This window comes from Diplotaxodon limnothrissa, linkage group LG17 (genome assembly GCF_057381915.1).
Source record: "Diplotaxodon limnothrissa isolate DT_005_m linkage group LG17, D_limnothrissa_male_GT1.1, whole genome shotgun sequence".
Lineage (NCBI taxonomy): Eukaryota > Metazoa > Chordata > Actinopteri > Cichliformes > Cichlidae > Diplotaxodon > Diplotaxodon limnothrissa.
The window spans coordinates 6,696,830-6,768,918 of record NC_140612.1 but is presented as its reverse complement, the minus strand read 5'-3'; the positions used below and the strand labels follow the sequence as shown (position 1 = coordinate 6,768,918).

The 72,089-nt window shown below is 40.8% G+C and overlaps 2 protein-coding genes across 2 annotated transcripts; one reads left to right on the top strand and one right to left on the bottom strand.

Annotated features, from left to right (window-relative positions):
• The first annotated feature begins 39,108 nt into the window (after nucleotides 1-39,108).
• LOC146614568 (inactive tyrosine-protein kinase transmembrane receptor ROR1-like) lies at nucleotides 39,109-58,710 on the top strand. The gene is made up of 8 exons (XM_085375424.1): nucleotides 39,109-39,229; nucleotides 40,429-40,739; nucleotides 40,821-41,066; nucleotides 41,171-41,373; nucleotides 56,162-56,341; nucleotides 57,016-57,243; nucleotides 57,445-57,809; nucleotides 58,008-58,710. The coding sequence occupies exons 2-8, from the start codon at nucleotides 40,718-40,720 to the stop codon at nucleotides 58,708-58,710; spliced, it is 1,947 nt and encodes a 648-aa protein (XP_085231550.1). The 5' UTR covers nucleotides 39,109-39,229; nucleotides 40,429-40,717.
• LOC146614569 (TOG array regulator of axonemal microtubules protein 1-like) lies at nucleotides 45,725-52,750 on the bottom strand. Its single transcript, XM_085376564.1, has 8 exons — nucleotides 52,732-52,750; nucleotides 47,980-48,054; nucleotides 47,146-47,217; nucleotides 46,858-46,981; nucleotides 46,636-46,741; nucleotides 46,298-46,536; nucleotides 46,047-46,202; nucleotides 45,725-45,959 (listed from the first exon to the last, which is right to left on the bottom strand). The coding sequence occupies exons 1-8, from the start codon at nucleotides 52,748-52,750 to the stop codon at nucleotides 45,725-45,727; spliced, it is 1,026 nt and encodes a 341-aa protein (XP_085232690.1).
• Nucleotides 58,711-72,089: the final 13,379 nt, after the last annotated feature.

The window sequence follows — 72,089 nt, the reverse complement described above, 5'->3', positions numbered from 1 at the left end:
GACCAATCGGGATAATTCTACAGTACATGCTTTAGTATCCCTCTTGAATAACTTGTTCAGTAGTTTTTCGAACAAGCAGTGGGAAGAGCTTACCTCAGGCTATCCGGATTGCTTCACCGCTAAGCGGCTTGCAGGTTTTGTAGAGGACGTAATGGACCTGTGTGAACAGTCAGGAGCAGTATCACCACTGAGGTCTTCCCAGAACTCCCCTGTACATCAAAACTGTTCTGTCCACACCACCACTGGCAAAACGTTTTTGTCACCTGTGAAATTTTTGGACGATTCTGCTGAGCAGGAGTTTGATACAGCACAGAATATAGATGCTAACAGCCAAGAAACAGCAAACACAGAAGAACGCTGTCAAAATGCTGACCAACACAGTGCTGCAAAAGCAGAAAACAATCCAATTCCAGATCCCCAGCAGCAGAAATCCTGTGTTGAACATGAAGCCAGCATCCCACCGTTAACAAACATAAGTCAAACGGAGTCATATAAAAAGATACAGAATCACAGATCTTCTGTAGACTGTGAGCCACCTGAAAACACCTTAGACTTTGAAAGATGGTTAGAGACATTAATTCAGGCTGTGCTTTCAAAGCTTGGTAAACTTTTAAAGTGCCCTCATTCTCACCAAAAACATTTGTTGGATCTACTCTTGGACAAATTCAAGGGGATGGATTTGCATTTAGACCGAAAAGTGCAGAATTATTTTGACTGCATTGCTAATGCCATTTTCACTGATATTTGTGACAAATTACATAAATTGTCACTAATATCATTGGGGAGGAGTGGGGAGGAGGATTCAATGAATTTAATGGGACAACCAATATTTAATATCATAACTACTTCAGTATTCCAAGAACACCTGTTGGCAGTAACAATTATCGATAGACTGGAATCATATGAAAAGAAAGAAAGATGCAGACTTTCAGTGGAAAGCTTTGTGGAAGGACTGATTTCCCAGGTTGCAAAAAAATCAGGCACAGTCTTCAGCATTGAAAATGCTGAAGCTATCTCCAACCGGCTTACCATGAAAATCTGGACTGAAATCAGGGCAGAATACGACAAAATCCCCCCAGAGAAGTTCAAGAAGCTCAGCGAGAGGGTTTTCAAATCCCTCTGTAAAAGATGGAAGCATGCAGTGGTTATTGTCCAAGATCTTGATGAAGATATTGTTAAAACTTTCAAAAGAAAGATATTCACAGAACCAAGTTGCATATCTAAGTGCTTCTCATCGGTGCGTGCATTTTTTGGGAGGTTTAAGGGAGGAAACAAAGTTTCCCCTTTATAGTGACATCGTGATATCAACAGCAAGATATTTTCTAAAACTCACTGGACACTTTAAATTAGCTAGTTTTACATTTAGATCAGATCAAGTCATTTTTGAAATCCCCAGGAATGGTCGCGGCAGATGGCCACCCCGCCCTGAGCCTGGTTCTGTCGAAGGTTTCTTCCTCTTAAAAGGGAGTTTTTCCTTCCCACTGTCGCCTCGTGCTTGCTCAGAGGGGTTTGTTCTTTTGGGGTTTTCTTTTTAATACTGTAAGTTGTTACCTTACAGTGTGAAGCACCTTGAAAACACCATTGTTTCCTTTGGTGCTATACAGATTGAAGTGACTTGCACTGACAACATAACTAAGCTGGGACTTTAATTTAACATCAATAAAATTATAAAAATATTACATCTTGATTTCTGCTTGTTTTCATTGTCTGTGACTTAATGAATACAAATGTGTAATTTAACAGATTTTTTCTTTATGTTAGTCTGACCGGTGATTCCACGTTGGCCTTAGGTGTTGGCGCGGATACGCTGCAGCCCCTGAGCCATTAATGGCCCAGCACACTACAGTAAAAACAAAACAACAGCCATCTCTCCAACTAGGAAAGGAAAATAATAAACTGCCTCCTTGGAGGCAACCTGACTCAAAACAGTTGCAGTCCAACTCAGACCGACTGCAATCACTCTCAGGCAGATTGATGAAGATCTGCAAATAACTGTTGTCTAATTTATAAACGCAGACAGATTGCCAACACGTCTGTTTACAATAGAGGACTGTACTTACATGGTTGCAAACTGGTTGTTGTCTTGCTTATATGAAAACATTGCTTTGGAGCAATGAAACTCAAACACATTCATTTTTAAAATGCCTCAAAATGAAATTTTGAAATATTTGGCTTTATGCTTTGAAAGTGCCGTTGTGAGTGGGAGTGTGAAATCCTTACTTGATGTGTTCCCTTTGCCTTTACTGTTTTCAGTTTTATTTGTCATATGCAAGTTAGCACAGGGTCAACATTGCAATGAAATGTGTTTGACGAGCAGCAGTCACTCAGCAGCATGGTACAGTAGAAATATAATAAAATATAATAAAATAAAAAATAGAAAAATAGTAAAGAGCAAAATATTAGAGAGACGTGGTAAAAGAGAAAAGATGACTAAATATATATGTATCTATAAATATAAATATATGTACACTAGTGATTAAATAAGAAAATCTTGAAAAGAAATATGACGGGAGGCCAAATGGGATGTTGCACAGGAATGAGCAGCAGAAAATTACAGTATTACTCAGACTTTTAATAGTCATATTGTCAGTTTTGGCCGACGGTCATGGGTCACTTCCACTAAAATAGCAGGAGACTGGAGTAAAATGTACTTTATTAATGAGAACACATGGTGATACAGCAAAGAATCCAACCCTTCTGAAAAGCAAATGGCTTCCTGTTATACTCTACCTGATTCAGGTGAGCATCTGGAATAGACCAAGTCTGGGGGTCAGCAAACCAAAGGAAAACAAAACCCTCCCCATAAGAAAACCACTACGATATAGCACATCATAGACATATGAAGATTTGGAACAAGTCCTATAAATAATTCCATAACATATAAACTTCAGTCTCTTCTATATACATTAAAACAGCGGTCCCCAACCTTTTTTGCGCCACGGACCGGTTTATGCCCGACAATATTTTCATGGACCGGCCTTTAAGGTGTCACAGATAAATACAACAAAATAAAACTAGTACCGGTACCGGAAAAAAAGAAGATTTATTCATAACACACGTGAAAGACCCAGGAAAACAGAGTTAACGATAAAAACGATAACAAAATAACGATAAAAACTCTGAAAACCATTTATTTAAAATGACTGGTTCCCAGTGTTTCGTGCCTGTTTTCAAACAGTCAAAACAAACAGCTCTTGATTACTGTTATGAATGAGAGGAATGATTACAGCGAGCAAAAAGTGCCTCGCCATCGAAACCAATTCATGAAGGGTAATGCTATTAGAACACACTGCAATACAAAGATGAACTAAATCGTGATTCCCTCCAGAACCGTATTTTTCCCCTTAAGCTGGTCAGTAAAAAAAAAAACTATCTGGAGGGCCACCTAAGAGTTTAATGTGCAGGAAAAACATTGGTCTTAATGTCATGAAAAACCTCTGGAAAGTTCTCTCAACCCCAAAACCTGTGTTAGGTATGCAGAAATGCTCCTGGTTACACAAACTGGCCAAGACAAACAAATGAGGAAAAGCACATACAGAAGAATCTCAAATGAAAAATGATGTGTGTGAATAGAGAGGTTGATGGGTATAAATAGAGGCGCACACTTACTTGTGCGAGTACACCAGCACTCAGATTTTTACTACTGTATTCCATGCAAGATTAACTTCAAGGTTTTCCAAGGAATGTTAACAGAAAAATGTTAGAGAGCGGTCAGAAAATTAACCGTATCAACATCGACATCTATGGAGGTGAACATGCTGGTGATAGAAGAACTGCATAAAACAGTGCTCATTCATATTACAGCCTTGTTTGAATAAACTTTCCTTGGGTTGGAGTGCGGGCCAGCTTTCTTTCACTGTGAGCATCCCGTGTGTCATGGTCCCTGTGCCTCCCCGGCCAGCCCAGTGTGGCCACAACTGTTTGTTGTTTTTCTCTCGCTCTGTCTCTCCTACCTGTCTGCCTGGGCGGAGCTCTGATTGGGCTCCTGCCCTTGGCCCACGCACCTGCAGCTGATCGAGTGAATTGCAGTTCTCTGGCTCTTAAGGCTGGGGCTCTGAGCTATTCGTCGCTGGAATATTGAGTAACTCTCGTTAGTATTGCCTGGCTTCCTTGCGATTCTACTGTTCCCGTGTTTGCCTTCAACTTACCCTCGTCTGTGTAAACAGGTTTACCTGGATCAGCCCTTTTGTGACCCCTGGACCCCGTGAGCAGGAGAGTGAGCTGAGCTGCTTGTGTGGAGACTGTTTGGACGAGGAGCAGAGCGAGTGCGAAGAAGTGTGTCTCCCCAGCCTATCGATCCCCGGGACCCTGGTGTTTCCCCCCCCCCCCTTCACGTGTATATAGTGCACCAGTGTGATTAATAAAGTGTCGTTGAACTGTGCTACTTCAGTCTGCGCCTGAGTCCGTTCCACACCCGTGACAATTCATCTGTGCTTGTATTCAAGTTTACAGCAAATCATCTGAGAAATGCCTTTGAACTGGTGCCTGTTTCTGGGCTTTTCTTTTGACACAAACTGCTCACAAAGAAGGACGAATGCTTTAGGGAACAAAAGCTTTGGAATGTATTCTGCAAGTACAGGTCAAACGTAATAGCCTCATTGTTTTATAGCAATGCTGAATTAACTTATGTCACTGCAGGACAGTGCAGCCAGTGGGGCTAATTGTTATAGTCACTGTGCACGACAAGAAAGCATTTGACATGGTGAACTGCTGCCACGGTTTTAGAGAGACGTCTGTTTGTAATTAGAAGTAGTTGTTCTGTTTAATTTGGGGTTTTTCTCCTTTGCTTCTGCGTAGAAGACGACCAATCTGCACATCGAGAAGCTGTCCTGTCTTCAGCTAGGAGTCCTTCTCCAGCTGCTGCACATGCTAACAGGCAAAACATCAGGGAGTAATACAAGCTTTTAATGCTTATGTGAACCACAGGCGTGCTTATAATGTATCAACCTGCAGTGAGACTGTAAAAGCAAAATCTTTCTTGATTTAATTTTCAGTGCACAAATAATAACAGATTCAGGAATGTATTCAAGGAAGAGACTGGCAAAGAAAGAGTGGGATAGTCAGGGAGCTGAAGGAAGGAGTACTAAAAGGCTAGGTGCACAGCAAAGAGAGAGGTGTCACTGGCACAGGAAAAGGCTTGTAGTGAGTTGTATGTGAGGCTGGACTAGGGTTGCCAACTCCCTGAAAAATAAATAAGGGACACCTCGTGGCCAGGGCCGGGCGACCCAGTTGTCTTCACCCTTCCCAGTGTGGTGAATTTTCTAGCTCTTTTTTTGTGTGTGAAATTATTTTTTTAACCATTTGACTTGAAGTTGATTTAAGTACATGCATATTCTATTCTTTGTGATATGAACTCATGTGAAACAAATGATCATTTAGCCATTTATTTTTAGCTCAAAATGACAACATTAACACAGTAAAACAGGTCTCTTTCTTAAACAGAAGCCTGTCATGCTTAACTTTTGAGAATATAAGTAAATCTTTCTTTAAAAGAACTCTGTCCTGCTTAACTTAAAATAATAGAAAACAATAGAAAGAAAAATATTCTTGTAACAGTGCACATTTAGTGCATTTAGTACAATTGGCTTCAGCTGAGGTATTATTTCAGCTTTTCTAATGCTAATCAGCTGCTCCTGTTTGTAAACCCGCTTGTTCCCATGATTACGCATCATAACTCATCATCATTATTCATCTATGTATTACTTTTATGTATTAGTCATCTATTTGTTGTAATCATCTATCCTTGCAGTTGTTTATTACACAAAATAAATTATATTATCACACTTCTGGCCACATAGCGCTGATATTCACTGCACATGCCCATATTAACTTTTTCCAGCCAGGTGTTTTCCTTTTCCCATTCTTCCCTTTCTCTGAGGGGAACAAACATTGCTGCTCTAATGCTGGGCTTACACTGTGCGGTTTTTGGCCCATTTTGAGCCGATTTTTGAGTGATCGGACCGATTTTGGCCTTCATCGTGCATCGTGTAGTATACGTGGGGTAACGAGAAGTGATTAACACCTCACGACCAGCTCCCGATCATCAATCGCTTGTGAAGGTGTCACCACAGGCGCTCACACTGCTCACGCGCAAACACGTAAACGTCGGTGAAAAAGACTGAGCAGCACAGTTGTGCAGCGTGTGATCTGGACACAAGCGATGGAGGCACTACTTGTAGAACTTCGAAAAGGCTCGGATGAGCTTTCCAATGTGGCCTCACAAAATGATCACGACCACAACAACCGTGAAAATAGTTGGATTTACATTGCTGCTCAATCACAGCTGCCTGATCAATGTTTTTCATTAGCAATTTAGCAAAGTTGATGGTGGTAGTGTGTCTGTGTGAGTGAAAGACAAAGAGAGAGAGGGAGAGCGACAGATTTTCTGTTATAACCTTCATTTTATGGAGGCACAGTGTGAGCACTCAGGTCGCATCAGAGCATCGGGCGGTATAGTGTGAGACCTGCATCGTGACCTACCAACGTCTAACCCCTGCGAGTCAATCGTGCAGTTTGAGCAGGAGCTGAATAACGTGACTGAAAAAATCGCACAGTGTCTGCCCAGCATTAGGTGTACTGTCGTCCGAGACTTGCACCGCAGTGTCAGCGTTTGTTTCCCTGTTGGCCATGCTTGTTGTTGTGGTCATCTGTTGTCTTCCGGTATTTTCTCCGTAAGCGACCTTTCCTCGACCAATGAGATGAGTGGTAATCTGAATTGTCATACTCGAATTGTCATAAGTGTGGTGTCAGCTCATTGGTCACAAAGCAGGAGAGGGGCTGGGAATTATGTTTTCCAACAAAGCGTTAATTCCATTAACATTTATAGACTACTTTTGATTCTCACTGTATTACGGGACAAAGTGCGTCCCTTATTAGCTCAATACGGGACGTGTACTTTTGTTTCGAAATACGGGACGATTCCGTATTTTAAGGGACGGTTGGCAACCCTAGGCTGGACACTAAGGAGAAAATGATTTTTAATGAATGGCAAGGCACATAAATTGTCCTGGAAGAGAGTAACCAAGTATAGAGATGGAAATGTGCTAATGTGAAGAATGTGTGTTGAGAAGAGAGAAGGAGTACTTTGGATGAAAATTGAATTAGAGAAGGAAGCGAGGCAACTCTGAAGAGGATGGAGACGGGAGGCATAGAGAGGGTAGGAGTGAAGGCTATGATAAGGTGCGAAGAGAGTAACTGTGGTGCTGGATTTGTGGATGTAGTGAAGGTGGACATGCAGGGGGTTGGTGTGACTGAGGAGGATGCTAGAAATAGAGAGATGGAGGCGGATGATCCACTGTAGCGACCTCTAAAGGGAGCAGCCGAAAGAAGAAGAAGCACAAATAATTCTAATCATGCTTTTCTTTTATTCTCAGTACTAAGCTATGTAAAGGAAGTCAAGGTTGTTTCCTCCTACAATCACTTTGTAGATGGTTTAGACTTGTTTAGATTGGTGCTCTGTCTCCCTTTATCCAAACTAAAACTTTGATGGGTTTTTTTTATCTTCACTAAACATTTTTTTGCTTTGTGTTTATTATTGTGCTACTGCAAGTATTTCATATATTAGTCAGTTGATTGTTACTGTAGGGCAGCTCTAGGACAATCCCTGATGTGATGTAGCTTGCTTTTATCCAGCAGATACGACATCTCATGAGGAGGTTCGAACCCTGTACCCTGACCTTCCCACTGACGCACAAAGTCTGGACATCCAGAAGCAGGCCCTTCTACGTGAACAACAGCACAACAGTTTCTATTTCTTTTAATATTAGAAGTCAGTTATTCATTAATGAATACAAATGGTGACTGAAGTTATTTAGACAGGACATTAAACAATAAACTTCCAATAAATTATGAACAATGTGTGACTGAATGTGTTCAGTGAAAGACTTTGAAAATATCGCAGCATAAAACCAGTGTAAAAGTACTCAGACTACTTTTGGGGGTATTTATTTGATGATGCAACCAGAAAATGTGCAGGTTGTGAGTTTAACATTTTCAACACTGGAGAAGAAGTACATGTACACAGACTAGCTAATGACAAACATTTTTTTTAAATTAACCTTTATTTAAACAGGTTGTTCATTTTTCTGAGCTTACCTGGTGTCTAGTTTCGGTGGCAGTAGCATAAGCAGAGAAGACCCAGACCTTACTCTCCCGAGCCAGCTCCTCCATTATTTGGGGGACACTGAGGCATTCTCTGCTGAGTGCTGTGATCTCCCCAACATGTCCTGGGTGTGTCCTGTCTGTCCTGGTGGGACATGCCTGGAACATCTCACCCAGGAGGCGCTCAAGAGGCACCCTTGTCAGATGCCTGAACCTCCTCAACTGGCTCGTTTAGATGTAGAGGAGTAGCAGTTAACTCGGAATGAGACAGACAGCACCTACTGCTGGGGTGGGCCTACAGGAGGGAGAGCTCATGTCGTCTCTTCAGGACACATCACTGGACCCCAAGAAGCTCTCCCCTGAGCTCCCTTTGGCTGCTGGGGTCGGCATACGTTCAACTTTAAAATCACTCTTGGTTCTTGGCTAGCTTTGTGTTAGCATCCTTTGTGTACTGATGCTTGCAAGAAGCTAAAGTTGCTTTGGCAGAATTTTCTTTCTCATATATGCACACATAAGGAGAGAGATGTTTTATAAGCTTTAGTCATCACCGTGCACTTTTCCTGATTCACACAAAATACAGCAATCTGGCACCTTCCCGCAGGGTCTTGCACGAGTATTAAACATGTTCATTTGTGCTTTGGACTGTCACCAGATTTCTTCTAGAAGTTTCTTGCCAGTCAGCAACTATCTTGGCAACACCACTTGAGTTTGTGTGTTGCATGCTAACACCATTATCATATGTGTAATAATACTAAAGCTTCATCTTATGCACACACAAAAAACAAATATGGCTCCTTCGTGCAGGGTTTTCTGGTATGTTCATTTATGCTTCCCAATTTAAAAAAAAGAAAAAAAAAAGAAAAAGCAAACTTCTTGCTTCTCAGCCACTGCGGCCACATCCTCACTGTTTTTTAGACAGTTATATAAACATACTGTGAGTGAGTCATAAGCTTAAATACAATAGTTGAAGGAACAAAAACTTAATGTTTAAAAATACCAGTCAAATCTGATTAAAGTAAATAAATAATAAGTATACAATGTAGTTTTAAGACTTATCTCAATGTTTCGTAACATTAATGTTCTATGAACTCGTGAGTCCAGAAATCTGAATGTCATGAAAAGTATTTATTATTCGTGTATTATTATTTTACAATACAAGGTTGTTTTTCTCCTGATACTTCATGCAAACCACATTTCTCCAGGCCGGTCCTAATCAGCTTACTCAGTATCACTAGATCCAATGCTGCTCCTCCAGCACAGCACACAAAAGTAGGAGAGACCGGAGATGCCATGGCTTAGTTAGGAGACTGTTTGCTTCAAGGCCACTAGAAGGTGCTGCCATAAAACTACAATAAATGAATTGACCTTTTGACCTGCTCACACTCTTTTATGCAAAACCCTGCTGATGTTACACACACACACACATAAAGAGATTCTAGGTCTGACCAACCGTCTCCGCCGTGGGCAAAAAGATGACAGTCAATAAAATTCTAAAATTTTATTTATAAACACAATGAATAATAGTTAAAAGTCCAGTGTCCCATTTAGGTACAAAGTAAAAACACACAGTCCAAGGCCAGAGCCAGCTATGCCACAAAGCCAGTTGCACTCCACACGTTGTTCACTTCAACAGGGGTAGCAATTGTCCTCTGAGAACCACCACCCTGTAAGTAGAAAGCCTGCACAGAGCGACAAAATAAGACAATTCACTATATAATTCACAGCCCATCCATCCCAAACATATCAGATCATTAGAGGTTTTGTCACATTACATACCTGCACTGAGAGACAAAATAAGACTAATGACGCTAAATTTAATTACGGGTCATGGACAGCCTTCATAAATGCTCATATTACTCACCCACACTGAATTCCAGCACAGGTTCATCTGGGTCCTGACTATTTCCTGCAAAATAACACAAACGTCATCAGAACATTAAGTCAGAGAAACAACATTTGGAGCTTTTGTACATGATAAATTATACTGCAGTAGTAAAACAAAGTCAAGCAGCAGTACATTTATTAAAATCACCTTCAGCTGTAATATTTAAACTGATTTAGTGTCAATTTAGATTATGTTTAGATTAAAATGAAACTAGTACCCTTGTAATGTCTTTTTAAATTAGAGGTAAATATTTGTATATTTTTTTACATAATATAATTATATTTACTGGATTTTCTCTCTATTGTAGTTTAATATTATAGTTATTACTTGTTTTTTATTGACTTGTCTTGTTTTTACAATGATTTGCTTTGACTGCAGCCTTTAAAGAAAAGACTATCTGTTCAGTAACTATCCATCAGACTGGGTCCATGTTACCAGCCAAATGGGTAATAATTAAAGTAAGTTTTGAATTACGTATATTTGGGTGTTTAGGTGACACTTTTGCAAAAAAAAAATTATATAATTAGGTTTAAAAAAACTAAACATGTATGTATTTAAAAACAATAAGTGTGTTAGAATTACTACAGCAACAGGTTGTAGCTCACTGTACTGTTTTTGAGCACAACTTTGGTGCTTTTGCCTCATTTTTAAATCAGTGATCCCAGTAGCACAGTCTAAGCAGAGACCTCAGTGCTTGGCAAACAATCAATAGAATCAATATAATTATTAAAAAGAAACAAAATAAATGCCAACCATATAAAAAACATAAACTTAAAGAAAAAACTAAACTTGATTTTATGTCTTTAGGCTATTGTTAACAGCAAGCATGAGGTTAGTGCATATGTATTATTATTGGAAAGATTACTGCAAAGAAAAAAAAGTTGAACCAGGAGGGGGCGATATTGCTCTTCTTACAATGAGTTACATGCAGGCTATTACTTACCGTGTCACTCACATTTATTTCACAAATTAGCTGAACCCACTTAATTCGATTTAATTGTATTTATGCAGAGCTGAATCACAACAACATTCTCCTCGAGGTGGTATAGATTGTAAGGTAGAAAGTCTACAATTAAAAAGAAAAAACCTCAATACAGTGGGAAGGAACAACTCACTTTTAACAGGAAGCACCCTCTGGCAGAACCACGGTCAGGGAGCAAACTATCAAACTACGAGGTCTTTAAAATAAGGGTTCCACAGTGTCACAGTTTTCTGCATATAGTCGATTAATAAATGTTGAGAAAACAACTAATCGATTCAAATTTTTTATTTGAACAAGTATCAAATTGATTTTCACAGAAGCGTTCAATGGAACAAATACATAAATGGTAAACTGACTGCTTTTTATATAGGGTTTTTGTATTTTGCTCGTGCATTAAAAAGCGCTTTATACAACATGCCTCATTCACCTATTCACCCAAACATTATTACAAGCACCTTTTCTACAATTAAGCTAAACATGCATAAAATGTTAGCAGTGGAGATTTGGCACCTGAAAGGACCCCCTTTGATCCACTCCTAGTTTGAGTCTATTTACATTTAAATACTGATACTTCAATTTTGCCTTGGTTTGAGCTCCATAAAGCAGGCAAACCAGAATTAATCACAGAAGGCGAAAAAACACTGAAACTACGTTTTAAGCTGCGAGCCAAACAAACCAAAGGTAACCGTGTTTTGAAAAGAGCTATGAAGAGAAACAGACAGACTACTGTAATTTCTCAATAAAATGTCGCTTATTATCGCTCACTCTCAAGAACAAAAACGTGAGTAATTTTCCAGTAGCTCACCATATTTGGGATCTTCTAACATCCACACTTCATGTTTAAACGGTGGTGCGGAGGCGGTGTACCGTCGCAGGACGGATGTAGCATTCAGCGCGGTGTGCCTTTTTTTCAGTTGCTAAGCAACAGATTTGTCCCGCCCCTTTCGTTATGACGAGCCGGGCCAGTCCTTTGACTGGTGACGTTACAAAGAAACCGACCTTATATATAGACCTGGCTGTTCAGTTGAAACGCATTCATACAGCGGGACAGCAGCGCTTTAAACGTTCAAACACGGAGTTTAACACAAAACAACATTTTAGGCATAAAAAACAAAAAAGTGAAATGGCAAGCTCAAACTGTAACACAATGACAAATGATGAAACAGTTCAGACCAATCGGGATAATTCTACAGTACATGCTTTAGTATCCCTCTTGAATAACTTGTTCAGTAGTTTTTCGAACAAGCAGTGGGAAGAGCTTACCTCAGGCTATCCGGATTGCTTCACCGCTAAGCGGCTTGCAGGTTTTGTAGAGGACGTAATGGACCTGTGTGAACAGTCAGGAGCAGTATCACCACTGAGGTCTTCCCAGAACTCCCCTGTACATCAAAACTGTTCTGTCCACACCACCACTGGCAAAACGTTTTTGTCACCTGTGAAATTTTTGGACGATTCTGCTGAGCAGGAGTTTGATACAGCACAGAATATAGATGCTAACAGCCAAGAAACAGCTAACACAGAAGAACGCTGTCAAAATGCTGACCAACACAGTGCTGCAAAAGCAGAAAACAATCCAATTCCAGATCCCCAGCAGCAGAAATCCTGTGTTGAACATGAAGCCAGCATCCCACCGTTAACAAACATAAGTCAAACGGAGTCATATAAAAAGATACAGAATCACAGATCTTCTGTAGACTGTGAGCCACCTGAAAACACCTTAGACTTTGAAAGATGGTTAGAGACATTAATTCAGGCTGTGCTTTCAAAGCTTGGTAAACTTTTAAAGTGCCCTCATTCTCACCAAAAACGTTTGTTGGATCTACTCTTGGACAAATTCAAGTGGATGGATTTGCATTTAGACCGAAAAGTGCAGAATTATTTTGACCGCATTGCTAATGCCATTTTCACTGATATTTGTGACAAATTACATAAATTGTCACTAATATCATTGGGGAGGAGTGGGGAGGAGGATTCAATGAATTTAATGGGACAACCAATATTTAATATCATAACTACTTCAGTATTCCAAGAACACCTGTTGGCAGTAACAATTATCGATAGACTGGAATCATATGAAAAGAAAGAAAGATGCAGACTTTCAGTGGAAATCTTTGTGGAAGGACTGATTTCCCAGGTTGCAAAAAAATCAGGCACAGTCTTCATCATTGAAGATGCTGAAGCTATCTCCAACCGGCTTACCATGAAAATCTGGACTGAAATCAGGGCAGAATACGACAAAATCCCCCCAGAGAAGTTCAAGAAACTCAGCGAGAGGGTTTTCAAATCCCTCTGTAAAAGATGGAAGCATGCAGCGGTTATTGTGACATTCTGGCAATTAAACGTCCAAGATCTTGATGAAGATATTGTTAAAACTTTCAAAAGAAAGATATTCACAGAACCAAGTTGCATATCTAAGTGCTTCTCATCGGTGCGTGCATTTTTTGGGAGGTTTAAGGGAGGAAACAAAGTTTCCCCTTTATAGTGACATCGTGATATCAACAGCAAGATATTTTCTAAAACTCACTGGACACTTTAAATTAGCTAGTTTTACATTTAGATCAGATCAAGTCATTTTTGAAATCCCCAGGAATGGTCGCGGCAGATGGCCACCCCGCCCTGAGCCTGGTTCTGTCGAAGGTTTCTTCCTCTTAAAAGGGAGTTTTTCCTTCCCACTGTCGCCTCGTGCTTGCTCAGAGGGGTTTGTTCTTTTGGGGTTTTCTTTTTAATACTGTAAGTTGTTACCTTACAGTGTGAAGCACCTTGAAAACACCATTGTTTCCTTTGGTGCTATACAGATTGAAGTGACTTGCACTGACAACATAACTAAGCTGGGACTTTAATTTAACATCAATAAAATTATAAAAATATTACATCTTGATTTCTGCTTGTTTTCATTGTCTGTGACTTAATGAATACAAATGTGTAATTTAACAGATTTTTTCTTTATGTTAGTCTGACCGGTGATTCCACGTTGGCCTTAGGTGTTGGCGCGGATACGCTGCAGCCCCTGAGCCATTAATGGCCCAGCACACTACAGTAAAAACAAAACAACAGCCATCTCTCCAACTAGGAAAGGAAAATAATAAACTGCCTCCTTGGAGGCAACCTGACTCAAAACAGTTGCAGTCCAACTCAGACCGACTGCAATCACTCTCAGGCAGATTGATGAAGATCTGCAAATAACTGTTGTCTAATTTATAAACGCAGACAGATTGCCAACACGTCTGTTTACAATAGAGGACTGTACTTACATGGTTGCAAACTGGTTGTTGTCTTGCTTATATGAAAACATTGCTTTGGAGCAATGAAACTCAAACACATTCATTTTTAAAATGCCTCAAAATGAAATTTTGAAATATTTGGCTTTATGCTTTGAAAGTGCCGTTGTGAGTGGGAGTGTGAAATCCTTACTTGATGTGTTCCCTTTGCCTTTACTGTTTTCAGTTTTATTTGTCATATGCAAGTTAGCACAGGGTCAACATTGCAATGAAATGTGTTTGACGAGCAGCAGTCACTCAGCAGCATGGTACAGTAGAAATATAATAAAATATAATAAAATAAAAAATAGAAAAATAGTAAAGAGCAAAATATTAGAGAGACGTGGTAAAAGAGAAAAGATGACTAAATATATATGTATCTATAAATATAAATATATGTACACTAGTGATTAAATAAGAAAATCTTGAAAAGAAATATGACGGGAGGCCAAATGGGATGTTGCACAGGAATGAGCAGCAGAAAATTACAGTATTACTCAGACTTTTAATAGTCATATTGTCAGTTTTGGCCGACGGTCATGGGTCACTTCCACTAAAATAGCAGGAGACTGGAGTAAAATGTACTTTATTAATGAGAACACATGGTGATACAGCAAAGAATCCAACCCTTCTGAAAAGCAAATGGCTTCCTGTTATACTCTACCTGATTCAGGTGAGCATCTGGAATAGACCAAGTCTGGGGGTCAGCAAACCAAAGGAAAACAAAACCCTCCCCATAAGAAAACCACTACAATATAACCAACACGTTCTCACTCCCAAAGCGTAACATTTTACGCTAGGTGACAAATCGTCACCATATTACGTTTTCGGCTACCCACCACGTTCCTAAATGACGACCTCGGAAAAAAGAGGAAATATGAGAACCGTCTGGACTGAATCTACACATGTTTGCTCTTTTTCTTCAAATTGCTTAGAAACACGCTATTTAACATCATTAAAGTCCTGGATAAGGTCAGGAATAAGGTTATGGTCAGGGCTAGGGATAAGGTTAGGTTTAGGGCTGGAATACAGGGCTGGAACGTCTATTACCGCGGGAGCGTCATTGCACTGGATTCTAGCCATAGCCCGCCGCGTACCATAAGAACGCCGAAGGTCTCCTTTCGCGTTCCTCGGGAACGCCGCGGGACGTGACAAAACGTCGACATGTTACGCCTCGGGAGTGAGAATGGGCTGATATAACACATCATAGACATATGAAGATTTGGAACAAGTCCTATAAATAATTCCATAACATATAAACTTCAGTCTCTTCTATATACATTAAAACAGCGGTCCCCAACCTTTTTTGCGCCACGGACCGGTTTATGCCCGACAATATTTTCATGGACCGGCCTTTAAGGTGTCACAGATAAATACAACAAAATAAAACTAGTACCGGTACCGGAAAAAAAGAAGATTTATTCATAACACACGTGAAAGACCCAGGAAAACAGAGTTAACGATAAAAACGATAACAAAATAACGATAAAAACTCTGAAAACCATACATTTCACACCCGAGCCTCATCTCTCGACCAAACGACGGTCCGTGGCCCGGCGGTTGGGGACCGCTGCATTAAAACACCTTAACCACACAGTTAGGTTTCAGCCCTCGCTGACTCAGAACAAAGTAAGACAATCAGAGTTCGATTGGTTTTTACTTGTGCAGGGGAAGCCTGGTCAGATTCTCAGAGTTGCAAGCTCTACACCCAAACTCAGACAACTCCAACTCCAGCCTTTTATTGAATGAAAACAGTTACACAACCGCCCATTGTAAACCCCATATGTTGTGTGGTAGAAGCTAAGGCACTGTGTGTGTGTGTGTGTGTGTGTGTGTGTGTGTGTGTCTGTATACGTGACTTCCTGGTTACAAACGTTTTAACCGCATCTCTAGTCATAAAAGGGTATCTCCCCTCAACCTCGTATATGGCTTAACCTCTTTAACAGTCCACCATTTACATGGTGAGCCCATACTGTAAAGGGCAGGAAGTGAACATTCCTTACCAAATAAGGAAACCAGAATCTTACATAGATTGTGCCTGCAGTTGAAAACTATAGCTAGTAACATCCCCAACATCCTACATGTGGGGGAGGAACAGAAAAATATCTGAACATACAGTTCAAGACAAGGTCCAAGCACAATAATGACAACTTTTAACAAAATCACTCCAACACACACTCCCCTAGCCTGGCACATTGGTTTGCTCCAGGAGCTCATAAGCAGGTGATTGAGCTGCTTTTACTCTTTACAAAGTGAGTACTGTTAACACTTCTCTTTTTACATATACAACTAATTTAGGTTACAGACAAATGTTTAAATGTGAACAGCTCTAACACGGGTTCTTTTCCTGACACAGGTAGGATGGCCAGTCCCCCTGTCTCTTCACCTTTCACGAGTCACTTAAATAACAACCCAAAAAACCTAATAAAGATCACAATCAACCAGTGTGTGTTTTTCTTCATTATGGTTTTTAAATACAAATCAGTCAGTCAATTAATAAAAATACAAGTAAGGGTAATGGAACCCCTGGTCTCCATTACACACATAAATACCATAAAGACACTAAGTCGTAGAGCTCTGAACTCCTTGCTTTTATGATATTTACACTTCTTCTTGGCCTTCTCCTTCACTCTGAGTCACTGCAGGATAAATGCATCAGCTCAGACATTCAATAATTAAAATATGTGTAGGTGACCGTTTGGCAGAAGACGATGTCGAGGCGGTACTGCAGTGACACGTCCGTGGCTATCGTCGGGGCGGTGTCCTGCATCAGCAGGAAGTCCATAGACTTCTTGGCTTTGTTGCTCATCGTGGCTCTGTAGTCCGTGGGCGTGGCCTGCAAAAAGTGTAAATAAACCATCAGAGACCAAACACAAATATGCCTTCTAACCACTAGTTTAGACAACATCTTGCAAAGAGTGTGTATTTCAGAGTGCAGTTGTTTTTAAATTTGACAGAAACAGAAAAAAAGACGGAACAGAAGGACAACAGGGAAAGCAGAAGCACCGACACACTGAAATCTTTTAGGGTCAAGCTCCAGAACTAGCCACAAATCCTGCTGGAAAGAACCTAAAAATACTTAAAAATACTTGCAGAGATCTAATGGAGCCGTTAACTCAAAAGCCTGGTGTCAGGCATGTTCTTTAATAAATAAGAAACGAGCTGATATGTTACAGACCCCAGTCTTTACGTAAAGAAAAAGCTGACATTTAGAGCGGTCTCGCAGCAGATTTTAAAACAGTGACACTGATTTGTGGGGTTTTTGTGCACAAATTTGAACCTTTTTGTTTTATCCATGTCCTTGAACACAGCTTGTGACTTGGGCGCTTTCATATGTACCGATTCATTTAGGTTTGTGCACTGAGGCCAGATTTAGGTATTAAAAACGAGTCAGTCATAACACTTCTTACATTAGTTAAAAAGCTGAGCTTACACTAAACCAACATTTAAATTTCCCCTTGTGGGACTAATAAAGGTATATCATATCATATCATTACTACAGTATTGCTGCAACATTGTAAAGACAAAGATGACACACGGACCAGACATAAAACACTGAACACTTTTTAAAGAAGAGTCATTTAAGAGTATTTTCTCTAGAATAAAGTCGGCTGATATGGTGAAGGAAAAATCTGCTCACGAATCCTCCAACTTCTTAAAAGTAAGGAGTGACCTGAGCTGGAAATCAACATGAGAGGGATGACTCAAGAAGAAGAAGAAGCAACAAGAAAAGAAAAACAGAGTTCAGAGTCTAGTTAAGATATTAAGCTGTATCCACAATGTGTGCCAAGAAACTAAGCTTGTCTGTTCTCATGCTAAAGAAATAAAAAATCTGGAATCAGAAAACAGCCAATAACTGCTGATCAACTCACCCACTCCTCTTCGTGCCAGTCCACGTGCAGTGACGACTGGCTGTTGTGACCGCTGTACTTTGCTCTCAGCGTATCCTGGTCATTGCGGAGCACTACTTGTTCAGACTCAGCGGAAGGAGAAGCTTTGGTTGCGATGTACTCGCCCCGTACTGCGTTCAGGGCCTAAATAGCTGAAGCTAGCAGCTTGCAGCCGCACACTGTCACCAGCTGACGGGTCTGAAAGGAAGAGGGTATGAATGAAATATGAAGCGTCCCCACGTAACGTCAAACACTTTTAGTACCTTGTCAGCCAGACTGGCGAGCGATTGGTCTTTGGCAGCTTGAGATAGCCTCTGCATAATAGCTGACCTGAGTCTTCTGCGTGTTGACGTGGGCGATGATCTCTTTGGCTCGGACAGTGTCCTGGGGTATGTGGATGATGACTGAGCTGGAGAGGGCACTACTGCAGGGAACAAAGACACACAGACACGTCTTTATCCAAGCTGGGACTGAGGATACTCTTACACTCACCAGCCACTTTATTAGGTACATGTGTTCAAAAGCTTGTGGCAGCAATTTAGTGCATTTAGTCAAATAAAGACAATAGAGTGGCCTGCAGGTGTATATTTTTGTAATGTTTCTGTCTTATGCCTGAAATATGCTTCAGCAGGAAATATACGCTGTAACTGGAAACAACAGCGTGGAATGGACCGGTTTAGTGTTAAGAGGTGTTACATCTGAAGTTAGAACGTAAATTTCCTGCAGAAATCTAAATCAAGCTTCAGAGGTACTGTTCCAAAAATATAGGGAGGGACGTTACCCACCAGATGTAAAAACAAACACTGTCTGCATGCACATGCCTGCTCTCAACGAGCCTAATCGTGGCTTAGAAAAAACAAGGAGGAGCCGACTGCCGGGGACGGAGAGCGATACCACTCGCTTCACAAATTCAGACCATCTGTGTAGAAGAATTTTAGAAACGTCTCATTAATATTGTCAGGATTTGACTTGTTTTTGATAGACTTTAAAATGACTGAATTTATACAATGAGCAGTATTCATATACAACTTTGTGACAAAGGATTTGCTCATTTTAAGGTAACACACATTTTAGTTCTATATTAGTGAACACATCACCGATGCGCTACGTGCCCTTTTTTCCTTGCATTAACATGATAAGCTGTGCAAAACCCCATTCTTCCAGCTTAAAACTGAAAATACTTTGTTGTACAAATCTTAAGGATAAGATAAGAAGAACTTTATTTATCCCGAGGGAAATTCTTTAGTCATACACATACTCAATGCAGCAAGAGAGACAGAGGAACAGAGGAATAAGATATACCATATATACAATAAGAATACTACTATTACAGTAATATACAGTAGGATAGTGCAAAATACAATATCAAATAACTCTAATGAAGTTAGTTCAGTCAAATGAAAACAAGCAAAGCAGTGCAAGGACTCACCATTCCTCCTCATTTACGCTGATTGGAAAAGTAACAAAAGCAAAATTAAGAGGAAGCCATAAAATGGGAACTGAAGTATTAATGCAGAAATTGAAGAAACAAGATGACCAAAAACGACTGTTTAAATACAAATCACAAGACGAATAAAGCAAAATATAAAAACCCAAAACAGGAGCAGAGGTCATCGCTATGCCATTGCATTTGTCCCTAACCACCAGAATCCCTCACGTTAACTTTTATCAAGTGGAAAAAAGTGAAGCTGGCGTTCATCCTCCAGCTTCACTGTGCTAATGTTATGCTAACAAACCTGTGTCGCTAGCAATCACGTAGCACAACATTATATACCAGGTAGTCCAACTTCAGTAACCCTGTAAACGCCACTGCTGTTTACTTTTCTGTCTTCATTTATGTTGGAAGTGGTAGCAGAGCTGTACGTTTTAATTAGTTTAAAAAATCTCTCAGTCAGAACATGGTATGAAATGTTTAGGTGGAAACTAGCAAGCTAACTTCCTGTTAACTTGTAACTCCGTTAAATTTAATAAATTCTGTTTTCATTGATGCATGGATGTTAAACTTAATTGTTACACCTGGTAAAGCAGCAAGGTTGATGATTTTATTAAAGATGAAAGAATTTAGACCGTTTTTAACTCTCAGTGTTCATCCGACTTTGGGAGCTGAAGCCCACGGAGTTTTGGACCCAGATTACTCCATGAAGCTCCTCACTACGGCAGCCGTAATGCTCTGACAATCCATCAAGCAGTGCAGCTTACCAAAGTAGTACTAAAACATTTTTTAACAGATGTCTGCACGCCAAAATCGGTTCGAGGTCAGTAAGCACAACCAGAATTCATACATAGGCACTCTTTCGATTTTTGAGAAAATTAATTAAGTGTGCCATATAGTGTGGAAAATATGTTATACAGAAGAAAAGAATATTTCCCGATATATATCATTACCGCACGTGCTTCAAATTATACAGCGATATGGATTTTAGGCCATATCGCCCAGCCCTAATGTGACGCCCGACTTTACTCTCAACTTACTGTTTCTTTGCTTCCTCAAACTTCTGGATGAGCTTCCTCAGAACGCCATTTTTAGAAACCCTGGCAGTGAGAGGCCGGTGCTCCGACAGTTACGACATCATATGTCTGTTCTGGAAAGACAAACGAGGATGTTTTAGAGGCACAAAAAGAAGTATGTGTGATCACAAGAAGATTTTTTTAAAATCATATGTATTTGTGTCTAAACCAAAACCCATTTCCCCTGTCCAAATCACGTTTTATGTTTTTAAACCCACTTTGCACAGAGAGGCATGTTTTGAAAAATTATTCTTACAAACGGGGAATGAAACAACTACGCTTAAAATAAAGATGGTATTAGTTTATTTTGTTCCAACCTGTAATTTATTGTAGTTTACTTTTATTTGTTTGCTTTTGGTTTTGTAAAGGTTTGAGGTGTGAAAGAAACTGCAGTGGAGTTTGAAAACAATAAATGGCTGTGTGTGGTTTGAGAATGTGTTTGTGCCGGGGGGCTGCGAAGATTTTCTTGTAAAACAAACAGGGGCCTAGCAAAAAAAAAAAAAAAAAAAGGTTTGGAAACCACTGGTTTAATGTAACATCCTTTTATTTATCCTCCCTGTCCTATATATCCACGTTCAAAGTCATGGGTTTGGTCAATCTAAGGAGAGAAACTTAGACCTCCCTTTTGCCAGCCACCTCTTCCAGCTCATCTGGGGGAAAACTGAATTATTTCCAAGCCAACTGTGAAATGTAATCTCTCCACCGAGCCCTCAGTTTGCCCTGGGGCCTCCTACCTCCAGGACATGCCTAAAACACCTCATGCAGGTGGTGTCCAGAAGGCATCCAAATCACATGCCAGAATCACATCAGCTGCCTCCTTTCGATGTGAAGGAGCAGTGTCTCTAATCCAAATGCCTCCCCAATGACTGAACTCTTCATCCTATCACAAAGGCAAAGGCTGCCTACCCTTCAGAGAAGGGTTATTTTGTCACTTATATCTGCCATCTCATTCTTTCTGTCACTATCTAAAGCTCACGACCATAGTTGATGGTGGGGAGGTAGATTGACAGATAAATCAACAGCTTCACTTTTATGCTTAACTCTTACTTCAAAACAACAGAGCCCCAATCTGTCTGTCAACCTCCCGCTCTGTTCTCCCTTCATTTGTGAATAAGACCTTGAGGTACCAAAATTCTCCATTTGATGCAGCGAGTCATCCCTGACCTGGAGACAGGACTCTGCTCTTTCTTTGCTGAAGACCACGGCCCTTGACTTGAAGGTGCTCACTGTCCTTCCTGCAACTTCACTCTTTGATGCAAACCATCCCAGTTTACATCTAAGGCTGTCTGGGAACGTTTAGAGACAGGACACTCTCAGCCATCTGCTCCAGCACTCGTAGGTGGTTCCCATCAGTGGTTGGGAAGCGGCACATCCTCGACATCATGCCGCCAAACACTGAAGAAACACAAAATTCAGTTAGCTGGGATTAGATGAAGACAGATCTGACCAACGTTTTTCTCTGTGGACTGCCACTCAATCTCCGAGGTAAACAGACACCTCCCATTCACCGGGGACAATCAATTTAACTCAACCTTTTCAGGATATGTGACTGGAAGAGTTAATGAAGCTCTGTAAAATTGTCCACTTCTTTGTAAATGAACCGTCCCATGTTGTGTAGCTCTCTGGATTTTGTACTTATTGGCCTACATATTTATTTAAAATAACAACAGCGTGAATATCAAAAACTGTTAACATTGCTTTAACAGGAAGTTAGCTTGCTAGTTTCCACCTAAACATTTCATACCATGTTCTGACTGAGAGAAATAATTGAGGACTAGCTAAGTAATTTAGCTTTGCTAGTTTTGCTAACACTGCTATCAACCCGTCCAAAATGCTATACAATAAACTTACCAAGTGCTGCGGCGTTTGTGAGGTCGAGGGTGCATTACCGCTGAATCGTTGGATGGCCGACAAAACGGCTCTTCCAATGTTTTCAGCTAAATCGCTGGACATGCTGGTAGGGAATAGTCGAAGCAGCTCATGGCAGTCAAAAGTGACCGTAAGAGGAGCGCAAACACAGAACCTGACCGCGACCGGCACACTTTAGCGCGGGAGGTTTTCTTGAAGCTTTTATTTTGGTATTTCCGTTGACCCGTACAATAAATTTGCATATTAGCTAAATATTTAGTTTCCCGTAACATTTAGATTTAACATTTAACATTTAGATTTATATATAACATTTAGATTTAACATTTAACATTTAGATTTATATATAACATTTAGATTTAACATTTAACATTTAGATTTATATATAACATTTAGATTTAACATTTAACATTTAGATTTATATATAACATTTAGATTTAACATTTAACATTTAGATTTATATATAATATTTAGATTTAACATTTAACATTTAGATTTATATATAACATTTAGATTTAACATTTAACATTTAGATTTATATATAACATTTAGATTTAACATTTAACATTTAGATTTATATATAACATTTAGATTTAACATTTAACATTTAGATTTATATATAATATTTAGATTTAACATTTAACATTTAGATTTATATATAACATTTAGATTTAACATTTAACATTTAGATTTATATATAATATTTACATTTAACATTTACATTTAAATATAATATTTACATTTAACATTTAACATTTACATTTAAATATAATATTTACATTTAACATTTAGCATTTAGATTTAACATTTAACATTTAGATTTAACATTTAGCATTTAGATTTAACATTTAAAATCCTGTTTTAAATATGAAAAGTTACAAATATTTTACTAAATGTTGTAAAAAATGACTCGAAAAAACATGTTTTTGTAAGATTTAGAGCTAAATGTGGAAAAATGTTGCTGTTAATTTCGGCATGTTTCAGTTTACAAACGGCGCCCCATAGCCTGCTGCTGTCCAAAGTAAACAAAATCCAAACTGTTTGTTTAGTCCATTGAAAACACTGAAATGTATCAACTGCCTTCAGGACTCCCAGAAAGCACCACACATAACCTCCTGCAACCCTACAATCTGGTTTTTGTTTTTAAATCACTTTAGCAGTTTTACAGATAACACAATCAACATATAAAATGTGAATCTGTGGTGTTGGACAAAGCCGAGGTAGCTGCTTCCTTTATTTATGTCATCATGCTAGCAACCCCTGGCGATAGAGTCGCATTCAGCATACAAACGTTATTTCTTAACTTCAGGAAGAAGGTGAACATGCTGTTTGGCTAACCGGTTGCCTTATTTGATATTAACAAAACCCCAAATGCATGCTAACTCTGAAACGAGGTGCAAAAAAGTGTCCTGTTAGTTCAGAGAGATATGCAGGCCCGCCATTTCAAAACCACTCGCCCATTAAACCCCCCAGCCCGCAGCATAGTGCATGTGCTGTTTTTGGTCACAATAGACTCTTACTGAGACTGTGAACTTGTGTGCTGTATTGAGAAACCCTGGATTTTGGTTTCACTTCTTCGCACCTCGGTGCCAGTGTCAACACGGCTGCGGTTCTCTGATGCTGGCCAGGACTGATTATGATTTGCTCTACACCACAAGCATCGCACCCATTCAGACTGAGGGGATGACAGGCCCTCTCAATTTTTGGATGCATTTCTTCTCGACCACATGCTGATTTTCTTCAGCGCTTCAGACTAACACATGGGGCTCTTCTCTCTCTTTTAATTTTAGGAGTAGGGGGAACACATCTGTCACACTGAAAGTCTTTTTTCTTGCCATTCGGACTTGCACGCAAATGGCTCTGTGAGTTTTCTCAACCTGCTTGCAGTTTAATTGGGGTAAGAGCAGTAGCTGGTGGACAGTCCCCTATTTGCTTATGTTTATCTGCAAAACGTGGAACATGAAGCGGGGAAACTTTCTTGGCGAAATTTATAAAAAGGTATTCTGTCCATGTTTGGGTCATTCAATGAAAGCCAATCAAATCCTCCAGCCTGACCCCATTAAAATAAGCTGGGGTGTGTATCAAATAATTTACTGGTGAAATTTTCAAAAAAGGGCATTATAGTTAAAGGTTCAATGGTCACCTCACCAGGTGAAAAAGCAAGTTATAGCATATTAAAGGTCTCCTTTTTACCTGCATTTGCATATCAGACTCAGCTTCTAGTCTAGTCGTCAAAACATAATCGGTAGGCGCTCTGATGCTTCGTGTTCAAATATGAGTGTGTTTACTGTTCCACTTTGAAAAACAAAGGTTGTTCTGCAGGGACATTTTGAACCTCTGTACTTTGCATAGATTGGGGCCTTTTTCCCCGCAAAAATGCACACTCACAAACCGAGTCAAAGAAGTGCCCACAGAGTTACTCTTACAAAGCCTATCTCTCTCACATGTTTAGTTAAGTCCTCGGCGGGGCTTAATTGCCGTCTTGTTTGGGATTCTTTTTAGCGTGGTGCTGATTGATTGGGGATCAGGGCCCTAATATGGCTCATCGGGGACGGGTCCTTTTGACATGCCCTGGTCCCAGAGCACCAGCGGCTGTTTGAAATCAGAGATACCACCACAGCCTCCCTCCCACAAGCCCCACCTAAATGCTGCCCCACACACTCGGGGGGGGCATAAATTGTAGACGGCCTTAGCCATTAAAGCAATTTACATTATTAGGCATTAGACGTGACACACGTCTGTCTTTACACACATTATGAGTTTTCATACACCACTCTTTATTAACGGAGCTTTCGCACACATGCTTGGACAAGGCCGACTTCCTGTTTCCCAGGTTTCCTTGTGTATGTGTGTTGGTGATCCCGTTGGCAGGTCTGGTCAAGGTCAGATCTGGTAAAGTCTGTGTTTTAAGGTGTGTGTGTGTGTGTGTGTCTGTGTGTGTGTGTGTGTGTGTGTGTGTGTGTGTGTGTGTGTGTGAGAGAGAGAGAGAGAGAGAGATAGAGAGAGAGAGAGAGAGAGAGAGAGATATTTTGTGAATCACAGTTTCTCCCTGAGGGTTAGAAGGTCTACACAGGGTATTTGGGTTTTCCCTGAACTCTGCCCTAAACCTCCCATGAACACACACACACATATACACTTTTGCACAGGAAAAAAGGGAACTGTATGCAGAGAAAGTGCTCTTTCTTTGCCCTTGGTGGTGTGTGAGAGAAACAAATGGGCACAGTGTACGTTGTGTCTATTTCGAGGTTATATAGACGCTTTTGTTAGCAGTTTAGATCGCTGTCCTGCCAGCGAAAGCCAGATGGCATGCAGCACTTAATGTGATCAATGCAGTTTGCGCTGAGAGTGTTATTATCTTCCATCAGTTCAGGTCAGTTTATCAATCAGTTTAGCATTTATTAGTCCTGGCGCCCACCAAATTGCATGCATGTGACCAAAGGCCATTCAGGGTTTTGATAAAGTCTCCTTTTCTGGATTTTCTTGAAAAGCTAGATGAATGCAACCTCACTGGACCAATTATACAGTTTTATTAGTGTCATTGTGAGGCAGAGAGCCCAGATTACGTATGTTTTTCTGTTTTGATCAGATTCATTCACTTCTGTGAAATGATGTCAAACTCATCTTAGGTGGGCCAGGATAGGGTGAGGTCAAGTATGAGCAAATTTGGGCTGCTGGAGCCTGGTGACAAAACTGATTAAATTATGTTTCTTTTTCCAGCCTGGGTTCAGCTCTTTTTTTGTAAAGACTGTAAGAGATATATTGTATGCCTAGAGTTTACACTGCTCCTGCACTTTAGCAATTTTAAAGTGGACTTTATAAAATGCTGCTGACCCAGTCTTAGCATGAAAACTCTTAGTCTGTGTGGTGAAAAATGACACACAGACACCCATGTTCATAACTGAGTCTTATGAGTCACAAATGAATTTGCCAAATGCATTACAACTGGGATCGCATACCTTTTTGATTTCACCCTTCCCCATAGCCATTGCTTTGTCTGACCACTGATAATGCTTTCTGTAGCACTTTGATACATTCTAACGATACACTTTGACACTTTCACATCATCGTCAGTCCAAAAAAATAAAAATAAACAAAGCCTCCAAAAGTTAACCCACTCAATACATTTATTTTAAGTGTGTTAAGTGATTTTTTTATATACACCATGTAGTACTATGTGGAAAAGCAGAGATATATCAGGATATCCATTTTTTTTATAAAATGTTAGAATCTAAAAAAAAGTTGCATTTGCATTTGTTAATCAGAAAATCTTGAGGACTCGACCGCCTCAATAAGAGCTAAAGTGAAATTATTTGCTATTAGGAGATCATTTTGACTTCATGTCTCTTGGTATAAACACAGAACTCAAAGAATTCCTATTTTAAATTGATGGGGAAATCCCCCAAACAGCAAGGAGGGTTGTTTTTGCAGCCAAGCCAGCAAACACTTTAAACAGTTTTCATCTGATTTGACCTGTGATTCCATACATGCCATTTCCATGTCTAAGTAAACAATCAAATTAAAGTTAATTTAGCTAATGCTTCAGAATAATCCCCAAATATGTGTCTAGTGGTGTTTTGCGCTGGCTTGCTTCTAGAGGGACTTTGACTTTGTTATAATGCAGCTTCGGCTGATAAGCAGTTCGTGTGAGTCGGCGAGGTTCGTGCATGCACAGAAACCTTTTGGTTTGTTGAAATACTATAATGTTTCCTCCATCACAAAAAGGTTCTGTGAACATACACAAAGTTGCACATACGTACACATATATCAAGCACATTGTAAATATATACGACAGCTGTGAGAGGGTTTGCCTGGCGCTTTCACCAAATGAATAGTTGTGTTTGTTTCCACGAGTGCAGGAGCCTTAACTTATCTTATTATTGGAAGGTTGGACCTTGAAGACAAGTCATATCCCTTAAAATACCTTCAGCAAAACCATTTTTGAGTATGCCTGTAAGTTCTTATGTCCGTGTCAAGATTTGTGCTTTACACCGGTTGTCACACAGCAGGTGAATATTGTACTATTATGGCTGGAGCATTCCAATAAATATTTTCTGTTGTACTCACATTCCTTAAGCTTGGTTGTGTGCTTCAGTTTCATCAACATATTACTACTTGCCTGTAGTTCCCAGGAACTCCAGACAAAATGCCTGGATACTCTGAATGTAAAATGTGTTGAGAAACAGCAACACGACTGATGTGTATAGCAAAGGAAAGGGGGTTCCACCTGATCACATTGGGTAATAATTGTTCATTCATCCTAAAAAGAAATTTATAAAGTGAACCAAAGATATATTTTCAGTGACTGGGATCAAAATCCAGTATTTTGCATATTGATTTCTGACACTTTTTACTGTTGTTTCCTTTTAACTGCTCTTACTGCAAACTTTAGCACAGAGGATCTGGTCTTCATTGTTAATCAAACATGCTGCACCTTTGTTCACTCTATCACCTCCTACAAGGACAAAGAGCCAAATTCAACACCGCACCCGGACTGAATATATCCAGCAGTAAATTAAAAAGAGGCTGTAAAAGAAAAGAAAGAAAAAATCTACATGTATTTTATGACATCTGTTATCAACATGCAGTTGAAGAGTATCCCTTTTCTCAAATGTATTTCTTAGACTATCTTTCTAACCCCCAGAACAGTGTTTAAAGTCACAGGCTCAGGTATAGCTCCCTGACATTTTCATTTCGCTAGTGCGAATTTTGAAAGGGTTAATGATGTTAGGGTTTGTTTGGGTTTTTTTACATTGCAGTAGATATAATTTTAAGTTTCACCTTCCTTTTCACCTGAAACCTTTCTACCTTTCTAAAGTGCTTTGCACTTTTGGCAAATCACTTTGTAAACTGCTTTTAAAGGTGCTATATAAATAAAGTGTGTTATCATTTGTAATGCTTTTTTTTCCGTGGGAATTGCAGAAAATGTATCCAGTGGACAAAGGCATACAGAACATACTGTCAGCAGTTCATTAGAAGCTTTGTTTAGTTACAGGAATGTCGTTTAAGGTGGATGTCCTTAAACTGAACATAAGTCTTTTTGTGTGTTTTCTCTGTCATACAGTCCCCAGTGTGTTTAAAGACGGATTATTTATGAGCTTCACAACAGTGTTACCTTTCTCCGTGTCTTTTGTGATTCTTACTCGCTCTCATCAAGGATTATTTCAGTTTCCTCAGGAAGCCGTGCTTGTGTTCAAACATGCACATTCTTGTTCCTTAAGCACCGTCAGTAGCCAGTTAGCCAAAACATGTGTCCTCCTGTCTTTTTTAAGTGTCTGTCTCTGTGTGTTCAGATTGGGATCTGTGATCTAGGCTATAAGCTGTCGTAAATCATGCACAAAAGTGTGTGTGTATATATCTGTGTGTGTGTGTGTGTATATCTGTGTGTCGGGGGGTAGAAGCAGGTTTGCTCCTGGCAGTCTTGTTTCACTCTTCTTTATTTTCTGCTTTCCTTTCTTCTCTCGTCATTATTGTTTCCACACGGATGTTTGCTGGCAGCCTGGAGTCAATTCAAGGAATGCTATTAAGAAAAAAGATAAAGTCAGGAATCTATTTGCAACAGAGATATGGAAAACAAGAATAAAATTTGTAATAGCTCTCCGGGGGGAGAAGACCTCTTACGAAAATAAATTACGAACTGATGTATTTGTTATACTCGACTGACAGTTTGGAATTCAGAGCCCTAATTTTTTGTTACATGGAAGTCAAACATTATAAGGCTGTTTTCCCATTTTGCTGGTCCTTCCTGCTTAAACGACTTTAGATGTTCTGAAAATTATCAACATTTCTATTTTTCAGATATCAGAGCTGCCAGGTTCTTTGTATTTTGTATTTTATTAATCTTTGACCCTCCTTTTAATGTTCTTCATCACACTTTTTCCTTTACTTTCCTTTGCTTTGGGTTATAGTTTTTGCTAAGGCATTCATGTGGCTATTCAAGCGAAAACCCTCCAGCCCTCTCCTCCTCAGGCAGCAAATTCGACTCTGTGACCCCTGAGCTCTGTTTGTTTGTATGTATGCGTCTGCCGAAAAACCACTGGGTTTATGTCAGGCTTAAGCAGACATATTGCCTCCTATACTCCTAATTGACAGACAGATTGACACCTTCACTGCCCAAACCCTCCACCCTCCAGGACCTCTGAGTCCCTTCTGCCCTCTGGGAAAGTGATGTCACCAGGTCAGGAGTTTTGTGAGGAGTGATGGGATTGATGTCGGTTCCTTTCCTGCATGTTGAACTCTTGTATTAAACTTTTCTGGGTCTTATAGCAGAGCGCAGTGCAACACCAGCATCTATATCTGGGAGTCATTTTTGCGTTATTATAGATAAGATAAGTATCTAAGTTGCATTCAGTGAAGTGTTTTACAAAAATAATTTTCTAGGTTTTATCTCAATTCAAGAGTTATTCAAACAGACAGCTTAATGAAAGCTTTAGCTTTTATTTTTCAAAGTCACTAATCACTGCACTGGCTTTTCAGTAAAAATCAGTTGAAGTATGTGCAAGAATTCTATATTTGGCATTAGCAGAGAAACAAAGACTGCGACTGTAGACTATGTTCAGACCAAGTGATAAGCAATGAGACTGAAAAATGAAGCCAGAGTAAAAATATTCAAAGGGTCAAAGCCACTGAGTAACTAACTTTGTTTCGGAATAATTCTCTATTTTGTTGTCTTATTTCATTGTTTTATGTAAACAACACTCTTCTTCCATATTTATTGATACAAAGTTGCTCTTGTAAAAGAGGAAATTTTTTTAAAGTGAAGTTGTTCACAGTTTTCCAAAATGTCTGGTTTTGATTCTTTGGCACCTGGTCTCTTCAGAAGTGTACCCTTTCTGCTGGTCAGTGGAGCACAGATGCTACACCTTAAATATGACTCATTAGGAGAGAATTCTAATGTCTAAACCCCGGTTACAGTCGCAGTGAGATAAATATCTAGAGAGAGAGATTTTTTTTTATATTAGCACATAATTAGCTGGTTTCCACTGCATCATCCTTTTTAACCTAGCTAGCATTAGCTCACAGCTTATATGGTCACTCCAGTGTTTGGTTACTTGTCTCTTAAAAGGCCATAGAGGCTCCAAAACAGTAGTCCACAAACCAAACCAGTGACACATCCATGTTTTATACACTTTGCCTTAGACCCACTGTCTGTGTGCTTAAAAGTGCAGCCTCCCCATTTATTTAAATGATACCAGACTGAGTGGGTAGCCAGGCAGGCAGTAAAATAACAGCTGGATCATCTGTAAACGGCAGACACTGAATTCCCCATTTGTACTGTTTACCCCGTTACTGTTTATATTAATACTGTGATACAAAACCAAGAAACCTTCTTCCTCCTAGTATTATAAAGCTTCATTCATGGTTTTGGCACCCAATAAACCCTCATACTGATGGCTATATTAATCAAGCTTAGCATTCAGGCAGTTTCGACCATACTACCAAAGTTTTGCTATGCTGGATGGAAAAAAACTGTGATTTTGATTTTGTTTTCAGAGAAGCCTCCTTATTTTTTTCCCTTTAAAAAAAAATGCACACCAGCTCAAATTAATCCCTCATGTTTGTTCTTACATCCTTCTTCTCTTAGCGCTCTGTTAGTTTCCTTCTCTCTGACAGAAGCCTCTATTGTTGCAGTCAGCGAGCAGCAGTAACATGATGACCAAGAGGGCCTTCTCTCTCCATTGTATCCTGATGCAGTGCCTCAGTTTGCCCTCACTTGCTGTTCATTCCCAGTGTGGTCACGGGCCACTGGCAGCCACAGATCCCAGTCAGCCTCAGCCTCTGGTGGCCATTTTGGCTCCCTGTCAGTAAGAGATCATTACACAGCCCTACTGTGATAATGAAATCACGAGTGCACACCAATGGAGAGAGCCCAACATGCTGACGAATGCGTGTAGATTTCACCTGCTGCACAGACAAATTGAAAAACGGAGACTTAGATGCACTTGTGCATCTGGAGATGCACAAGTGCCGTCTGATTTGTTGTTGGGCATCTTTAATCTGTTGCAAACATACATAGCGTCTAACACATAAATTTGCAAACAGTTGTATTCAAGTGATACAATACAACTCATGAGCTTTACTGGGCATATCCAACCAGTCACCTTCTTTTCTGACTCTCTTTAGATGATTTGCACATCATTGCACTTTGGCTTCTTTTACATGACAATTATGAATTTATACAACGTAATATGTATAATGGGTTGGTAACAAAAAGGTACATTATCAACTAAATTTGCAGGTTTAGAGCAGCAAAAAGTTATTGGTCATGTTAGACCTCCTGATTCTGTCAAAGCATTTATTATTCCTGTCAAACCAGGATGAGAGTGATTAAATAAAAACTAGTTTAGGGGCATCCCTAATCAGGATACAACAGCTGTGACCTCATGTTGCTAGCAGCTCATCTCCTCTTCACTCAGCACCCAGAGCAGCTAATGGAAACAAAACCCTAAAATCTAAAGTGTCATCACGATTTCCCTCCCCCTTCTCATCATCCTCGAATCCTTTCCTTTCCATAGCATGCTCCAACAAAGAGCATTGAGATTCACATCCCTTTACCCCACAACTCAGCACAAACCCATCATCACAGACTTCTTATGGGGAAACACTCGAGCTTATATCCTCAAGGCTTAAAGGTTTCTTTCATTATCAGAACCCTACACCAAAGTTTAATCCTCAAATGAGACCAGGACGAGGCCGCTTGTCATATTCTGTCACACCACCTCCTCCCACCACAACTCTTCATATTCATGAAGCAGATGTGAGGAAGCAGTTTAAGAACCTGAATGCTCGGAAAGCTCCCGGCCCAGACGGTGTGTCTCCTGCCACCCTCAGACACTGTGCAAACGAGCTGGCCCCAGTGTTTTCTGGCATTTTCAACTCCTCACTGCAGGCATGTCATGTGCCTGCCTGCTTCAAGTCCTCCACCATAATCCCTGTCCCCAAGAAATCTAGGATCACTGGACTAAATGACTACAGACCCGTGGCTCTGACATCTGTGGTCATGAAGTCTTTTGAGCGCCTAGTTCTCTCCCATCTCAGGACCCTCACGGCCCCCCTCCTGGACCCCCTGCAGTTTGCATATAGAGCCAACAGGTCTGTAGACGACGCCATCAACATGGCCCTACACTTCATCCTGCAGCATCTGGACTCCCCAGGAACCTACGCCAGGATCCTGTTTGTGGACTTCAGCTCTGCCTTCAACACCATCCTTCCAGACCATCTCCGAGGCAAGCTTTCCCAGATGAATGTGCCTGATCCCATCTGCCGGTGGATCACTGACTTCCTGACGGACAGGAAGCAGCACGTGAGGCTGGGAAAGAATGTCTCGGACTCCCGGACCATCAGCACCGGCTCCCCTCAGGGCTGTGTTCTTTCTCCTCTGCTCTTCTCCCTGTACACCAACTGCTGCACCTCCACCCACCAGTCTGTCAAGCTAATCAAGTTTGCAGATGACACCACCGTTATTGGACTCATCTCGGACGGGGACGAGTCTGCCTACAGGAGGGAGGTTGAACGTCTGGTGTCCTGGTGCAGCCACAACAACCTGGTGCTGAATGCCCAGAAGACAGTGGAGATTATTGTGGACTTCAGGAAGCACACAGCCCCATTCCCCCCCATCATCCTGTCTGACACCCCCATCACCTCTGTGGACTCATTCCGCTTCCTGGGTACCACCATCACCCAGGACCTGAAGTGGGAGCCCACCATCACCTCCGTCATCAAGAAAGCCCAGCAGAGGATGTACTTCCTGAGGCAGCTGAAGAAATTCAACCTGCCAACACGGACGATGATGCAGTTCTACACTGCAATCATCGAGTCCATCCTCACCTCCTCCATCACCGTGTGGTACGCTGGAGCCACTATCAGGGACAAACAGAGACTGCAGCGTGTTGTGCGCTCTGCTGAGAAGGTGATTGGCTGCAGACTCCCATCTTTGCAGGACCTGTACACCTCCAGGACATTGCGGCGTGCAGCTCGGATCTCAGCTGACCCTTCTCACCCTGGACACAGTCTGTTTGACCTGCTCCCCTCAGGCAGGAGGCTCCGGTCCATTCGCACCAGAACCTCTCGCCATAAGAACAGTTTCTTCCCCTCTGCTGTTGGACACATGAACAATAACCATATGACTGTACCCGCCACTAACACATGACCCTACGCTGTGTTCACTGCATCATTCTATGTTTGGCACTGATCACCACCTGCACTCATGTATATATCTTTCAACATAGCACTCTTAATTCTTATTCTCATGTATATATCTCATGTATATCTCATGCACATATCTTTCCACGTAGCACTTTTAATTCTTATCCCTACTTTTATTTTTTTCCATGTCTATTTAAGTGCTATTTATGACAGCATGTTTGCACTGAAGCACCGCAGCAATTTCCTAATGTTGTAAACCTGCTCAACATTTGGCAATAAACCCCTTTCTGATTCTGATTCTGATTCTGATTCTGGAGTAAAGAAAGTGTGTGCTCATTCGTGTCACAGCCTTTTTGAGCTGTGTTCATGTTCTGTGTTCATTGGTCGGACAGTTATCTTCACTGCCATGTGTCCCACTAATGAATAAAAATCGTCACGGAAAAGTTAAAGCAGATAAGAGTGAAGACGAGTCATCACATTGGAAAGTGGAACTGGGAGAGTTTGCGGAATCTGTGGAAATCCTGAGAACTTTGGACGTTTTGATGAATATGGTTTAAAAAATCCAGATTGAACAACTTATTAGAGATATTCAGAGTTGACTCAACATTTTTTAACATTCTTCCTTAACTGAAAACTCTCCCTTTCCTGATAATTCTATGTTTGTGTTAAACCACAGCCCTTAAATCCCGGAACGTGTCTGTGTCATTGTACTGATGTTCTGACACAGTATTAGTCAAGAGATCAGAGAGAAGACATCAAAACGAGCCCACTCCATCCTATCATCAGTTTGTGGTTTATATGTTTCATTGTCCAAGCACGTGTGTTTCTGCCTATGAAAAACTGAAAATGTACAGTGCAAAGGTTTTGAGCCACTCCTAATTTCTTTAGAATTTGCTTCTAGGAGCCAGACTTTCTTGTGATGTTTATTAAAATGGTCTTGAGCAACGATTCTCGGTGCTTTTTCACAGTTGTTTGGACATTGGCTGCTTTTTCACAGTGTAGTCCGTGCACCTGACCAGTTCAAGCAACTGACTGCTGACCTATGGCTTGTTCAAGCATAAAAAGGCACCTTACTCAAATGATGAATCAGTGTTGTGTCAAAACATAATCGAAAACTTCGCAAGGTACCAATTTGAAATTGCAACTTTGGGCTAGCAGCCTGTAGCAATTGTTCCCATTTATCTAGCTGAAGCAACATCAAACAAAAAACTTAAATGGCCTTCAAGGAAAACTATTCCTGAAGACTACTTAAAGAAATTATAAGAAAGATGCCAAAGGGAATTCAGGCAGTGATGAAAAATAAAGGTGGCCAAATACCAAATACTGACTCTCACACTACAATTGTACAAACTCTGTTTTTGCTTTCTATACTTTATTTCCATGTAGGCTTGCACATGTTTTAATATATCCCTGCACCTATTTCCAATTTTGCTAGCAAAACATAAAGAAATTTGAAGTGGCTCAAGACACAATATTGTAAATATGTCCATGTTCTTTTCCTTGTAATCCTAATTTTAGTTTACAGAATGACTCCAGAGCTGCTGTTTGAGTCTGATGGTTTACCACATTGGTTCAAATTAAAACATCTCAACACCTATTAGATGGATTACCATGCAATAATATGCAGATGTTGGATTATGTTACCTTATGTATTTGACAATCTCCTAGCACCACCGTGTGGATTTACATTTGGGATTTCGAGTGAGACTGAAAACATAAAGCAGTGTTAGCTTGGCAATAGTTAGTATGGATAGGATCAGTCTTGTTCTCTTATTGGATGCTTTCAAATTTATATAAAACTCACCTCCCACTTTATTAGGTACACTTGCTCAACCGGTCATTAACAAATAACTAATCAGCTAATGACATGACAGTAACCCTTTAGCCATGCAGACATGGTCAAGATGAGCTGCAGAAATTCAAACCAAGCATTGGAATGGAAAAGAAAGCTGAACAAAGACTGTGGCATGGTTGTTGGTGCTAGATGTGCTGAAACTGCTGATATACTGGGATTTTGACACACAACACTGTCAGATCTCAGTCCAATTTGGCATGCGGTGGAAGGGGAGAAAAATGTGCACCAACTGCTTCATGCTCTCACGCTAGTATGGATAAAATCTTGTGCCACCAAGAATTAAAGCTGTTTTGAAAGGACGGTTATAATGGGGTCCAACCAGGTAATAACAACATGTACGTAGGTGTTTTTGTACTTCCATTCTTCAACAACCATCCACCCATCCAACGTCTTCCATTTGTCCAATTCAGGGTTGCTTCATGTGGCTCACATGAGCTAGATGTTCCATTTATATCCATCTCCCTATTTATTTATTTCGAGCGTGAAAAAAGTAAATAAATACTTGAATTACATATGAATCGAATGAGTTGAACTCTATATCTTTTCTACACACCTATTGTGCAAATGTATTTACCACACAGGTCTGGTAAATACTAGTCTCTATTTAATACTGTGGATGTTAACCTGGGTGTTGGGTGGAAAAAGACCATGGCTGCTCAGCAAGCACTTCCCTGAATAAATAATGAGGTCGGAAAAAATGTAATTGGACAATGCATCAGTGTCTTCAGCACCTTGTTTAGGCTCTGTGGTGAGGCTCGTCTTTCTGTTTATATCTGGATTATAGATCGAGTCTGGAACGGAGAAGGCTCCCTTTGTAATTAACTGTTATAAAACATTATACAGAGGGCCCGTGGCGTTAGTGTGTAAAATCAAAGGCCTGAACAGTTATTCACTGTTTACACAAATAGCAACCGCGCTTAGCTTTCCCCTGCTCGGGATAGCTTACACTGACACACACAAACACATGAGAAAATAAATGGACAAGAAAACACCGAGAGAGGTTTTCGGAAAACCTCAGATGTCTCACAGTGATTAGGTTTTCGTAGATGTGTCTATCGCTCTTCGAACATGCTGTTATCCATTCCTTCCCTACCAGACGAGATGCTTTAATCATCTTCTTAGACATGGTCTTGGAAGCTCCGTTGATTTGGAAACCAGTGAAAGAAGCTAAAATACAGGAAGCCCAGTGAGGGCGACTTGGGATTCAAGCTGAGCCGCTTTGGTTTAGGGCGTTCTGACTTGCAGTAGTTATAATTTGCCCGCGGGGATCTGGCTGCACTGCGGTGGATCGTTTCCTCTCCCTTGTCATTTGCTTGTCTGTGTGTGGCTTCATGCTAGTGTGGATGTTTGTGTCCACCGTTCTCTGTGACGCACAACCAAACTAACCTCTGGGTTGCCTGGACACACTCCAGCCCTCGCTCTTTATCCCGTTTGTGTATGTTTTCTCATGCCAGAGCTACCTTTTTTTATGTTCCGCTTCATTACGTTCAAAAATGGCAGGAACCTAACCAATTGTAAGTCTCTCAAATTATTCAATTATTACTGCTTACAATTACCAGACACTCCCTTTATTGCTTTCACCTAAACACAGGCGGCTCTTCCCCAAAAGGGTGAAAAACATCCAAAGGAGTATCAGTTTATGCATTTGCGGCTTGTTGAAGGGGTGCTAAGCCCTCTGCAGGCCCACCGCAACATGAAGTCATTATTACTGCATATTTTAGTAGGAAATTACATATTCCGGGGATAAAATCTGTTTAAACCTGCATTAAGTTGTAAAGTTACCCTATCTCTGAGGAATCGGCAGTATGCAGACCGCTGCCCTGGTAGTCATGTGTGTGAGTGTGGGTGTGTGTGTGCATGAGTGTGTGTGTGAGTGTGTGTCCATGTCTGGAAAGCCCATTTAAGATCTGCACAGACAGGGAAAGGGGGTTAACTGACCTTGGCCCTTCAGTCACTTAACACTCCACAGAGAGAGGTAACCTACTGACCTCACACTCACACCAAACCAGGATGGGGGAATGTGTGTGCAATTTTTACAGCTTGTGGAGTAAAATTAGTGCTTTTCGCACTTTGTACCATCTCTTGTAAACCATCCAACTCTCATTAGCAAAAGTGACGTTTCTGTAAAGCTGTAATAAAAGAATGATGTGCAAAAGAAGTAGAGAAGCAGTTAAATTCTCACTAGGCTGCTACACAATAGTGTTTTTTAAACCCCCATATATGGTGGCCCTGAAAGGTCAAACAGACTGCAAGTTAAGGAAACACTAAGTAAATAGAAAAATGCAGCAAAAGCGTAGAAAACACAACAGAAGTTGAATAAAACAGAAGTAGAAAAAACAAAATCCAGAAATGTTTCTGGGGACACAATAATGTGATGGACCAGCCACAGAACGGACAGAAATCAAAAAATACGGAGGCGTCATTAAAAGCAGTTGAGGATTCATCAATGTTATGTGTTATATTGTTGTTTTAATTGCACACTTCGTATAATACTGTAGGTAGTTTGCTATTGGCCATCTACTGTTGGCTTGTCATTTGTGCAACTCTTCCGTCACATTATTGTCTCCCCAAAAACATTTGTGTGTTGTTTTGTGATTATTAGCAACTTTTTTTCTATTTCTATTGGGGTTTTTATTCAGTTTTATTTTGTGTGCTTTTTCAGCATTTTTCTATTTGCTGGTGTTTTCATAAGCTGCGGTCCAATCGACCTCTCGGGGCCACCTTACCTATCAGAGTCGAAATGTTTGACTATTGGTGTTATTGTTCAGCCAATCACAGCTGAGGCCTGTGTCTTAGCTGTGATTGGCTGCACTTTAAGTTAAATATATTAAAAATGTCATAGTCTAGCTGCTTCTGTTCGCCATTACTCAGGCAGCAGGTCTGCACCATGAGGATATACTTCATATATGCAGTGGCATCGTGGACTCGCCTATACCACATATTGCAGTTGTGCCTGGTCTTAACGTCCCATATGGTATGACTTAAAGCGCATGACAAAGTGATCTCACACTGAGCGAGTGGTCTGCCGGTGAGCGTGGGCTTTGTGTGTGTGTATGTGTGTGTGTGTGTGTGTGTGTGTGTGTGTGTGTGTGTGTGTGTGTGTGTATGGAGAAAGAATAAAAAAGCACAGAGAGTGAGACAGGAAGGGGAGAGGATGATGATGACTGTGTTAAGCGGGATAAGAATCGTTACATTAACGAGGAAATTAAAAGAAATGCCCCAAAAGAAGCTCACTGAGTGGAGTTGCATAGCTGTAGAAACAAGGTTGCTCTCTTTCTCCTTTCATATGTTTTAAATTGTGGCTCAGAGTGACGACTCTCTGACGCAACACGAATAAAGTCCGACGTGAGATATTAATTCTTAAAGCAGTTTACTGTGAATAAGGACATTTATGTGTATTAGATATCTGCCTTTGAGTTTGCCTGATCTGTAGCCAAGCAAAGGCAGCAAGGAGCAGCCTTTCCCTCCACAGAAGTGGAACTAGTTGGTCTTGTGGGATATGCTAATGTAGACTGACCTCTAGTGGTTTTCCTGTGAAAGAGTCAATGAAATTGATTCATGTTGTTCAGACGAACTTTAAAAGCACCCTCTCTTTCTCGCCCCTCTGACCTCTCAGCAACGGGTTTCCTGAAGATGGATTCTGCCAGCCGTACAGAGGCATAGCCTGCGCCCGCTTTATCGGCAACCGCAGCATTTTTGTCGACTCGCTGCAGATGCAGGGGGAGATTGAGACCCAGATCACAGGTGAGTTTGAGCGGGCTAAACCTCCTTCGAGCCAACACAAATCGAATTAATGTTTTGAGAATAGATTAAATTTACTTCTACATCCATCATAAATACATATTCATTCATGAGAAACGTTTGATTAGTTTGTGTGTACAGGCTTAACTTGATGAAGATGATTCCATGTTACTAAATATTTAGTTCCTGCAGATTCAAGAAAGACAACTGAACACAATCAATGACCAAAGGGCATACAGTACTGTGCAAAAGTCTTGAGCCAAAAGTCATTTCTTTATGCTTTGTTTGAAAAATTGGAATAAGTGCCGCTTCTTCTGTCCTTGCTCTTGATGGCAGATGGCACCTGCATTTTTGGTAGATTCAATTAAATGGGAGGAAATTATGTCTTTCAGAGACATAATTTGTCTCTAAAAGACAAATAATACTGATAATACTGATAATACTGAAGAGACTGAAACTGCCAAACTCTTTTAGAGACATAATTTGCTGCTAAAAATAAAAAAGATGTAGTAATTCAATAAAAACTTTGTGTAAATTCAGATTTTTCAGAAGGTAATCATAATTAATATGCTCCAGGAAGGAAGCAGAACGTCACTTAGAGAGTTCAAAGGGAGTTCACCACTCAGTATGAATCACATGTGGCCGACACACTGTTTCCAGTGTTGTTACACGTCTGTGTCTCAGCGTGTGTGCTTTTTGTTTTATGCGTATGCGTGCGTTTGTCCTCAGAGGTTATTATTGATTATATCCGTGCAACAGTTCAGGGAATGACGCAGGCCATGAATCCAGAGCCTGATCTGAAACATCAAGGACGAGTGATAATTGAGATTTATGGCGCCACAGAGTCGTAACAGGCCAACAGTAGGACTGTAAATCATATCAGAGTCCAGATTCAGCAGCTTGAATTTAATGTCACACTTACTGATCTCTATGTTCCTTTTTACTCAAGCAACATGTGCTGGAGAAACATTTGGATGGTTGTCAGGTTCACTTGGCCGCTTTTTATTCGCGTCTCCTCTTCATCGTAGTCGCCGTAGTGATAATGACAGCCGCAGCAATGCACATGTTTGCAATAAGTGAACAGCATCGCTGTGCGCGAGTCGTGCATTTAAAGTATGAAATTCTCTGTTTTTATTCAGTCTCCTAATTCTTCGTTATTTAGAAACTTTCAAGCAACTGAAATTGAATCCTCTCGTTCCCAGCGGCCTTCACCATGATCGGGACGTCCAACCATTTGTCTGCTCGCAGTTCGCCATCCCTTCCCTCTGCCACTTTGCCTTCCCAACGTGCGACCGCAGCTCGGGGTCCGACAAACCCCGTGACCTCTGTAAGGACGAATGCGAGATCCTGGAGAACGACTTGTGTAAAACCGAGTACATCATCGCCCGCTCCAACCCGATAATACTGAAGAGACTGAAACTGCCAAACTGCGATGACCTGGCTACTTCCGACAGCCCCGAGGCCGCCAACTGTCTGAGGATCGGGATCCCTATGACAGAGCCTATTAACAAGAGTGAGACATGTTCATGTGGCAATTGTAATGATTTACTGTGTTGACGCTGCTAAAACATCATTGTCTGTTATATTCCACCAGATCACAAATGTTATAACAACAGTGGGGTAGACTACAGAGGGACGGTAAGCATAACCAAGTCAGGGCGTCAGTGTCAGCCGTGGAACTCCCAGTATCCTCACAGCCACAACTACCAGGCTGTGCGCTACCCGGAGCTTAACGGAGGACACTCGTACTGCCGCAACCCAGGGAACAAACACGAGGCCCCCTGGTGCTTCACACTAGATGAGGGGGTCAGAATGGAGCTCTGCGACATACCCCTCTGTGGTGAGACACTAGTTTTAAATCGTAGTTTGCGATGTTGCCTTTGTGACACATGTGTGACGTGTGAAATGACATGATTCCCCTCTCTCGATGTCCCATCTGTTTAGACCATAAGGAGTCTGGCATTGAGATCTTGTACATCCTGGTTCCCAGCGTGGTAATCCCCTTAGCCATCGCATTGGTCTTCTTCTTCATCTGCGTGTGCCGCAACAACCAGAAGTCCTCCAGGCCTCCCGTGACGCGCCAACCCAAACCCGTCCGCGGCCAGAACGTTGAGATGTCCATGCTCGCGACTGCATACAAGCCTAAGGTAGGGAGCGTTACAGTCACAGCAGATGGCACTCAGGGTGGGGAATAAATGACGGAGGGCCTTCCTGGTAATCCTGCAGATTACCGTTTATTTCTGCAGATATAGAACACTTTTTACATGTAATATCAACGCAAAAATTAAACACTGTAAACTTCACGATTTTGAAGTGGACACTAAGTGCATCATCACGCTGTTGTGTAATGACTGTAAAGAGGCTGTCGTTTGGCATGCAAACAGACTGCAGAAGGAGTCAAAACACTGGCACAGCCCTCTGTGTGTCATTAGGGATATGTCACGGCATGCCGGGGTTACTGGCTTGAGTGTGTGTGGAAACGACCTGTCTCAGACAAAGCATCAGATCCGTCATCAGAGCTCAGCAGGTTCAGGAATGTTCAACTGCAGCCCACCACCTCCCTCCTGTTTATTTCTCACTGTCTCTTTTTCCACACCCTTCCCTTACACTTCTCCTTATCCTTGGTCCTCTCACTTAATTCATCTTTTTAAGTGTGCCTATACCAAGAGGCACACTTATTACTATTCGTCGGCTTTATTATTCTTATCCGGTTGTTCAGTGATGACGCGACGAATCTTACTTCCGGGTCTAAAGTAGTCTGCGTTTAATATGGCTTTTGTGTTGTTAACATGTTTAATGTTATGTATTTTCTTCTATTTGATCTCAAAAAGCTCCTAAAACAGTCAGTGATCACTGTTGACCTCCCTCGGCTTTTATTACCGCTAATCATTTATTTAAGCTCAGTTTTTAAAACCTTAGGATGTAACTACAGCCCAGCCCATGCAGCAGTATATGAATGACTAACCTCGTATTGTGGATGGATTATCTCAGTTGTTCTCCTGGCTGAAGTTTGGTCCTTTTACAGCATCCTGCCATGCGATTACATTTGTTCCTGACCACCGAGAACACTCACGGTAACTTTTATCGAGTGGAAAAAAAAGTTAGCTTGTTTATATTATGCTAACATAGCTGTGTCGCTAGCGGTCACGTAGCACATCATTATATACCAGCTAGCCCAACTTCAGTAACCCTACAAACGTCACTGCTGTTTAGTTTTCTGTCTTCATTTATGCTGGAAGTGATAACAGAGCTGTACATTTTAATTTGTTTCCAAAACCCCGCAGTCAGGACATGCTATATTGTATTTAGATAGAAGCTAGCGAGCTAACTCCCTGCTAACTTCTAACTCCGTTAAATGTCATAAATTCCGTTTTCATGGATGCCTGGATGTTAAACTCAATTGTTACACCTGGTAGAGCAGTATGGAACGCCAGGACTGCCATAATGAATTAATTAAATACACCATTAAATAATTAATTAAATGTGGCAATAATTAATTAAAATTGGAATTAATTAATTAAATAAATAGTTATGACACATGTAATTAATTAATTATTGACACATTTAATTAATTATTTATGTATTTCACATTTTAATTAATTATTGACACATTTAATTAATTAATTATTGACACATTTAATTAATTATTTATGTATTTCACATTTTTATTAATTATTGACACATTTAATTAATTATTGACACATTTAATTAATTATTTAATGATATATTTATTTATTTCATTTTGGCAGTCCTGGCGCCTGGCTCTCATCATGAAATAATTTTATCTGTCAGCCTCACCCATCAAACTCAGGGGGCGGGGTTAACGCTGATCGAGTCAAAACCATTGCTTTGGCCTGGTGGCCATTGTTTCTAGCACACAACAACCGGCATGTGGAAGCTAACAGAACTGAGCTTTGAAAAACCCTGTTTGTGTGTCACCAAATACCGTTTTAATATTTTTTTAGCCGAGAATGTAGTGGTTTAATCTTCTAGTGATGGGTCGTTCGCGAACGAAATGGCTCTTAGAGCCGGCTCTTTGACGTGAACGACGCGAGCCGGCTCCTTATCGCGAGCCGTCACGTGGGTTTTTTTTTTTTTTTTTCTTTCTCTCAGCCTCTCTCTCGCACTTTTTTTCCGCTTCACTCTGCACGCGAGCCTTGTGCTTTACGCTGGGCAGAGGGGGGAGGGGCGGTAGTTACACTCAGTAGCACAGGAACAGAGCCAGAGAGAGAGAAAGAGAGGCAGGGACAACAACATTAGAAAGGTATAGTAATCATCCACAACTATTTTCGGTTGCAGATGATAAAGGATTGAGAAAGTTTATTCATGCAGGTCCATATGACAGAGAATATGCATGTTCTTTTAGTTTTCATATTATAATTTATATTTAATTGTGTTGTGGTTTGCAGTGTTTTGTGTTCTTTTCACTTTAAATTTGTGAAAGGAAAAAGCTGAAAATTTAAATAGTTAAAACTTGAAATGTGAATAGTTGATTTTTGTATTATATGATTTATTTATTACATTTTATGTGGAGTGAATAAATAAAAGTATATTTACGGTGGCCCCTAGAGACAAAGCACATACAAACTTCAAATCACGTACGAACTCTGAAGCATGTACAAACTCCAAAACACGTAAAAACTCCAAAAACACGTACAAACTCCGAAGCACGTAAAAACTCAGAAGCATATAAAAACTCAGAAGCACATAAAAACTCAAAACACGTACAAAAGACAACAGAAGTGCTCCAGGATGCTGGGCGCAGTGTTGAGCCTTTGTTATCTTGTGGCTACACAAGCCAGCAAGTACCAACGACCGGATTTGGTGTGTGGTAATAACAGGTAAATGAACTTTTTTTTAAATTATTTGAATATATATATGAGTGCCTGTGTATAAATATACAAACAATACACACATGCTTTCAATTGTGTAATTTAAGTGATCTAGTAGCTCTGCTTTGGAAGTTCAGTTCATGCTAGAAATGTGTTTTGGAGTTTGTACGTGTTTTGTCTCTAGGGGCCACCGCATATATTTATATATAAACATATATAAATAAAACCACTTGTTTTTACGTTAGTAATTCCTTTTGTGCATAATTTTATATTATTGTTAATAATAAATTAATTAAAGCAACAAAACAACCTGAAGAGCCGGTTCGGAGCCGAAAGAGCCGGCTCTTTTTAGTGAGCCGAACCGAAAGAGCCGGATCTCTAAAAAGAGCCGGAAATCCCATCACTATAATCTTCATGTGTCTGGTCGGTTTGTCAAGATACAGCCTCTTTGCAAAAGTGTTTCGATGATTTCGGAGATGTCTGCCCAGTCTCACGGCAAAGCGTGGGATAGACCCGCTCGCCTCGCAAGCAATCCCACCGACAAAGCGCAGGCCCCGGTACACAGCTGTAGTAACCCCCGCTGACTTCTTTTACTGAGGTTATATTTATCGGTGTTTTATTTCCTGATGTTCTTATGTGTCTTACGTGTTTCAGTCGCCAATTCTGAATCATAACTAACATTAAAAACATGTTTAAGGAGGAGAGAGAGCAAATAAATTTGTTTAACATCTGATCTTTGGGTTTTTGTTCAGTAATCAGCGTGACCTGTGTATAAACGCATAAAAGAGATAACGTTGGTGTTTCTGTCATGTAGTAACTGCTGGCTTTAACTGTACAAAGGTTGTTCGACACTATGAAACACATACAGACTTCATGATGTTCGGCTAATATTTTTATTGTGAATATTAATCATGCTGACCTCGCTCTGTACACCACGCAGCGAGGTCAGCATGTCCACGATATCCACGATATCCTCAGCTCCATGAGTTAACACAAAGTTTCCCACCTGACTATCTAACTTCCAACTATTCCAGAGACGTGAAAATATACAGCATAAAGAAAAGTGTAAGAGACTCAGCAGCAGATTAGAATAACAGTTATAGATTTAATAAATCACCAAATGAATCCAAGAAATGTGCAATGACAATAAAGTTGAATTCTATTCTATTCTATTCTAAACTACACTGATTAGCATAGACACACTTAAAATTTCTTCTGAAATTTTCGCTTTCTAGTATTTATTTAATATTTCTTTATGTTATAAAAATGACTTTGAATCCTGATAAAAATGCAAAATCATGGGTTAAAAACGAAAACAAGAGAACTAAGAATGTATTAATATTTGTTGACAGAAAAACAGAAACTGTATATGTGCCAACCAAAGTGCCATTTTAATTCACATGAAAAAAAAAAGGGATTTATTCATTCATTGTCCATTCAGGATCTTAAAAATGTGATGATAATAATAATGAAATAATACAAATAATGTAATAATAAGAATGATGTAATAATAATTAATGTAAATCTAAATAATATTGTCCTTCAGAGAAATAGTTTGTAGTCCTGAAGATGGAGAAGTTTACTCCTGCAGAGCGACTGGGACTGTCTGTGGTCATGATGGTTGAACCTCCAACCACTTTCCCAGCTTAGCCTCAGAGTGCTGCTGCTACTGTAGCTCTTCTCCTCTGTACTCGTCAGGACTTGCATTGTCACATCTGGGGATCCCAGGCCCTGCTGGAGAGGAGAGCCTAGTCTGAATGCTGACCTGCTGCCTGTAATTATTAGCCTTTTTCAGGCTCTTCTCCACAGGACGCCTGTCTTTTTCAGGGACAATCTTCATCCACAAATTCATAAAGTCCTTGTGAAGGGTCAGTTTCTTGATGATTGTTCGCCCATGGTACCTGTGGAAGATTACAGTTGTCATTAATTGTGTAAACTCACAGAAAATAAAACATTGATGCACTTCAAACCCATTTAAAAGTACCCACCTGGCTTCAGGTGCAGCATCCCCTGCCATTCTAGAGGCAGCAATTAGAAACCTTTCAGTGAAGCTTCCTGCTTTCAGGATGACGGCTGCTCCAACTTTGTCAGCCAGCTGGTGCAGGTGTTGAGCTGTGCTATTCCTCACTGCGACACAGCAATGGCTGAGCAAGGACAATATTAGACACACAACTCAGTGAACATCATCTCTCTTTCATGTCTTCTAATAAAATCACTACAGCTTCTTCTCTCCTCTTACGTCAGTCCTGTGTTAAACAGAGCGCTCAGAATCCGTCCATGGCTGCAATTTTCCACCATGGCATCAAGTGCCAGATTGACCTCCTGATGAAGAAAGTTGTTGTTGGTCTGTGCAAGCTTCAGCAATAGAGCTCGGCCTGTTGTTTCAACTTCTGGGTCCATTGTTTTCTGGAGCTGAATGTAGAGCTCATCGATGGTATGTATGGCCTCACAGGCTACTGCTGAGCGTTGGTTTTTCACCTAAAATGTGAGTGAAAATCATCAGTTGAGGCTGTAGTATGCACTTGAAGGGAAACTAGCTGCATGAAACACATATAAGAAACATAAAGTGTGCAATACCTCCTCAGTGAGGACCAGACACACTTCATGCAGTTTAGTCTTCAGGATGTCCGAGTGGTGCTTTGCCAGAGACTGAATAGTTTGCAACCCCTGTCTTTTCTTAATCCTGTATTTACACAACACAACATTGAACACGACTTCAGGAACACCACAAATAACACAGCCACATTATGCAGCACTGTTTCTGTGCAGTATTTAATGTCTCCTTACTACGTTTCTTACCAGTCGTCTGAAGACAGCAGACTAAAGCTGTGGGACAGGCTCTCTACAGGTGTAGCTAGAGGCGGGAGTTTGACCCTGCCCTCTCTTGGATTATTCTGACTGCACTGACTGTCTGCTTTCTTGTCTGATAATCAACGAGGTTAGTAAAGAGAAAATGTAATTTCTTCTAATTTGAAGCATTGTACATGATGCAGTGATTAATTGTTCATTAAAATCTTTTTTAAAAATCTCTTAATTTAAAGTTTGATTATTCAGCATCTTCTACAGTTACTGAGGAAAACCACTTACCGTCTATAGGGACGACTTTTGCACGGCGCAGCAGCGTCCCAAGCCGAGGTCCTCGTTTTTGCGGTATGGGAACTGTTGGAGGTTTTGGAGTCAAAGGCTTTACTGCAGTAAATGTTTTGGTTGGTACTGTGTGTCCAGGTGAGGTTACAATCCCATCCTGGAAATGCTGCAGTTTTTCCAAAATAGGCCCAAATTTGTCTTTTACTGTCAAGACTCTTATTCCACGAATGACCTTCGTGTCTGTTTAGACAAAAAATAAATAAATAACTACAAATTGACATCTTACTAAAAAAAACAACAATAGACATTTTTCTTCCTGATTTTTTTTTTCTACAAAAAAGCATATAAAATGAATGGATAGCAAGAATATGTGTAATTTAGCATTAAAATAGATAATCTACAGTGTCAAATTTTAAAATCTAAACTAACTGATTAACAGCAGGTGTAACCACTAAAGAAAAGCATCACCTTTGAACTGACCTGCTCCTAAATGTTTAGCAGAGAAAACAGGCAATTGTGATGGACAAGCTGCTCGAGGAGGTGGAGGAACTGGAGTGAGCGGTGTCATCTCAACAGGACTGTCAATGAGAGGAATGGCCCTCAGCTCACTTGGTGTGTGTGTGTCTACAGAGCTGAGGCTACACGGACTTCTTTTAGGGTCCTCCTGATTCCAAAAGGGGTCATCCAACCAGGGACTTAAGTTCCTGCTTCTCTGGACTCTCTGTGGAGAGCCTGCGCATTGCTTAGGTAAAGGTGGGAGTCGCACAGCATAATCTCTGGGTCTCTGTGCGATATGCGATGTGTCTGCCTGTTGAAAGAACACATTTCTCTTACTGCTCAGAGCTTTGTGAAAGTCCAGGATCCTGGACTCTGTGGTGAAGCGCTGACAGTTGCTCTGTACGGTGGCCCCTAGAGACAAAGCACGTACAAACTCCAAAACACTTGCAAACTCCAAAACACATGCAAATTCCAAAACACATGCAAACTCCAAAACACGTACAAACTCCAAAACACTTGCAAAATCCAAAACACTTGCAAACTAAAAAACACATGCAAATTCCAAAACACGTACAAACTCCAAAACACTTGCAAATTCCAAAACACAACGGAAGTGCTCCAGGACGCTAGGGGCAGTGTTGAGCTCGATTTGCAAAATAAACGGCAAGTTTGTCTGTATGGGACGGTCTAGTCTCCGTCGCGCTTCCCAGGTTGCCTAGCAACCATGATACTAACCGCTGGAAACGTGTCATACAACTTGGTTTGACAGAAATGAGGGAGAACATATTTTGTTCATTTGTTTGTTTGTTTCTACAAGAGCTTTGTGTGATTTGATAAGTATCTGAGGCTGAGACCACAGGACAGTAAAACATGATTTTTGGGCTTCATTTCTGTACTGAACAGTTATTTCAAGATTAATTAGTAAATAAGAATTAGCTGATGTTGTTCATGAGACTAAAGTCATATCACTTTGGTAATGTAAATATAATATGGCCAATATTATAGTTATTATATTAATCATTATTAGTTATTACAGCAGTGAACATGAACTCTGTGTCAAATACTGAGCTTCAGTACAGATTCAAGTTGCAGTTATTTATATGTCTTATCACCTTAAATCTTCACTCAAAGTAGAGCTGGGCGATAGAACGATAACGATATGTATCGCGATATAACTTTTACTCGATAGAGAAATTAAGCTATCGCGATAGACCTCGCCGCTCTTGTCCTCTTAAAAAAAAAAAAAGAAAAAAGGTCAGCCAATCCAAATTAAGTAGCGCAGAGCCGAACCAATCACAGCCGCAGCGTCACGTCGCGTGACTTGTTACGTACAGCACAAGTGCCAAGCCGCACGTGTGTTTGTTTGGGAAGCAGCCAGCGGGTAATGGAGCCAGCGCGTAATGGAGGAAATGAGTGTGCCGACTAGAAAAATCAACCGAGCGTGACCGAAGAGAAAACAGATGATGGTTCCAATGCCGGAGAGATTGTCGAACGGAAGAGCCATAGAAGTTCCGTAGTGTGAAGGTATTTCGGCTATTTCAAGTCTGACAAAAAACAGAGTAGCGTGCACTGTAAATTGTGCCGAAAGCAAGTCTGGAAATACAATAAACTGGTGCATGCGTCACACTGTGCGCCACGTTATTGTTTCGGTGAAATGAATTTCTACAATACTGTTAATTCTACTCTCTGCAGTGTTTAAATGCTTACATATACACACAGTTACTGTCCCTCCACACATACGACTCGGTTCTGCTTCTATGCCCCAGCTTTGTTTACTTTTTCCCACCGAGGCTTCTAGACTTCTGATTGGCCAATATTTCTGCACGGTTAGGAATCTAGCGCCACCTGCTGCTTTGGCATGTTCATAGCAGCGTTTTCCTTCATTTCTGCCTTTATGTGTGGACGGGATTATTTTTTAAAACGAAAAAGGAAAATCTCCGTTTTCAAAAATACCCGTGTATGTGTCTCTGACTGGAAGCGCTAATTCGTCATTCGGCTTTTGTCAGACTAAAGTAACTGTTAAAACTGTTTGAAAAGCTAAGCTATACAACAAGGAGAGATTGAGAATTTCCTTTTAGTTCTCAGTTTATTTGATATTGACAAAAGTTAGTCAGTTTTGTCTGTTCTTCTGTAAAACAAACTAAGATTTATTTTTAGAATTAATATTTTGTTTCTAAGTGGAATTGACAATTTAGTCTGTTTCGTTTGTTCTATTTTGAAACTTAAACGCTTTAGCGGCTGCCTTTTGTGTAGTTTGCAATATTTGCCTTTATTTATCTGAAAAAGTCTCATGTTCCTTAAGTACATCTACCCTGTTGAACTTATTATGGGAAATAAATATTTAAATAAAAACAAGCTGCTGATTATTTCACATTTTACTTGTGAGCAACGGCACATTTAAATCTTACAAATATAGTTATTTGGCTTATATCGTGATAGATATCGTTATCGCCTGAAATGAAAAAAACATATTGTGATATGAAAAAATCTCATATCGCCCAGCTCTAACTCAAAGACAAGTATCTTTGACAGTGCATATATAGGTGTATCATATATAAGAGACAAATGTTGTTCCTTCACGTTGGCATTACTAAATTTGGCTCATTGCTTACATATATTTATAAAAAGAAAATGTACAAGCTGTGATAACTGTTTCTGATAAAATGAAGAGTAGACTGATATATGAAATATTCCTTTATTGGGTGAGAAAATCAGACCATGTCATAACTGCTTTAAGTCATACAGAATAGATATCAGAGCCTTAAACAGGCTGGCTTCTGCTAAATGGGTCAAACTGGGCAGAAAGTCTACAAACACATAACATCCTTATAGAATATGATGTAACACTATAGATCAACTTACCTCAGAATATATAAAGCATATAAACAATTACAGCAATATGATGCAACAAACACAGCAGTGCTACTGATCCAAAATACTCAAAGCTTCATAGAACTGGAACAAACATTTATTTTTAGGTCCATTCTGCTGCTGATACATACTTTAGGTTTCTGAATATTACACTTGTTGCTGCCTTTCATAGTGTGTAACTTGAAGGCCCTGAGTACTTTCTCCCACACTGAAAACACTGGAATGATAAAATTATTTGAACATTACCTAATAAGACTGATTCAGGACAGACAATTAGTTATTTTAAACGTTTCTAGCAGTCCTTCACAAACAGGGAACAGTCTGTCTATTCTCTCCATCTGTCAGCTGCTGCTGGCTCTTCCTCCTCCTCTTCCTCACACACTGCTGAGTTTGTCCTGGTGGATCATCAGGGGTGCAAAGCCTCACAGATGATGTACAGCAGTGGGTCCCTCAGTCTGTCCTCACTCTCGACACTTGCAGTTGTCACACATGGAAATCAAATGTGTGATAAGCTGCAGGATTCAAACACAAGTGTGACTTATAAACACATGTTCATACTTTTATTCCACAATCAGAGAGAAAGAAACAGAGAGCGAGTGCAGGACAGACAGGTGAAAGTCTCAGGTGTACACACTGCTACAAAACAGCACAAAAGAAGGAGGATTTAGTGTTTGTGTTATTATGTATGTATGTGTAATGTGTATATATAGACACGTGTGTGTGTGTGTGTGATTTACATTGCTGTGCTTGAGAGCCACCATCTACCGGAACCAAATTCCCTGTATGTGTCTGCACATATACTTGGCCAATAAACACGATTCTGATTCTGATTACGAAACAAGAAGAGTTCCCAGATGGTGCAGTGGACACATGTGTGACTCCTGTGATTAAAGCATCTTTCTTTCAGCTTAACAAGTGAACCGTCAGCTCGTTCAAACACACGTTAAAGTCCGTTTGGCTCGACACCACCGAACAGAGGCAGCAATATAACATAGCTAACATTAACAGTGCAGTGAATCTTCCTTGTGCTGTGATATTCAGGACTGCAAACCGAGCAGCATCACTGACTTTCAGCTTGTTGTGTTTGTGGATATATGACTGACTTTAATTATCCACAAAATCATCACAATCTCTGTAAGATTAAGGTCGACTATATATATATTTTTTTAAAGTAAAGGCTTTAAAACCAAGTTAATTCTGAAAGTACAGACATGACTAATGTCACATAACTTTCCCGACATGTGGCCAACAATAATGGTTTAATGTTCTTCATTAAAAAAATATTTGCGCATAAATAAGTGACATAATATTCAGTACTTACTTCTGAAAGTTTACTCTTCCTCCGCTCCGCTTCCACCGTTTTTTTTCGGCAAAATTATCCACACCACCACCGCACTATGAAGTCTGGGATATGTTGGGCCATGAAGGCTACACCGACCCATCCTTAAAATTCAGGGAAATTATGGACGCATTTGAGGGCCGCATTTCGAGCAGCCTTTGAATTGGGAAAGCCTTCTCTTGTCGCTGTGACGTAATCGGCCTTAAAATGCGGCCTTTAAGGCTGCAAACCCCAAATCCGGTCATTGGTACTTCCTGGCTTGTGTAGTTACTAGGTAACAAAAGCTCAACACTGCCCCTAGCGTCCTGGAGCACTTCCGTTGTGTTTTGGAATTTGTACGTGTTTTGGAATTTGCATGTGTTTTTTAGTTTGCAAGTGTTTTGGATTTTGCAAGTGTTTTGGAATTTGTACGTGTTTTGGAATTTGTACGTGTTTTGGAATTTGCATGTGTTTTTTAGTTTGCAAGTGTTTTGGATTTTGCAAGTGTTTTGGATTTTGCAAGTGTTTTGGAGTTTGTACGTGTTTTGGAATTTGCATGTGTTTTGGAGTTTGGAAGTGTTTTGGAATTTGCATGTGTTTTTTAGTTTGCAAGTGTTTTGGATTTTGCAAGTGTTTTGGAATTTGTACGTGTTTTGGAATTTGCATGTGTTTTTTAGTTTGCAAGTGTTTTGGAGTTTGTACGTGTTTTGGAATTTGCAAGTGTTTTGGATTTTGCATGTGTTTTGGAGTTTGTACGTGCTTTGTCTCTAGGGGCCACCGTACCCCGAAACGTTTACATTTGAACAGCAGAGAAGTCAAGAATGAGTATGTTTAGTTACTTACATTTCCACCTGTGCGTTTTCACTGAATCAAATCTCGAAAGCGATGGAAAAAGTTACCTGATGTCTTTTCAGGCATGACTGAGATAAAAAGTGAACAAATTGTTTAGAAACAGAAAGTTTGTGAGTGCTTCTCAGTGTGTGAGTGACAAGTTCTAACTGCTCAGTAAATCAGTTATGATGATGTCATGAACTCACATTCTGTGCATTTTTTGAAAATATTCATATATATACACTATTTTGTGTTTTTACAAAAATATCAGACATGTCTAAATCAAAGGCAGCTTATGATCTCTAATTATGATCTTTAATCAACAAATTTAAATAGACGTCCTAATCACAGCTTCTAAAACTAGACAACACTATACTGATATAAAACGGCAAAAAGGAGATAAAAGCACTGTCATAAACAGAGAAATAAGTACAGTAAATAAATAAATACAGTTTTTAAAAAATACAGAAAAAAACATGTGTCATTTGCTACAACAACAACAACGACAACAAAATAGCAGTTTGGACAAAGCTGTTTCTTCAAGCTTCGCCTGCATTTAGGGGCTGCAAACCTCTGTCCCAAAGGAAGAAGCTGAAATCCTCCAATAAGGGGTGGGAGTCATTTAAAGTAGAGTAACTCATCCTCTACAACTGCCTAGTATTCAAGGACTCTATGTTAAGATGCTCTAACATGGTACAGTACCTTCAGAAACGCCCCAAATTTCTTATATACTGAAAATTAAATCTCTTCTCAGGAACCTTTTCTCGATTCAGTAGAAGTAGATCTAGTTTTCCATTGCTATGCTTCTGTCCATCCTAATACCACTGGAGCTTTTTTCTTTTTTGTAATGTATATCATGGTCTCCCAGTAAAACACACAGCTCACATCAGCATGAGTATCATGTTGCCTTCAAGGCTGCACACCCTGTCATGTCGTGTAAGCGCATCTTTTTTTCCACATAATTGTGGTGGTTGAGGGCGGAGGGTTGGGGGTTTATCTAGACAGCATGTATTGCTGGGCACACTTGAGCTGATGCTCAAGGTAAGGCGTATAGTATTACAGCGAAGAGCCGCGGAGAGAATTGCAGATGTCACAGATGCGTCAGAATCCATTAATATCCTTGCTTTATTTTGTTTCTGAGGGTTTTTTGGGAGGGGGACTGGAATAAATGTTTCACTGACCTAAAAAGGGAGTCTCTCCTTGCTGTTTACATGAAGACCTTGTGTCTGCAAAGAGTTACGTTTACAGGAGAGTGACAGCCATGCAGTCATGGAATTATACAGTTGATTTTAAATGGTCTTTGTTGCCAACTTGGTTCTGAAATATAGCAGACTGCATAACCATCAGCTGAAAGATTACCAAAGCCCCGCCCTCATGCGTCCATTCAGCCTTGTAGCTAAATTTTACAGATCTACAAGAAAATTTTAATAAAAGGGAGCGGCTGTGTGATTTCTGTCTTTTAAAAACTTTTTTATATGGGCTAAATATTCCGACTTTTAGACGTTTTACTAAGTCAAATGTCTTTCTTTCCTGTTTTCATTATCTGCAGCTTTGTCTTGGATTAAGCTGCTACCTAACAGGCTTTGCTTGCAGGGGGTCACCCAAGGGTTACTGCCTATGACAGTCCATTTAGACACACACATAGAAATCTGTGGTGGTGTGAGGAGGATCTGAGGGTTTGGGTGTGGGGAGGAAAGACAGCGGGGAAAAAAACCCATAACTAAAAACATCTGTGTCTCACATCATGCACAACACACACACTCACCACCCCCCTCAGAGCTCGTACAGACGGTGTGCATGTGTGAGTGCATGTGTCCTCACAGAGGAATTTCATTATTCATCTCAAAGTTCCTGGAATCTGGAAATCTCTGCCAACCTTTCTGCACCTTTTATCTCTTCCCAAGCATAGATACGAGTGGCAGTTTGGCACCATCGACTTTATATAAAAAATATTCAGTCCCCAACATCCCCACCGTCATCTGTTGGTGCTGTTCTAATGAGATGGTCGGTATGATTATCAACCGTGGTCATGCTCTGGTTGCAAAGAAGACTAATCTTAATGATCAAAATAAAAAAAGAAGACACACACAGAAACCTGACATCACAGATTTGCCTGAAGAAAAAATCAGGGGAAAGATACACATTGTAATAAGACGTTATGTTAAAAAAAAAAAAATTCATACTGAGAAATTAAAATACCGTCACAGATTTTGGATAAGAGTCTCAAAAAAAGTTATGGCATCATACCTGGGACTTATCGCACTGAAGATGGATGAAAATGTGTTTTTCCCCCATAATCAGGCTTTAATATCTGTGAAGTGTTCAGCTGATTTGCTCCATTTTAAAGTCTATTACGTGCTTTGCACATGTGAAGCTGTAAACAAAATGTGGGTCCCATCTCCTCTACTGGCCTCCCAAGCTGCTGCTGGAGATCGGACATCCAAATTGGATTAACTTGAGCTGAGGTTTGAAAGTCTGTGCTCACACTTTCAGAAGTGTAGCTCACAGACTTTGCCCCCTAAAAAATTAAAAAATAATCACTCATAAAATATAAAAAATAAATTCTTATAAACTTTCCTTTGAAGAAGGCCATTTTCCCTGGATTTCGTTTTTTTTTTTTTGAGAGATGGTAAGGTGGGGGGCATCTGATGAACAGTCCTCATGAATTCTTAAACAAGTGATCTGCTTTCCCCTCAACTATTTTACACAGAAATCTGACACTAAATATACTTATTAAGGTGACTAATTTCTAACAGATGGCATTTACACAGTGTATCTGCTGTGGTGTTTGTGGGAAACTGCTGAACCGCATTTTCTCCATTTGAATCATTCGTTTTCTTTATCTTAATGAGGAAATGGATTTAATTGACTGCAATTTACTTTAAATGAATTCCAAAACGTGCCTGACCCTGTCCTAACCCCACAGCCCAGCTCATTCCTGTTGGATTTAGATGTGCTGTAACCCAGCATTCCAGTCAGAGCACTCCTCAGTGAGTTCCAAAAGATGAAAAAGCAAAGTCATCCCTCACAGGGAGCGCTACATTGTTTTCTGCTATTGTTGCAGCTGATTCTAGGGTTTACTGGCAAGAGAATTAATTGCCTCATCTTCCCAAATTTTGCTTAACCTGTCAGCCAGATGACATTTTTAAGCTGCGACATGTTGCCAGATTTCGCAATTTTCCCACATCGCTTTCCAGAGGCGTGAAGGGGGCGATTAAGGGGCTGATGTAATGGGCTGAGTCTGATTGCGTGAATTATCAGCTCTGAGCTATAGTTTTATTTTTCTTCTACAATTCAAACACGGATTTGGTGTTATATTAGGCAGTTCGCCTACATCAGATTGAAAGCAGCGACATCATGTTTTCTTTTCCCTACAAGGACAGCGGTGATGAAAGGCTGCTGACCCGACAAAGAAAGTAATGATTTCATTTTTGTTGAATGTGTTTTCAACCTGTTGATGTCACCTTACCATTTTTTTCCTCCTCCTTCTTTCTGTAGAGCAAGGCCAAGGAGCTTCCCTTATCAGCCGTCCGTTTCATGGAGGAGCTCGGAGAATGTACTCTAGGGAAGATCTACAAAGGTCATCTGTATCTGCCGGGCATGGACCAGGCCCAGCTTGTGGCCATAAAGACCCTCAAAGACATTTCCAATGCCCAGCAGTGGGCTGACTTCCAGCAAGTAAGAAATGTTTCTAAATTAACCGTTTTTACAACACACATAAAAATATATATATATATACAATAATGAAGCCGCATCAGTCGTCTTTGTGTAGAGTTGGAAAATGAAATGTACCACTAAAATATCCTATTGCTAAAAACTACATGTGGCTGCTTTCTTAGAGGAAAGGCGTCTAGGCCCACAAGATTTCAAGCACGGCTTGTTGTATGTCTATAGAAGGTAGACGCAGTGAAAGATTGGAGACGGCTGAACTGCTCAACTGTAGATGAGTTCTCTGGAAATAGCTCCCAAAATAAACTGTAACTTGGTGGAAGGTTGTCCAGATAAATTTAGATGTGACGGCGGATTGAGGCAGTCGGCATGTGTAAGACGTAATCCTCACTTTCCGTTTACAGAAAGTGAGGCAGACCTGAACTGTGCCCACATTTTAAAGTGGTACTGCCATCGACTCAATTTCAAAAGTGATCAATGAGCCGTTGTGAAACCAGCTTGGGTGATCTTCTTATAATCACCTGTCAAAGCCACACAGTTTCAGACTCAGTTTCTCCATTAAACTCCCACATCTTTTGTAAATATCCACTTTTCCAGTAAATGTTGAAATCAACCTGCCAGCCACCTTTTTTTGTTTGTTTGTTTCTTTGAAATTCACCGTTATTTATCCAACTTCATCAAAGGAGGCCGCAGTGCTGACCGAGCTTCAGCACCCCAACTTGGTGTGCCTGGTGGGTGTGGTTACCCAGGAGCAGCCGGTCTGCATGCTGTTTGAGTTTCTGCCCCAAGGTGACCTCCACGAGTTCCTCATCATGCGTTCGCCACACTCAGACGTCGGCTGTAGCAGCGATGAGGACGGCACGGTGAAATCCAGCCTGGATCATGGAGATTTTCTGCATATGGCCATACAGGTAGGATCTAAAAACATCCTCGTAGTTGGCTACAAGCGTAGTGGAAGAAGTACTGTTGTGCCTTCCATTTAAACATGAACCATTTACATGAAATGTTGATGATGATCTTAATCGCTCATGTAGAAACTTTGAATTAAAATCAGTGTTTTAATGTCTACCTTTCACTGCTCCTTCAAACATCTTCTAAATATTGTGAACCAGGTGGCTGCTGGGATGGAGTACTTGGCCAGCCACTTCTGCGTTCACAAGGACCTCGCAGCTCGGAACATTTTGGTAGGCGAGCAGCTCCACGTCAAGATTTCTGACCTGGGTCTCTCCAGAGAGATCTACTCCTCAGACTACTACTGCCTCCAGCCTAAAATTGTGCTGCCCATCCGCTGGATGCCCCCTGAGGCCGTCGCTTCGGGAAAGTTCACCACAGACTCGGACATCTGGTCGTTTGGAGTTGTGCTGTGGGAGGTCTTCAGCTACGGGCTACAGCCCTACTATGGTTTCTCGAACCAGGAAGTGATGGAGATGGTGAGAAAGAGGCAGCTGCTGCCCTGCCCCGAAGACTGCCCACCAAGGTATGTTGCAATTACCGGTGCAATATGAGAAGTATACAAGAAGATAGTGCATCCAGCTAATGGTGAAACTCAAGTGTGCAAGTGTCTTTATTGGACTCTGGTATTAGGGTTAGTTTAGTGTATTCAATTCAAATAGAGTTTTAGAAGCAGTCTGATTGTTGCTGTTTGTGGTAATGAAATAACTCTGTTGGCTTTTAGGTTTTATGGTCTGATGACAGAGTGCTGGCAGGAAGGACCAGCACGTCGGCCGCGCTTCAAGGATATTCACGCCCGCCTGCGAGCTTGGGAGGGGTTGTCGTCCCACGCCAGCTCCAGCACGCCCTCTGGAGGAGGAGGCAACGCCACCACTCAGACCACCTCGCTCAGCGCCAGCCCCGTCAGCAACCTTAGCAACCCACGCTATGCTGCCGCTGCTGCCGCCGCCGCAGGGTACCTCTACCCAGCCCAGGCTATTCCCGCGCCGGGACAGATGGGTGCAGTTCCAGCATGGACGCCCATGGCCGTGACCCAAACCCACCAGCGCTTTATCCCAGTCAACGGATACCCAATCTCGCCAGGATACGCAGCATTCCCAGCTCACTTTGCACCCCCAGCTCCGCCTACTAGGGTAATCCAGCACCACCTGCCCCCTCCAAAAAGCCGCTCCCCCAGCAGCGCTAGCGGCTCCACCAGCACGGGTCACGTCAGCGGCGTGCCCTCCACTACAGGCTCCAACCATGACGCCAACACGCCGCTGCTGTCCCACTGCATCATGCCGGGGAGCGGCGGAGGGTCGGCTCAGGTGTACGGACAAATCTCCCAGAAGGGGATGGTGGACCACGTGTCTCAGACGTCAGCACTGCTTACCCCTGACTCTGATGTGCTGATGTACAACGACTCAGTCATCACTGCAGACCTGTAAATATTCAACCTCTTTGAGCTTAGATCCCAGATATGAGACGTTTAGCGCTTCAGCCAGTGGCGCAGCGTCACAGTTCTTCTCTGGTCTTACCGAGACCCAACAGAGATGGAGCGTGCCACACATCTGGGTATCCAAGAAACACTAAGCAGGCTATATAAGCAGCTGTCTGACTCTGTCATGCCTTACTGTTTACAGGAGGCGTACTTACTATCATGGTTTGAAAATGTTATTTTAACCTCTGTGTAAATACAGTACATAGGTCCTGAATGAATGAATGAAATACAAAGATATATATTCAAATGAACTTTTTATTAAGTAAAACACTTTAAAGGTGAAAACATTCTTCCCGTGGCCTTATTCAACAGTTTGTGTTCCAATCAGACAAAAAAAAACTAAACAATTCCCACTCGATGGACTTTTTCCTACAGGATGTCAGGCAGACATGGATATTCATGTGATGACTTTCAGGTGCCTTTTTTTCTAAACTAGTTCATTGGCTTGCTTGTCAACACAAAAAAATCAAATATCCAAGGGAGCGCGAATTGAAACGGCGAGTAACTTTATAAAAACGATCAACAGTGGCCTGCTCCAATAAATGATGCCTCCTTGGCCCTCATAAACCAATCAGTAACATTTATGTTAGCATGCATAATTCCCATGCTGCCAACAGCTATGAAAGCACTAATGCAGGTGCTAAGAAGTCCCTTTGAGAATGACAGCTGAATGTGTGTTTTGTTTTTTTTTGTTTTTTTATTTTCCAACTTCATCACGCTGTCTGAGACATCTGCAACAAGAAGACCGGACACAGTGAAGATGGAAGTTTATCTGATCGGCCTCCCTTTAAGTATCATTTCTTTTCATCATCGCCCCCCCCAGTTTTGTTTCTCCGGGAGACATCGCATCTAACTTCAGAACTGGCAAGAGGGCCCCCTGCAGATGAACAAAAGACATCACAAAGCACTCGCTTCCTTCCACAGCTAACCCACACCGTTCTCAGGGCAAACACTTCATTCGCCGCATAATTGATTGGATACAGTCTTTTATGTTTTTTCCGAAAGTTTTTACGGATTTCATTTTGGAGATGGGGAAAAAAAAGTTCAAATTTAATTTGGATACCTCGTCCTGGTCTGTTCCCTTCTTTGTATTTATACGTCTGTATTGTGCAAAAAGAAAAGAAAAAAGAAAAAGAAGCAAAACATGGAAGAATAATAAAAGTAAAAGGGTTCAAATGCATAATGCTTATAGTAGTTAGGTGCTTATGAGATCCCAGCCATGTACATAGACAGAAGAATGTTGCATCTAAATAAGGATACTGCAAATTAGGTGTGCTGCGATATTATTGCAACTTGTTTTTAACACACCAAGTGGCGACTGTATTAACATGTACAGGATTCTGACAAGGAGCTCAGCACGTGCAGCTTTTAACAGAAAAAGTACGACCTGAAAAAAAAGTCTGACCGTTTTGTCTGTTTCCCAGTGAAGGATGACGAAGTGTGTGTTTGGTGAGTCTCAGTTTCGTAGCCGCACAAACTATGCCTCAGCCATCCACGATGGTTTATGAGAGGCCAAATATGAAGCTTCTTTCATTCCCTAAAAACAAAAGTCAGAAAACCAGCAGTAATGTGTCAAGTCAACAATCAATGGGTGCGAATGTTCCTGAGTGCATGTTTTAACTACAGCAATAACACATCCGGGTTGTTTTTACTGAGGACATGCAGAGAATAAAGTGCATTTCTGAGTTGTAAAGTAAGTGGACACGTGAAATGTAGCAACAAGAAAAAAGTAGCTGCAAAAATGGCATCAAAATCAAATTCAGTTGTCTTTATAAATCCTACTGCTCTTTAGTTTTCCTCAGCATTCAAGTGAGTAGAGGTCAGTAGTGAAGCTGGTTGGCTGTTATTAGCAGCATGAAGGGTGTGCTCTTGTGTCCATGCTATTTGAAATCATTTGAGAGTGTATTTTTCAAATGCCTTTCCTCTCTGTGTGTTTTTGTGATTCTATTTATCTAAAGCAGAGTGAGCTACCTAAGCATCTTTACCCATGAGCCCCAGCAATGTAAATGATGTACGAATACTAACATAGACTGTATATATAAGCTGGACTTTGCTTCCAGATTTAAAAAAGCAAGGCCAACGCAGTCTGCACTGATGGCCAACAGGGGGCGACTCCCCCAGTCCAGTCCACTTCTCACTTGATTTTTGACATCAGTGAAGCCTTATTTAATACAGGACGTTTCTCATTTTGTTAAGGATGCTGTCACTGACAATTGCTAATAAGGCAGAGAATAGTATAAGGCATGGCTACCGTATGAGTGTACAGAGTCTAATAGAATAAAATAATAAAAGTGAAAATGCTCAAGTGAAGGTTTCAACCATTGGGTGCCGTCATTGTGGCTACAGTCATCTTTTTTTATGTAGTCTATGTACTAATATAGCAGTGCACAAACCACTTGTACACAAGACTGTGAATCTTAATCAAGTTTAGGTATTTTTGTATTTGGCAAAAATTCATTATAGTGCCTTTTTTTGTCTTTTATTGGTAAGAAGAAACAAAAGTATATGTATATTTCAATGCCAGTGTACCCATAACAGGTTTACATGCATATTGATCAAGAGAGGCCTTGGCTTTGTATTTTGTCTGAATATTTTTGCACAGATGTTTTGTATTGCAAAATCATTTATTAAATAATGTTTGGTAAATCCCGCTGCTTCTGTTGTATGATCGATCCGTTTTAAGAATACAGACTTGTAATAGCAATGTGAATCCACTGGGGGCCACCAAATCACCATTTCTGAGAACAGTTTTGAATGTCTTTGCCTTGTAATTGCAGTGACCACTGTTGGCCAAGTGGTGGGGCCCTTTAGCTGTTTGATTACTGTAGTCACAACTGGAAACAGTTGGAAATAATAGTCAAAGATGAAAAAATGGCTCCTGTGTAGCCTTTCCGGGTGTGTGTTTGTCTGCTTCACTTCATTTCTTTCAGGCTCAAATTCAGATCTTTCACCTTGAATTGGGAAAAAAAATAAAATAAGTGAACCAGAGTGACTGTCATCCAGCATATGAATGTCATAACAGATGTAATGTTCTACATATACAGACATACAGACTGTGTCTGCCAGTAAAGTCATACGAGCATGGAGGACATTCCAGGAGAAAGGAGGCTACTCTATGAGAACAGCACAAGATCGTTATTCCATCAGCAGGCGCAGTATCTGCCAGAGCTACAAACTGACCTCCAGCAGGCCGCTGGTGTTGATGTCTCTGACCAGATAATCAGAAACAGACTTATGAAGGCCAGACATCATCTAGTGGGCCCTTTGCTCACTGCTGGCACAGAGGAGTCTGATTAGCATTTGCCTCAGAATACCTGAATTAGCAGGTCCACATCTATTGCTTTTTACAGATGAGAGCAGGTTCACCCTGAGCACATGTGACATACATGAAAGAGCTTGGAGAAGTTGTGGAGGATGTTATGCTGCCTGTAACATTGTTCAGCATAACCGGTTTGCTGGTGGGTCAGTGATGGTCTGTGGAGGCATATTCATGACCTCAACAGGCTCAACCTAGACAACAGGACTCTGAATGCCATTAGGTACCAGGATCAATTGATATCATTGACACTTCACACTTACCTAACCTAAATGTTCTAGAACACCTCTAGGACGTTATGTTTCTGTCCATTCAACGCTGCCAGGTTCAACCTCAGAGCTCAGCTCTGATCTAGGTGTTTTGCTTCATTGCCTTTAAAGGCCTGAAAGGGTTAATGAACTCATGGACCAGAAAATGCTATCAGAATATTTAGTAATGTTCTTCCCTTTTGCAGAGATAAAATATAATTACCAACAAACTAAATAAGTATTCTGTCATTTGAATGAACTAGTCATGCAAAAAACAAACCAAAACTGAAGCTCCATTTTGCAGTGCAGGTGTCCTTTCTTCCCCCTGTCAAGCATGAGCCTGCGAGTGTTCGCAGGAAAAGAGAAGACAGTCGGTCATTAGCAGCAATGTAGACTTTCAGACTGCTCAAAACATTTTCTGCTGCCGGTCTGGAACAGTTTGTTTTGTGATTGTGTTCTGTGAGCAGCGGTAGCACAGCAGTAAACCCTCACGACTCCTACATCAGACACTCCGCGCTCTGACACCATTTAATGTAATTTCTCCCAAGGCATCAACCAAAACCATTTGCTACGCATGCAAGTGCAACCAAAGAGAGGAGTGCACAGGAAACAGAAGAGAAGAAAGGAGGCATCTGTATTTGATAGAAACCAACATCTGCGCTGATGGGAGATGCCAGCATCGTGTCATCCAGAAAACCAATTTGTACATCCAGTACTGGTACACCATGTGCTTGCTGACTGAGCAACTGATGTTGCTATCAAATGCACCCTTTTTAATTCCTAGTCCTTTAATAAAATCCTGTTTACTAGCTTCTGGGTGACTATATTATAGGTGCAAGCAATGGTTATTTTCCATCCATTAGTTTTTTGGGGAAGTTTGCAGCTAATTGTCAGGAAGTTCAATCAACATTTGCCGTAGGGCAGAGTACCATGTGGACATGTGACCGTTCTTGCTAACATCCATGGGTGATTTAGAATCATGGTTCAGAAACATAAAATATCAAAATGAAAATAATGTTCTATTGGGCAGACTTTTCCTACCTAATACTCAAATGTAACCTTCTTATGGAGTGTTGAATTTTATCTCACAAGCTGATTAGGAAAAAAAACCCCTAATCAGTCAACCTTCAATTTGAATCTTTTCACCGTCTTTTCTTTCCTTAAATTCTAAAAAGCTGTTTAATATTGTGTCTGAATGAACTTTATTTTGGCCATTTGTGGGAAGGCAAAACAATATCAAAATATGAGAAATCTGCAGCCAGATTTCTGGCCATCTGTTGAATTCAGTCTATTATTCACTATTTTTTAAGCTTCTTTGTGATTCTTGAGGAAAACATCTGGATATTTAGGTGCTAAATATTCCACATCTTCATTAGCTTTTCTAGAAAGAAGCTGCTGTTTGGTGAACGTAAGAAGCATTTTAATTGCAAACAGCAGCGTGCTTTGGCAAAAACACTGCTATAAGATGAACTGAGCCGCAGAGTCATATGAGAGATCTGACACTAGGGGGCGGACCTCTTGCATATTAACACATAGTAATATCACATAATTAGTAAGATCAGTTATACTCTCCACCCAGCTGACAATCTCGGGACATGCTGTCTTATTTTAACCGTCTGGTCCCAGTGCAGGGCTCTAATCTATTGTATGAACTGGGACTGACACCTATTTGGTGCAAAACTGCTGTAATGGCACCGACTGTAGGGAAACTGCCATTTTTGGCCCTTCTGTACTGGCTTAAGTTTTCAGCTCTGGAGGTTCCTTTGGAATCTCTGGGAAGTGAGATTGGAGCCAGCCTCAAGTGGCTTTTCTAGGAACTATGGTTTCTGTTGAAGTGAAGACGATGGATGGAAAATATTTTGAATGGTTTAGGGAAATAGTTTTAAACTTTTATTTTATTTTATTTCAACATCTTTTTTTCCCATAGTTTAATGTAATCAGAATCTTAAAAGCGACAAGTAAATCCAGTATGGCGATAGATCTAAAAGACTAAGGATGACCACTCCCTTCGTTACCAAAGAAAGGTGAGCCCTGAGGGTGTTTTCTGCTAAAGAAGCCTCATTTAGCCCCTTTATTTCAGAATGAAATGGGCTGCAATGGGCTTTGAAGATAAAGAAGAGCAGAGGTGTGTATAAGAAAAGCAAGATGAATAGAAGGGGTAGGGAAGCAAGGGATACAGGCAAAGTGCAGTGAATGGCTCTTGAGGTAATGTCTGGCTTAACAGCATTGCAGCAGAGAGATCAAGGTGTATCTGCTTTACCATAAGATTCCTATGGAGACAGCATGTAAACAGTGAGTCAAGAGGGCCTTTTATTTTTCTTTTGGTTTTCCAGGATGGAATCTAGCATCATCTCATCGCACTGGGAGGGTCAAGATGAGAGAGTAAAGGGATAGGTGTGTTCAAACTACTCATTTAACCACCACTGCAATTGTATGTCCATGAAGCTATCTACCTTGCTGTTAGTAACATCATCTGAAGCACTCACTGTTCAGGTTAAAATGATTCAGTCATTTTAAAAATAAACAGTCCTTATTGTGATACAGATACTCATATACAGTCCCGATCAAAAGTTTAAGACCACTTGAAAAATGGTAAAAAAAAAAATCATATTTTGCATTGTTGGATCTTAACAAGGTTCCAAGTAGAGCTTCAACATGCCACAAGAAGAAATGGGAGTGAGACAAAACATTTTGATCAGGACTGTATCTTGAGATTGAAGGTGCAGGCATTAATTAAAATTTGCCTCTGCTGCACATGAATGCCAAAGACTTTTTATATCCTCCGCCTTTGGCGTGCTATGTCTGTGTTTGATCTTTAGCCACATACATAAAGTGTGATTAGGCAGAATGGAGAAGTCCATCTTTGTCAGTTGGGACAAAGATGGGAGCAATGTGGGAGCTTACAGAAACCTCCCGCTATGTATTTTTATTGGTTTAACTCTAAGTTTATGAGAATATATAATTAATAATTTGTTATGTAATATAATTACACACTAATCAATCTGTAGGATGAAGTATATCTGTAGGTACAACACCCTTTCATCTATCATATAATCTCAAGAAACAACTAACTGTATCTTGAGTTATAAACATAATAGTCTGGTCATTGATGCAGTCTGGGTGACTGGGCACTTAAATAAATCAGCCAGTCTCCAGATACTGTTTTCTGCTTTAAAGTGTGTTTTCCTTTTTTAAATGTTGGTTCCTCTTCTGATGATGCTTCTGGTGTTTCTGCTCTCCTCGTTATTCCCTGTCTTGAGTTCCTCTGTGCATAAGTAGATTTGTCAATCCATGTTCCCCTGTCCGGTTTAGTACTAGTCTTGGCGTACTAGTCCCGCTTTACTTTTTCCTCCTGTGCCTTGTTTTAGTTTCACTTCTGGTTTTTACCCCTCCTTTTTATTCAATCTTTGTTGTCTCGTCACCTTTGCCCTGCTCCAAGCTGTTTTTTTGTTTGTGCTCCCTGTGTGTTGTTCCTCATGCTTGGTTTCTGGATTCCTGTTTAAAGTTTATTACCTTGCCTGCCTTAGCATTTTAGGGCTTGGGTCCTCCCCATCGTGTGTACTTATATCATTGATTGTTCACAGTCCAAATGTAATGTTCCATCCATTCATTCGCTTCCGCTTATCCTTTTCAGGGTCGCGGGGGGCGCTGGAGCCTATCCCAGCTGTCATAGGGCGAGGGGCGGGGTACACCCTGGACAGGTCACCAGTCTGTCGCAGGGCCAACACACAGGGACAGACAACCATTCGCGCACACATTCACTCGCACATTCAAACCTAGTGGCAATTTGGATTATCCAATTAACCTATCCCCACAAGTTGCATGTCTTTGGACGGTGGGAGGAAGCCGGAGTACCCGGAGTGAACCCACGCAAACACGGGGAGAACATGCAAACTCCACACAGAACTCAGGACCTTCTTGCTGTGCGGCAACAGTGCTAACCACCGTGCCACCGTGCTGCCCCTTAAAATGTAATGTTATTTAGTTTTAATCACACAATCTTGCTATGTCCCTCCTTGGTAATCAAGACAATGATTGAGGCAGGACTTACGGCACAGGACTTTGAGAGCATGCAATTACCTTTCCCAGGTTATTTATTTATTTATTGTAGCAAAAAAAAATTCATGCTGTTTTTCCACTTATTTGTTCTAGTAATGACATGATAATCATCTCTACACCTTTAGTTTACACTTAAAATGTTTTGAGTAAGTATGATTGTTTGGTCAAACCAAAAATAAAAATAAATAAATAATGAGATTTAAATGACTAAGGTAGACCAAGTGGATAATTAAACTAGGTGTGTATTAAATGCTACGCTTAGATTTAGTGAAGAAACATCTGTTAGAGGTTAAGAGATAGGTATCTTCACACACACAGCATGTAAAAGTAAAGAGAACGCTTATGTTTATGTGCAGAGACAGCGTGCATAAATAGCTCTGGGATTAAGGTCACAGCCTTTAGCGAGTGACTCACTTATAATGTATACAAATGCACACAAAGACAGATTCATGCATGCATGTTTCTGTGAAAGATCTTTTTTAAGCCACATACTGTACCTGCTTAGAAGATCTGGCTGTAAGTCCTCAGTGATGAAAGTGATGGTAAAGACTTCAATCAACAAAGCATTTATAACTAAGAGATATTTTAGAAAGTTACGTTCATATAAAAAAATTATTTGTGGCGTCTCAGTCTTGAATATCTCGTAGCTGGCCGTAGCTTTAATAAAAAGTTGGAAAAGGGTGATACAGATTCCAGATTGTAGGTGACACTGCAAGAAAGGCTGGAATAAAACTGATCCACTTTGGTGGGGAAAGACGCCTCACCTATAAAAATTCAGTATCAGTGGAAAAGCACTCCATCACCTGTGTTACATATGTGGACTTTGATTACTGAATAAATATCCTGGACAAATGTATATGTATATGTATATGTTGACTTGATCAAAGCATGTCTAAACTGAATCAGCACAAACCGTTTCTACTAAGATCCGGTCTCTATATGGTCTTCCTCCTTCCTCCTCATATGTGTTGGGGTTTTTTTAATTATCATGTACTGTTTACATGTCAAAGTTCTTCGACATTTTTACATGTGAATGCACGTCTCATCTCCTCTCAGTCTCTTGGCCTACACTCACACCCCTTTTCCTCCTTCTTCTCCTTCTCTCCTCTCCAACTCCACTCAGACTTTCTATCTAATAATCCATCCATCTTTGTGCTCGAATGGAGGGCTAATGCTTTCCATCTGTGTGTATCAGTTGTGGGGCTCCAAGGGCAAGGCCTGCCACTCTTTGCCTATTCACCCCGCCCACCCCTCCCATCTCCACTTCAACTCCTTTCTGACAAAACCCTGTCTGGTTCCACTCAGCCCTGAAGTCTAAGATCCCACTCCACGCTGGGGCCCCTCCTGGCCTGAGGCAGCAGGGGGAGGCTGGTCGGGCCCCTGGATCCTGCAGATTCTGAGTCACTGTGAAACGATTCATTTCTTTCCAAACATGCATAAACATACACGACTATTAATATGCTGATGAGAAGCAAAATAAGAGCTTTTTAAAAAAAAAAAAACTATCTGTAGAGCACAAGCTACATATTCAACTTAATGCTGCACCTTTTCTGCTTTTGCAGACTGAAAAAAAAAACAAAATAACATTTACATATTTAAATATTTACATATTTACATAAGGCAAAGGCATAGAGGTTAATTTGGTAAAGAGATTTTCTCTGCGGCCTGCTGGAGCGGGAGGGCTAGTAGGAGGAGTTGGCCGTCCGACTGCGGTCTGGGGTGTGGGGCCTCCCTGCTGCTGCGGAGTCGGGGTGGTCTGCCTCTCCCCACCGCAGGGAAAAGGGTAACACCACCTGGGTCTGGGTGCAATTCCCCCCTCCAGGGGCAAGGGTACCTAGACCCGGTTTGTAGAGTACGCTTGGGGAGTGTGATTGTGTGTACAGCGTCTCTTTATGTCTGTCTCCACGTTGGTTGAGTGTGGAGTGAGTGCATATGAGAGCATGAGGGTGGGAATGGATGTTTGTGTCTGTGTGTGCCTGTATGTCTGTGTCTATATGTCAGGTTGGGTATCAGACGCCACCTCTCTGGGGACACCTCAGGCCCTCCAAGGTTTGGAGGCCTATCTCCCCCTACCACCACTTCCCCTGCCAGTGGCGGACTCCCTCAGGTGTCGGTGTGTTGGTGGTTCTTTGTGTCTGGGGGTGGGCGTCCGGGTACACACCGGCTCACTCCTTGGCGGCCGCTTGTCGGGGCCTGGGGCCTGGGGCTCGCTCGGGCCCCTTTGGAGGTGGGGTGCCCCCGGCCTCTTGGCCTGGGGCTCGGTCACTCAGGCACAGCTGGGGGCCGGCGGAGCTCACGGGCGCGTCACTGCAACTCCCCCTGACTTCTGCTCCGCGGCTGCTGGGCGAGCCCTCATCTGGGACTCTCCTCAGCTCTTACTGGAACAGTGGCGCGGCTGCCCCTCTGTTGGTCTTCCATGGTCTCTTGTGTTCTGGGGGCCTCTGGATGTCTGGAGTTTTGATCTCCTCCATACCCGCTTCACACCCTGGAGGACGGGGCTGTGGCCCCCCCACACTCCCTAGCAGATCATTACATGGAGAAACCTTTGGAATGCAAGCATGCTGATCCACACAGGTATGCACACATGGGTATTCACAGACGCGGACTAAAGCTTTCTTGGCTGCTGCCTCAAAGCACACTGTGCGCTGTCTATCTTGCGTGCTGCACAATATCGTTTATTATTTAGTAAATATTGATATCTATGACTAGCTAGTTTATTGTGATGGTGCTTTGTTTTCTCTATTATTATGTTGCTCTTTGTTGTTTGCTGTCTCCTCTGTTTGTTTGTTTTTTTTTTTTTTTTTCTCCATACAGGTGACCCAGGAGTTCTTCCTCTTTTTTTTTTCTCTCTCTTCCCCCCCCTTCTCACCGTCTCTTCTCCCCTTTGGTTTTCTTTCTTTCTCTCCCCCTCTTTCTCTCATTCATTCCCCCTGTCCTATTTATTAAAAAAAAAAAAAAAAAAAAAAAAAAAAAATGACAAAGGATGAACTGAAGCTCTGCCATCACGTAATGTCGCATACTGCTGTTTCTGATGTCATTTAAATTAAAAAAAAAAAAAAAAAAAAAAAAAAAGGTAAAGAGATTTTCCAACTTGTTTTAAATCACCCTAATAGGAAAAGAAAAAATGCATTTTGTTGGGCATAAAATTCTATATATAAAACGTATTTTATACATATATGTAAAATGTGTAAAACAGATGATCCAAAAACAATACTGTCCACAGGTGCTGTATGTCTACAGGAAGAAATGACAGCGTTTTTTGTCTAAATCACACTTTTTCTGTCTTCTTCTGGGGCTTCGTGTCTCTGTGATTGTGAATGTGTCAGATGTTATTTTGACTGTGCTCTTATTGAGGGAACAGAATGTTGTGTTCTCAGAATATTTTTACAAACGTGCATGAACAAAATAATTAATCAGTTGTTGTACTGCCACCCACTGGACAGCCAGTGGGTGGCAGTGACTGATGTTAAACTATAACATCAGTGTGTGATAGTTTATATAGTCAGAGACTATTATATTGTCATATTTAAATATATATATATTTTTGTTATTTTATAGTTTTTACACTGCGTATATTATTTATTTGTGTGTCAAATTCATAAGTTAAAATGTCTGTTGTAACAAACTCTTTGAAAAGCACATGTTTAAAAAAATGAAGTTCAGAAATCTTTTTTTCATGCCTAAAGATGAGTACAAATACTTGAGTATGAGTACGAGAAAATCTTGATTGAGGTTGTCATAATTCATGCATGAAAGGGTTTACTGTAAAAAGTACAAATTTTAAACAAACTCTATTTCCAGCACTTCAAAAGGTACTGATCTGCTGCCATTTTGTATCATAGTCATGAGTTTTCACTATAGGACCTCTGACATTTTGGTTAGACAATTTGAAGATGTCAGCATAGACTTTGAGAGATGTGATGAGATTTCTTTCTTCTATTATATGACGTTTTACTGATTAAATAGTCCCTCAGTTAGCCATAATGTTAGAATAAAAAAATGAATGATTTATAATACAATGAACAGCATCTGAAAACCCATTCCACCATTGTTTCCTCATCGACTCATCCCACTGTCATTCAAAGAAAAAAAGCAGGTTAAGCCCTGCATGGGTGAGCCATCTATCACAGGGACCATCTGAAAACCACTTTTTAATGTTCATTTATATCTGGAATAAATTGACACATACCAGGGATGTAAAACCCGTTTGACATCATAGGTCCAGACACCGCGCACTTTGATCTCTAGTGGGCTGGACCAGTGAAATTTCCAATTTTTGTCGGCGCAAAGAAGTTTAACTACGCATGTTATCTCGGCGATAAAGGAGCACAATTTCTGCAGTACATTTCAGTTTGTCAACATGATAAAGAAATCCTACACAACACAAAGTTTTGATTATATTCACAGAAAATATACTACTTTGTAAAAAAACGAAACAAAACAGAAATTTCTATAGTATACAATTAATAGCCATGAACAGTTCTGTCGTTAATTGTGTATCTATTACTTTAATTACTTTGGTGTAGTAAAGATGGCTATAGAGGAGGTCTTTATCAGTAAGAAAAACTGTAAAACCTGTTTTGAAAATACAGTTAAATGTCCAAAATTCATGTCTTCCTTCCTATTTTCCAAAGCCAACCAGTGAGCCGGATTAGAGTCTTTGCCAGGCTGATTCCGATTCTTATGTGTGATACCCCTGACATGTGCAATGAATCATTTGACCATGGGATAGACCACCCAGTATTTTTCTTAAAGTCTGATTGCACAGAAATCAACCCACTCTCTGTGGGGATAGTTAATGCTTCAGCAGCATGTAATCATGGTGGAGCAATGCAAGTGCCATAAAAGGGAACACTCACCATAATACTCAAAGCAGTTTTAGCTGTTCCTCAGATTTCTAGCTGTGTAGCAAAACTTCAGTCAGAGACTGTAAATGTGTTATTTGCAACACCATTGTCTGGGCTGCAACATTAGCCTTCATTTCAAAAGACAAACAGTGGGCAGCAGGTGTTTTTATGTCAGGTGAAAATGTGTGGCAACAAAAAATATGCATGTTTGTATGGTTAGCATGTCTGGGTGTGATACAACTGTACAGCTCAGTGTTCTGGAAAACGCTCCTTTTTTTAATCTGTTCTTGCATCAGTGACAAACGCATTACTGCAGTCCCAACAAAACCGCTTTTGTGGAAAAGCCTTGGTTTGGATTAAAAGCAACGAGTGCGTTTTGGGTACATGGACTTGAAAGGGACCTTGAGCCGAATGTGCAGGATCACCGTGGAGATCAGATGTGTGATTATGATAGGTCTCCCTTTTCCTGGAGATAAAGGCTTGAATGGATGTCTGTCCTCTTTTTTTCTTGATTCTAAAAGAAACAGTTTGACATTTTGGGAAATTGTGTCTGCACAGTAGGGGCCTGTTAGCGATGAATAGGGGAATAGGCTCCCCCGCAACCCGAGTTATGTAAGTGATGGGATGGCTGTACGTATACTGTGCCAGCCTCTCTCTTCACATGTTGCCTCCTGTGAGATTCCTGACACCCCTCCCCCACCCATCACCTTCACTCAATACCAGGTTGAGATGCAAATGAGGAGACTTCACTCAGGCAAGTCTGCTGGACCAGACTGGGTCCAGCTAGTTTGTCCCTGGAGCGTTTCCTGTCTGCTGATGGATGGCTGCCCAGAGACTCCGAGGCTCAAGCTCAGAA

What these genes read in the sequence shown, in the direction of transcription:
- LOC146614568 (XM_085375424.1), top strand. Translation starts at nt 40,718, where the DNA reads ATGACAGAGCCTATTAACAAGA. An exon ending in CGACTGCATACAAGCCTAAG is followed by an intron (nt 41,374 to 56,161) that starts GTAGGGAGCGTT and finishes TTCTTTCTGTAG; the next exon opens with AGCAAGGCCAAGGAGCTTCC. An exon ending in TTCTGCATATGGCCATACAG is followed by an intron (nt 57,244 to 57,444) that starts GTAGGATCTAAA and finishes ATTGTGAACCAG; the next exon opens with GTGGCTGCTGGGATGGAGTA.
- LOC146614569 (XM_085376564.1), bottom strand. An exon ending in CTGTTTAACACAGGACTGAC is followed by an intron (nt 46,203 to 46,297) that starts GTAAGAGGAGAG and finishes GTCCTTGCTCAG; the next exon opens with CCATTGCTGTGTCGCAGTGA. An exon ending in GATGCTGCACCTGAAGCCAG is followed by an intron (nt 45,960 to 46,046) that starts GTGGGTACTTTT and finishes AATCTTCCACAG; the next exon opens with GTACCATGGGCGAACAATCA.